At 40.5% G+C, this 72,089-nt stretch overlaps 1 protein-coding gene across 1 annotated transcript; it reads right to left on the reverse strand.

The window, feature by feature from the left end:
- Window positions 1–7,911: 7,911 nt before the first annotated feature.
- On the reverse strand, window positions 7,912–29,693 carry cbln1 (cerebellin 1 precursor). Its single transcript, XM_029434840.1, has 3 exons — window positions 28,923–29,693; window positions 27,262–27,381; window positions 7,912–10,506 (listed from the first exon to the last, which is right to left on the reverse strand). The coding sequence occupies exons 1-3, from the start codon at window positions 29,178–29,180 to the stop codon at window positions 10,309–10,311; spliced, it is 576 nt and encodes a 191-aa protein (XP_029290700.1). The 5' UTR covers window positions 29,181–29,693; the 3' UTR covers window positions 7,912–10,308.
- Window positions 29,694–72,089: the final 42,396 nt, after the last annotated feature.

Below are 72,089 nucleotides of genomic sequence, written 5' to 3' on the forward strand. Positions count from 1 at the left end.
TTCTGCTCTTACTTGAGAAGTTTTCTTTTTTGAGAAAAATCATTACTTTTACATTTGGGTGCATTCTTCACCCTACACATTTATTTATTAATTCATGCATTTGTGATCCGTTAAGAGGCAGTCAGCTGGTCTGATGGCGCTTTGCTATCCACACGTCCACATGAATGTTCAAAGCAGTATGGCTGAAGCTACAGCAGAAATAACGTTAACGTTGTGACTTTCAAATAGCAGCTAATATATGTAGCGGTCTCTGATTGTGAACGCTGGTCTGGTGAGTACACCAGAGCAGTGATTTTGTTAATGCTAATACGTTTAATAACACATTAACACAGTATATGTATATCAAACTTCCAAACTACTACTACTACTCCTTTCTGTCGTAAAGTAAATATTCAAGCTCACGGTGTGCAAGCGCTGTACATTTAACTAGTCCTGCACATTGGTGTAGCCTGATGAAGAGAGAAAAAGTGCTTTTATTTCCTGTGGATATGACAGATACAACGTTTCCACCACAGAGGGTCTTCCTCAGGTAAAAGTGAAATGAACACACCTGTATTTAATATGCAATTAATGATGAAACATTGCAGCATTATGTCCTAATTAGGACACAGGAATGTGCCAGTGTTTTTTTTATTAAGCTACTCGCTAACTTTTTTACTCTTACTCCAGTAGTTATTTTAATGAGTACCACATGAGTACTTGAGCTCCTCAAACTACCACTGTTAGAATGAGTCCTTTATATCTACATAGGGAGCGGGTCTTCAGAGCGGACAAGCGTTGGCTCTAGGGAGGGTCTTTCACGTTTTCATGTTACCTAAATGCCACCGTAGGTTCTACGACACACTTGTTCATTTTCTATACTTTCATCAGAAAAAGTGATGTTTTTTCAGTGAGCAACACACACACATGGTTTCATTCAACAATTGATTTGTGCAATTGTTCCGCCAGTTTCTGCCGTAATTGTCGTCCTCTCTCTCATCGCGCCTAATATATTCATATCTTCTGGATGAAATGGCACATTCCTGATGGGGTATTTCAGGTTCTGTGTTGTGCCTTTTCTTTTTATTTATAGTGCATATGTTGTTTGCCACCCACTCTTATGCAGCACGTCTTACACAGAAGTGAACAATACGGAACAATTCCAAGTATAAAACATTTATTTGCGTGATTTGAAAATGAATACTTTGTGATGTATGTATTTTGAATATAGCACAGCTGACAGACAGTTAAACATTCAAAATTACTTAGCATCATCTTCAGCACCACAGACAGTCGATATTAAGAAGCTCTTAACGGCATCCTCGTGCACTCACTCTCAAGTGTTGCTTTGGGAATCGCAAATTTAATAAAACACTGATAGAAAATGCGATGGCTTTTGTGTGGTAGGTAAATCACTGGTTTCAATTAAAAAAATAAATAAAAATAAAGCCTGTGCTTAGTGTCATTTCTTCCTAAAATATCTCTTTATATTAAATAACTAATTACAACTGAAGCCAGTAACATATTGGTGAATCAGAAAGACAGTGTGTGTTTCACAAATTTGGCATGATTACACTGTTCCGACACAACCCTAACACATTGGTCTCACACATTCACATGGTTCTGTACAGTTCAACATGTGCTTCCCAGTTGCAGTTTCATGTTATTATTGTTTTTATGGTTCATATTAGACTGCATGGTGTGTTGGAAATACACATAATTATAACGTGTGAAAATAGGTCCAATGTATTTCTTAAAGCAATATCTGGCTGGATAGTGTGTGATGGACGGTGTAGGGAGTGTGTGGCTTGGTCAGAATCAAGTATTAGAACTTATGTGTCATTAAAAACAAACATGAAGCCCTTAGAGTTTTACTTAAAGTTGTTGTTACATACAGCAGGTGTTCCTCTTCTGATCACCGCTGCTGAAGAGCTGTCAGTGCTCAATATAGTCCTTTCTTTGCTCCGTGATACATCTATCTGTAAGTCTGTGTTCTGCTCTCTCACCTGAACTCCCCCATCGCCTCAGCTTATAACACAGAGTCAACACGATCAGGCTCTGCTTGTGACACTACAGCCACACAGCACTGACTGAAGTGTCCAACATGTCCGTTCTCTCTGCTAAATTATATAGTACCTCCCAATGTAGTCAATTTTTCTTGAACGTGAATATAAAATGTCATGAATTATCCATGGGATGAAGCTACTCATGGCAACATCTTTGAGGGGGGATGCAGTGTCCTTCAGCATCAGTTGAGTGTTTGTTAAAACTGTCATGCAGCCGCACTGTCTAATGTTCAAATGTAATATGTTGTCTGATGAACAATATACAGAAAAAAACATAAACCCATTGTTGCTGTTGTTTTTATTTAAATGTGTACAGTCAGCTGTGGTTCTTCTCTCACTACACACTTTGCATGTATAACAAATGTTTGAAAAGGACATTTTTAAGGACATCAATGGGAATAATGTATAGTACATTTATTTTGTGTCTAGAAAACATTTATTCATTAACATTTGTACATGTTTGAAATAAATGTTTGTTACCTAAATAACTATTTATGTATTTCAGACATATACAAATACTCTGCCTAGAATAATATGTGCCTGATTAATTAACTAATTAATAAAAAACATTTTTATAATTTCTCTCCATCCTCAGTATGTGCACAGGAGACTTCATGTTTCTTTGATTGTGATGTCGCAGATCATGCTTGTACTAAAGGTTAAACTTAGATTTAAAGTGAGCACAGAGAGACTTTCACCTTTTAAGCAGATAAATGTGAAAACACCCTCCATCCAAGTGAAGAAACAAAAATCTTGTAACTAAAACTGCTTGATTAAAATGGGTTCAGGATGACTTTTTCTATTATATTTACAATATTTGATCATATTAGTACTGTCAGACTCAACAAACTCAAGGTTGATGGTGTCACACGGTAATCCTTCACCTCGACTCCAAACTGTTAGGGCCCAGTGTCCAAAGTGAAATATGTTGACTTTTTACATGAAGTCAACATATGGTAACTAAACCAAAGTCAGGTGATGTAAGGGTGTCATTGTCCACTGCAGCAGGAGCTGTGCTAGATATTTCCCATAATAGCCTGAAATATAAATGTTTGAGCAAAAATTCTAAGGTAATCCAACATTTAAACACAATAGTGATGGAGACACATTAAATTAGCTGTACATGATATACACTTGTTTTTCTTTTGATTTGTTAAATCTAATACTGTATTCAGTCTATATCGGAAGATTTCCAGTTCTTTCAACAGTCACTATCCGTATACTGTACATATACGCCAAAGCCATTTTTCCGATGGCCCATTGCTCCGTAACCCCAAATAATGTCCAATTGGACCGATTGCCCATTGGCTGACATCCTGTTATCCCAAAAACAAACAGCCATTGTCCTGAAGCCCATTGATCTAAAAATACACAATCTCCATACAAGGAACATAATTATTCAGTCATCTGACCTTACATTATATTATAAAATATATTTTTTCCTACCATGGTGAAGGCCTAACTTACCCTGATCTTCTTACCCTAAACCTAGTCAGTCTCTCTCCTCATGCCTAAACTTAATCAACCCAACCAAAGAAGCCAACAAATACTAGCGGCAGGTGAGTCATGTCTTCACCAGTAGGAAAAAACGTCAAGGTCCGAAGATATCATTGTGCAAAATAATTATCCATGTGCTTCTGTTTGTTACAGGGAGAGTAGGAACTATGTTTCATTTTTGGGTTGTTCGACTATTGGTGCTTTCAGAATAATGGACCATCAGAATTCGCGTTTTGAAAAACTTACCCAGAAGAATGTACGTTTTTTTTTCTCCGTCTAAAAAAATGGCAGTTTGAGTGACAAGGGTGAGACCAAGGGGAGGGCCTTAGGGACTCTATGTCAGATGATCCAAAAATGGTAGAGATCAAGCTACCATGGATGTGTGACCTGAAGAATGGGTAAGTTGGGTAGAGGTCAAAGGTTATCTGTCAATGGGGCAAAATAATCGCTGGTTCGTTCTTTTTTTCCCGTCTGGATGTCAATCTGACTCGCTCTCTATTGGACTGTCTTGTTGACTGTCTATCTGCCCTCACGTCCATCTGGCTGGAGTAAGAGGGCATGGGGGCCAGAGTGTGTATGGCAGCAGGATGTGTTAGTGTGTGTGTGTGTGTGTGTGTGTTTGTGCTCTTGGCAACTGTAAATAAGTGTGAGCACATTTCCATAGAGCTGAAAATATAATGCTGCATCAGACCCAACTGTCAGCTTTCTCTTGACATTGAGAGGAGAATAGAGAAAGAGAGGAGAGCCATATAGCACACACACACACACGCACGCACACACACACACACACACACACACACACACACACACACACACACACACACACACATAAACAGAGTAACACACACTTTGTTTGCTATGCGGTGACCTGCTGCAGACAATTATGTCTCCCTCGCTCTGCCACAATCAGATTACTGCTGGAGGACAAGGCTTCTGGACCTGCTGCTGTGAGGAAAATTAACACACTCACACACATACAGACTCTTTCACAGACACATACCATACACACACACTGTCATAAATTCTTAGCAGGTAATGCTGCGAATGAGTGAACAGATTTCTAATTTCTGAATGTAGCATTTTCAGATTAGGACATGTGGGATATGCGGATATTATTGTTATGTTATTGTCAACTGGCGTTTTTGTCAATTTGCGTCACACAGCGTTTTGCCTTTTTATGGCCAGCTTTGTGCGTTGTACACAAACCAAATAGCATTTGCAAGGGTGGGGGACAGATGTGTTATTGTTGGCTGGAACCTGAAAATGTATTTCATAAAGTTTAATTTGGTTGCTGATATAAAATAATATTATTCAATAATAATCTGTTCATTCTTTTTTTCATTCACAAGTTATTTCTGAATGGTGCAATTTGAGATGTTACAATTGTCCCCGATCTCCCCTACTGCAACTGTAACACCTGTCGAAATGACACAGACAGGGTCCAACATATGTCAGCCAGTAAATACAATCAGCCAGTTGCCTGACCGAAAGTAAAAAAACAAAACAAAAACGTTTAATTTAACTAGTTTTCCAGACATTCATGAGCAGTTACTGACTTCGCTCTGCTCTGTCGCAGAGTCCCAGGGATGTGAGTACAGAGCACTGCTTGAAGACAGGCAGGCTTGTTTACTTCCTAGATGAAATATAAAAAACATACAGGTTGAAACGCAAAAGAACGTTCATTACGAGTTAAATAAAAACATACGACTGGGTTGAGAATGATGACTGTTCAGGTTAGTGGACAGAGCCGCTGTAGTGTGTGGTTGAGAGAGAGAGACAGAGAGACAGAGAGAGAGAGAGAGAGAGAGAGAGAGAGAGAGAGAGAGAGAGAGAGAGAGAGATGGGCATTGCTCCGACAGCAAACAGCTGTTACAGAGCGTACAAAAAAAACTGCGGCCCATGTTGCCAAGAAAAAAAACAAAAATGAATATCTTTGCGCAGAGAGAACACTGCGTACTTGTTTAGAAACATATATAACATAACTTTTTTTCTTTTATGTGTACCTGGTTTCTTGGCATTCTGGGTTTGGTTTTAATTTGGAACCCAGTTTCGGCTCCCTAACCTACCCTCATCTGTTGGGCCGGGCCATGATTGTTCTGATATTGTGTAGTCGGATCACTTTACACAGCGGGTGCGTTTTTTTCGTGCGATTAATTTGTGCAGGAAAATTATTTATTAAAACTGCTGTTTTGTCATGTACTCTTTCACACCGCAAGCAAAATAATCAGAATATTTTTTGTTACGAGCTTTCGAAACACAAATAAAGGCATCAACCAATCACGTTGTGTGGAATGGGTCGAATTAGGCCTATATTTATGAAGATTATAAAACAACAACATGGATGCTCCGTAGTCTGGACCAAGACGGCAAACTTTATTACTCCTTTCAAACTTGACATACCAGATCCACTCTTTCCGTTCTTACCTTTCACAATAAAAGCCCTACACATATAATATTCGCAGGCGAGTATTTCGCATTTTCGTGTTATTTATTCGTCACACCCCCGGTTTGTAAAGGTCTTTAGTGACGTAAACAGGCCTACAATGAATGGCATTACAATAACCAACTTGACAATCAATTTTCAATGAAAGTAGCTTCACAAAGTGGACAAACAATATTAACAAGGACATTCTAATATAGAAATCTTTGTTTAGTCCAGAGTGGGTAAATGCCCATGGAACAATATTGTTCTGAGCCAGATGTATTTATTAAATTGTTAATTGACGTAACTGATGTAAATGTTTTGGATGGATCATGTGTATATGCTAACTTAATTGATGGCAGAGCTCACTCTGGGAGTACGTGTGATCAGTTGAGCAGCATCAATTGAGTTTGTGGACGCCTTAATCTAAAATAATTTAACTTTACTACATCAGAAATTACATAATTTACATAAACTACAAACTACAGCATTAGCCAGGGGATTCATGTCTTGACCAAACTTCAGTTGTCTTGGTAACAGACAATTGAGTTTCACCAAAGTGTCTTCCAATTTTATTTTTGAGCATTATTATCCCCTTAAAGTTTAAACAATTACTTAATCATTAAATAAGTATATCAACATAAAATCTGTCAACAATTTGATCATCATTGAAGTCATTTATCTGGCAGAAATGTCAAAATATATTTTATGTCCTAGAGAGAATTTCATGACATCATTGTTCTTTTGTTAACACTTTTTAAGGAAATTTAAGGAAACACACTTATTCGCTTTTTTACCAAAAATTTAAACGAGATTAATGCCACCCTCTTGTTTGTCGAGTAAATATAAGATGACAGCCTGCAGCCTGTTAGCTTAGCATAAAGACTAGAAACAGGGGGTCTTACTTAAACTTCTCATCATCTTCCTCCAGGAAGTTAGAACTCTTTCTCTTCTTAACTTCTCCATATATGCATACAACCTATGTTTAGTTTGGAGAACCTTTGACCAAAAATAGAGGGACGATCAGAGAGACACAGCCACACAAAGAGAGAGAGAGAGAGTGTTCTGGGAAGTAAGACGACTCCAGTCGTTCCAACGTAATTTAGGGTAAAAATATTGATTGTTGTCTTATATTTATGCCAATACAGTATTTGTCAGTTAAGAGGGAAATGGAAGTAAATAATAACTAAAAAGAACACAGTGTGACAAAAGAACGAGGAAAGCAAAGAGAAGTAGAAGGGAAAGGCCATTGACACTGGTCTGAGCAGATATAGGCAACAGAGAGATGTTGGAGAGAAGATGTGTAAAAGAGGACGGACAGGAAGGAGAATCAAGAGGCGGGAGAGAGAAGCAATGAAGACAGATGAGGGGGAAAAGAAGAAGAGGAGAAGGAGGGAGGTTGAGGAGAAAGAGGGGAGATGATGTTGATGTTTGCTTGTTATTCCAGCTCAAATTTTCCCCCTGGAGCTCATTATAGAGTCTGGAGAGAAACAAACCACAAAACCTTTAAAAACAAACAGAGTGGAGAGAGAGAGAGAGAGAGAGAGAGAGAGAGAGAGAGAGAGAGAGAGAGAGAGAGAGAGAGAGAGAGAGAGAGAGAGAGGGATGAGCATCCAAAAAAATGAAAACATACACAAATGGAAAAGGAGGAACGTGAGAGTTTAGAGGGACCAGGAGAAGAGAAAACAGGGACAGAGGAAGACAAGAAACAAGGAACACTTATCGATTGGATTTAGAGAGAGAAAGACAAGGAGATACTGTGTAGAAGTGACTGAGTAAAGATCCACAGGGAGATGTGGAGAAAGGAGGAGAATAACAAGAAAGACACATATAGTGAACACCACCCACCGTGACACACATCAACACACATGGGGCTGTGTATGTTTCTGCCTGCTTTCAGAAGTTCTGCCAGCTTCAACAAAATAATCTGCCAGGCCATGCTTGAAGTAGGTTTAAGAAAAATAAAAGTACCATTAAAATTTTATTGATTTCAGAGCAAAAAAAGAAAAGAAAACATTAGATAAATTGATTTGATTGATAATAATAATAATATTAATAATAATGATAAAAAATAATATAAATAAATAAATCATTTTTAGCTGTAAGTTTTTTACATAAGTAGTAGTCTCTGCTTTTTAGCCACAACTTGGTTTGACCCAAAACAATAACAAGAAGCATGTTTTTAATCAGAAGAGCAGAACGGCAGCCTCAGATTTCCACACACAATCACTAGTAAGTTTCTCTTAGAATATTTTTTCTTTTATATAACACTGAAGTACGGAAATACAGATATTATAGTCATCAACCAGATTCAGTTTTCAGTATTAGTATTATCATTATTATCATCATAATACCAGTAGAATAGAAATGGTGGCTTAAATTTCACTATATTTATATATAACCATTTGTATATATACTGTGTAAATATATATATATATATGTATATATATATACATATACTGTATATGTATATATATATATATAAACTGTATATATTATAGAGTCCGTGGTTGTAAGTTGGTTTCAGTGTCCAAAGTCCAACATTGAAGAAAAGCAAGGAAGGATCCGTGCTGGGAGGCAAACGAGTACAGCAGCAGATAAGGTACAGACAGGAGGAAGGTGAGAGACATGGAGTTGAGGAAAAGAAGAGAGAGAGGGGAGTGAGGGGATAACAGAGGTATACAAAAAAGGAAGGGAGAGAAATCTGCACTTGTGGGGAAACAGCATGGTTGAAGAGAGAAGAGGATCCTGGAGAGGGAGGGGTATAAATCTGAAAAAACAGTAGCGGTGATGGAGGGAGGCCGAGGGCAGGGGATGAAGGTGTGGACGAAGGATGGGAGGACAATATGGAGGTTGTTTTTGAATGTTTGTGTGTCTACCAGAGAGATGATAAAAACGCTGAAGGAGCAAGGTACAGTAGGCATACAGCCATGCTTTCTGTGGGAATTGTATCAGTACCGATCTTAGGGTCATAAAATACACGGCAGAAGTTTTTGTTCATCTAAATTGAACAGTTTACCTTAAAATGTTGGATCGTGATGTCGGAATAATCAGAAAAACTACTAAATTCAGGTGAGCGCCCCCTGAAGTCGGAACAACAACTCGGAAACAGATATCAACGTGTTGTTTGAACGCTCTGAGCAATAAACTACAACATATCTTCTTTGTAGCGTCCATGTTGCGTCCACATTACGACTTAAAGCTCATGAACACACTGAAGTCGGAAGAATGACTTCCCAACTTGGCAAATGGGACAAATCCGAGGAGCACAAGAATGCACCGTTGGCGTTGGCGGAGGTCAGCGCTCTCCGAGTGCCATTCTAGTTTCTAATGCTTTGATTGTGCTAGCTGGTACCATATTCATTTTGAATCTTCTAGTTTCCTGATAGAAGTCAGATAGCAACACTGTGTCCTCCCTGCTCCTTACATTTATATACAACTCATTTGATTTCATGATTACATTCTGTACAGAAACGTAATTGATGGCTGGATTATGTGTAAGAAGCGCTACATTTATGTGCCGCACATGAGTTGTGGGGTGGACACCGGACATGAACCACTTGGTATCTGAGTACATCAAAAGCCAATGATTATTATGATAAGTGCAAAACAATTATTTACAGGGAATGTAAATGTAGCACCTGATTTTGTGATCAGAGTTTAATGTTTCCCCCTATAAAAATTCTAGTTTGGCTTTGGGGTAGAGGCCGATCCAAAATCAGTGCAATCTATGTTGGGCATGAAAACCGATGACTACAAATATGGCCACAGTAAATTGGAGACGTGGGGAGCAGTTCTTCAAGAAACATTCTTCAAAGCTTATGTTGATAGAGATTGATGAATGCATGATTGAATGAATGTGGAGGAAGGGAGGGGTTACACTCGGGCTTTAGAACACGCTGGAACATACAAATGATCAATTGCGTCTTTCAGCAGAGAATAAAAAAGGTTTTGGCTGTCCAAAGCTGCAGTCAAGCCACAGAGAAAACAGAGGGAGGAAAGGATGGATGAAAAGTATGGATGAAAAGGAGGAAGGGAAGTGAAGCTGGCCATACACCTTCATGTACTGGCTTCATAATTCTTCTCTCGTTTTACCATCGTATAAACGCTCCTACATCTCTAACATCTCTCATCCTTCCTCCCTCTGCAGCGTCCCAAACAGAGTCTGTTGTCACGTTCCCTCTTCTCTTTTCTTCTTTACACCATCTTTTTTCACGTCCTTTTCTCTTTCCCACGCCCCTCTTCTTCCTCCATCTGCCTTTTCCCCCCTTCATCATCATTCTTTCACCAGCTCCTCCTCGTTCGTTTCCACCCCCTGCTCCTCCTCTTCCTCTCCCTCTTCCTCTACACGGGGAACACCAGGAAGCCGGAGAAGGTGGAGTATTTCCATCCTCCCATTAGGTTTCCTCTCTCCAGTTTGAGGTAGGCCCGGTCTCCCTTCTCCATCTGGATCAGGACACCATTACTGGCCGCCTCGCGCGTCACATCCTGGTCGCCGGCAAACGCTGAAATCACCGGCCAGCCGTTGTGCATCAGGCTCACCTGGGTAAGGCAGAAGAGGACAGACAGTTTATAGAATGAAAAGGGAGGAAATAAGAGACAGACAATGTCCCATACAAGCATATTTTTAGACTTCCTAGTTGAGCTGCAAGATTTTCATTTATAGTTTCTAAGTGCAGCAATGGATATGGTTATGTTAGTACAACAGAATATTATACCTGCGTGGAGCAGCTTTGTGCTCTTCAGTCAGCTCATTATCAATATATATATATCGTGGGCTCTTTTTCTATTACCACTTGGAGAAGATTTAACAATGACTTAGAGAGACATTCACCCACAGAGACACAACAGACCCACAAGGTGTCTCAACAGATGTTTCAAAGGGGAATAGCATCTTCTTCTTACAAAGAGAAGTAGCTGTCAGTGATGCGTCCCCTCCCCTCCCAGGCCAGACCACATACACACCAGACAACAGCTTTCATCACTTCTCTTTTGAGCAACAGCAGACATACGAGTGCTCCCTGGATATGTTTTACCGGTTATGTTTCACTAAGGAATGGTTTTACGCTACCCCTGACACAGATACAGTACTGAAACAAACTGAAATGAATTTTGGAGAAATGTCTGTTTATGCATGATCACACTTTATATCAAACATGTGAGATTACTCGCCTTCCTTTGAGCAAACTCGCTGTACTATAATAAGAAAAGATAAAAAACTACTGCATTTCTAGAGATGGTTGTACACTTCTAGACTTTGACGATGTGATGACTAATTTAGCAAAAGGAAGAGGAACATATGAAAATCATTTGTGAGTCAGTTATATCACCCTGCTTTGTAAATTGAGGCTCCTTTTCTTTTTTATATGTGATCAAGTGTATAAGATGGTTAAAGACAAACACAAACTATTCATTAGGAATCACGACTCTGAAAATGTGTCTGAAAAAGAATACACCAAAGCAGCTAAAAGTTCAAAAGTGTCCAAAATCCCATCAAACATTCAATGAAATTGTAAACAAATATTTATTTAGGGTTGTTTGTACACAATCTCTAGAACGACACAAAGAAGTGTTTTCTGATCTGATGCCCGTATCGGCTCAGGAGTACAAGACACTGGGCCAGCACCTGGCCTGCTGGCCTGTCGCTATCGGTGTGAGTGTGAATGGGAGAATGAGAGGCAGAAATTGTAAAATGTTGTATAAATGCTTTTACCAAAACACCATCATTTCTATTTGCATCCAAAATCAGTAAAAATCACTGTTGAAAATGATCATGACGTGACGCAATGGTTAAGATTTGGTTAGGTTAGGGGAAATGGTTTGGGTTAAATAAGTGCTTACCAACCAACACAACCGCTACATGTTATTCACATGAATGTGTGATGACGTCGCCAAATGCAAATGAGCGTATCCTCAACAAAGATGCACAAACCCTGACGTAGCACACGGACGTCCACCTCACAACAAAGTGTTATTAACATTTTATAAAAAACAACAGCAAGCAAACTGTGATTTAAAACAGTGGGCAATGCTTTCACAGACATCACCGAGTGTATGTCAGCTATGTTTTGTTTCTTTACATCATCTAAATATCACACAGGGTTTTCATCTTTCATCTTTCCACTAGTGCAGTTCAGTCCAGACAGAAAATCACATCTGAGCTCTAAATATGTCAAAATATTTCTGTAGAACCTGGAAGTAAGTAATTGTAAAACTGTTGCTAAGTGATGGGACACATCATGTCATAAACATCCCATAATTATACACTTATCCACCTCATGCTACCTGATGGCCGGGTGTGTGTGTGTGTGTGTGTGTGTGTGTGTGTGTGTGTGTGTGTGTGTGTGTGTGTGTGTGTGTGTGTGTGTGCAAAAGATGGAGAGCCTGTCAAAGTCAAGAGCTCTCTTAGCGAAGCACTCCTCTTTATAGCAAACTGAACATAGCAACTCAGACTGTATGTGTGGGAATGTGTGTGTGTGTGTGTGTGTGTGTGTGTGTGTGTGTGTGTGTGCGTGTGCGTGTGTGTGTGTGTGTTTGTGTGTTGCTCTGCCAGAAAATGTTGTTAGTTAAGGCCTTAATGAATTAAAAGAAAATCGGTTGTGCTGTATTGTATATGTCATTATGTACCTATTATGCGTGTACAGTATGTAAAGTAGCCATTTGAGACTAATGTGAGGCCGAGGAGGCATCACTCAGAGAACATTGTTTTGGCGGCCCTGACCTGAACCACATCTTGTACTGTAGGGAAAAAAACTCTCCTCCTTGTACATGTTTATTACAACTTCCACTTTTCAGTTTGACAGTTTCTTACTCCCTCTTCTGATCAATATTCGTTCTCTCTCTGCAGTCCGGAGGCAGCGAATAGTCACAGCCTTTAGGATAGATACATAAAAAAAACTACTCATTGAGGAGGAAAGGTCACTAAAGTCAGTGAGTTTTAAACAGTACTTGTCGCAGCTTGATAGTGAATTTAAGGAACTAGACTGAAAGAATATTTGTATAGAACAAGCTAATGTGTGGACAATCTAACTGATGAAGCAGCTGCTGTGTAAATAACTGGTTTAAATTAAATTGGTTTATCACCGCTTTATATTGAAGGGATGCACAATATTGACATCTTTGCAGAATTTCCCCAGACAGTTCAGCTGATAATGATCCCACTAAAAGCAGTAGTAGCGTCACGTGTGTAGTTTACAGCAGCAGAGCCAATTTTACAGTCTTTACATCTTACAGTAGAAACACTACTTTAATGAGATCTATCTTGACTGATTACATGCATGACACAGTTTACGAGAATCTTAAGTCGGTGAAGGAGATGAGAAAAAAATCACTTGAACAAATTTGAAACACGAGATTTGGATCTCCTCCTGCTATGCAGCCGTCATTAATAACTGACATCGCTCCAAATAACACTAGAGGTGAATGAAGGAAATGAGACATAATTAAAATGAATGACACACACCTTTAGTGGAGGCTTTTCAAGGATATTATAGCAAGTGTGATAGAGGTTGAGTTTGTGATGTCTTTTAAACGATTCCCGGTCTGTCTAATTTCTTTGAAATCTTTAGTGCTTAATGACCGTTAAATTACAATAGTTACAGTAACTCTTTAGTAAAACGCTGATAGATACATAAATGTACAGACAAACTTCCTATTTAAAGTGGCAATAGACAACTTTTTTGCTTTAACTTATCATTATGAAGTAAATGTTGATCGATCAATGTAACGGCTATAGAATAATGTCACCGTTCAGCGTTCAAGCCTCGCTGTCATGGTACTATTTCTGTCCGCCTATGGGTCACAATCTCCCTTTCACAATAAGAGCCCTAGACATATAAACAGCATCACCGTTTACCAGAGAGCGTTTCACTAAGATGCATCTCAACAACATTTCCGGAGCAATGTTAACTATGGAAACTCTAGCCAGCAGAAGAGCCACGTTGATGGAGTTGGCAAAGAAGGCGAAGAGGGAGAGTGATAAAAAACTTTCTTTCTACTAAGCTAGATTAGTAAGTAACAAAATGTGTCTACTTATTAATACTACCAGGTGTTTATTGCCTTTATTATAGCACTGAGATCTGGGTTTCTAGTTTCTAGTTCTTATGGTTGTTTCCGCTAGCGGTAGCCATGGAAACAAATGCAGTGTGTCGTAGTTCTGAGGAAAACGAAAAGCGATCACCAACAATAATACCACTTGAAAACGCTAACGGGGGAGGGAGTTATCTGTTTCCCACTTTAACATTCATCTCTTTCTCACAAGAAATCAAGCAGAAAGACTTAAAGGACGCCAGTCTAAAAATATCATGTACTTCCTCCCCCACCCAAAATGTCAAACTGAGCACAATATTCTTACAATACAGATGACGGACACTAAAAAGAACATTGTATGTGGAGAGGTGCAACCAAAGTCTTCATATTAGCCTCATTAACCTCTACATCTTAATAGACATAAAAGCAAGGGAGAAGAGACGGGGAAACAGAAAGAGCACTAGCATAGATAGAGAGAGATACATATATATATATATATATATATATATATATATATATCTATATAGATATATATATATATATATCTATATAGATATATATATATATATATATATATGTATCTATATAGATATATATATATATATATATATATGTATCTATATAGATATATATATATATATATATCTATATATATCTATATAGATATATATATATATATATATATATATATATATATATATCTATATAGATATATATATAGACAGATAGATAGATACATAGATACATATATATATATATATATATATATATATACGCAGACAGACAGACAGACAGACAGACAGACAGACAGACAGATAGATAGATAGATAGATAGATAGATAGATAGATAGATAGATAGATAGATAGATAGATAGATAGATAGATAGATAGATAGATAGATAGATAGATAGATAGATAGTTAGGGTTCCTGTCCAGTGTGAATGTAATGCTTCCAAACAGAGACAAAATTGAGCCTCCCACCTGCCCGACAATCATTTAAACATGCTCCTTTGTAGTCTTGCTAACATAAGTGCCAGTCAGACCTGGAATCTGTAACATAGCTGGGCCCATCTATCAGGTAATAATGGCCTTTTTGGCACCATGACTATTTAAGAACATGATGGGACAGTGAATAGACACAACCACAGTGCTTGTGTGATTTATGTCATGTAAGAAGCAAGTCAGGACTTTATGTATCATATAAAAGACATGGAATGTTTCCTGCGACCCCCCACAACACTGTCCTGTTATATTTGTAACAAGGAGCAAGTAGAGCAGTTCTTTAATTTAGGCATCGCACCAAAGTCATTTTTCCAACAAAAGTAGCTCAAAACAAAACAAAACAAAACAAAACAAAACAAAACAAAACAAAACAAAACAAAACAAAACAAAACAAAAGTTGCTCACGAGGCAAAATTCAAAGGTCTGAAAGGGATACATGGATTGTCTACTCTGGGTTGGGAATGAGCCCTTACCCCAAGTGAAGGAGTTCAAGTACCTCGGGGTCTTGTTCGCGAGTGAGGGGACGATGGAGCAGGTCGGTACTGCAGTCGCTTTACCGCACCGTTGTGACGAAAAGACAGCTGAGCCAGAAGGCAAAGCTCTCGATCTACCGGTTGATCTTCGTTCCTACCCTCACCTATGGTCATGAAGGGTCATGACCGAAAGAACGAGATCACGGGTACAAGCGGCCGAAATGGGTTTTCTCAGTGTGCTGAAAGCAGCCAGTTGAGGCGGTTCGGGCATCTAGTAAGGATGCCACCTGGGCGCCTCCTTAGGGAGGTGTTCCAGGCACGTCCAGCTGGGAGGAGACCCCGGGGAAGACCCAGGACTCGGTGGAGAGATTATATCTCCTCACTGGACTGGGAACTGGGGTTCCTTACTTCAGCTGCTGCCCCCGCGACCCGACCCCGGATAAGCGGTAGACGATGGATGGATGGATGGATGTATTCACACGCACACACACACACACACACACACACACACACACACACACACACACACACACACAGTCAACTACACCCTTACAATTACCAACCATAAATATAAAGGCATGATAATAGGAATGCGCATGGTGTCAGGCCGCGATCGAACTGATTCATTAATGCATAAGCACCAATTAACTGGCTGAGAGAGAGAGAGAGAGAGAGAGAGAGAGAGAGAGAGAGAGAGAGAGAGAGAGAGAGAGAGAGAGAGGGAGGGAGAGAGAGAGAGGGAGGAGAGAGAGAGAGAGAGAGAGGGAGAGAGAGGGAGGGAGAGAGAGGAGGCAGAAAGAAGATAACAAAAGGAAAGTGAGAGTGAGACAGAAAAAGGGGTGAAATGGCAGGAGAAGGTTGGAGGGAGAGGAGAGAGAAAGAAAATCTTGCTAATGATATGTAAATAGAAGTTGTCTGACGTCTCAGTGCAGCACTTAATGCCAACGCCATGATGACATCCTGTTATTGCATCAATTCCTGTCCAGTCAACTGTCTTGACATGACAATGACACTATTTTGCCCCAGTTTTATTTTTTGTCTCTCTTTCTCCACATCTTAGTTTCTTTCTCTTTCATCTCTCAATCTTTTCCTTTGCTTTTACTACTCTAGATCTCTTTCTTGTCACCTCTCCTTCCTTTCCTGTCTCCCATCTCTCTCTTTACAGACTGATGCAGATGGATGTGGTGATGGATACATACATAATGACGTGTCTGTCTGGGGCATGTGACAGCCTCTTTGGATAAAATGGCCAAGTTTCCAACAGTGGAAGTTTTTGCTAAAGTTTGGAGCAAAGTTACTCCAGGGTCATGCAGGAGAAAGTACAAAAGCAAACCTCTAACAGGAAAAGAAGTGTTTCCGGGGATGGATGTGAGATTGTATTAATTTAGTTTTACTCCATACAGAGACAGATGCCATTAGTATACCGGCTTGCTATGTCTTGCGTTGTTGCAATTGCTTGATGTTTGGCTTTATTAGCAAAGTTGTCTAATCGCTAGTTTTTTTTATCATTCACAGGTAATGTGATCAAAACAAATGCTCAGGTACCTTTATAGCTGTCCATATTAACGACAGTGAATTGCACTCTGACACTGCAGGGGAGCTAAATCAAAAAAATATTGATTACTACATAATGTTGCTTTAATGTTAAAAAATGTACTTATTGTGGAAAACCTTTTAAAAAAGTGTTGCGATAGTATCAACAGCATCTTTACTGTTGTTAAATGTATGTTAAAATGAACAGAACAAGAGCTATAGACAATGAGAGAATGATGCTTGAGTGACAGGACTCCTGGCAAATAGTGATCAATAAAACATTATTATGCACAAGGGATTGTAGTGTTGCTACTTTTAAGCTGTGCAGGCTCTCTGATAATAAGAATCTGAAACATCTGTGCTAGTCAGGGGACTTTATTTAGGTCAACTTGATCTTTCTATTTATTGGTTTCTAAAAGCTCTTTGATTTTCAGATTTCTGTTCTTTATTGATGCACCTTTTGAGCAGATATTGTGGAAACACAGAAAGTGCTTTCTAGAAATACAATCCAGAAACGCAACTACCACCCTGCAACTCTCACTGGGCCATTGCTGTGTTTTGTAACCATGTTTAATAATTTAATATTCATTCATTCATTTCGTTTGGGGTGAAATTAGTCCCAATTGAAGATGGAGGTAACATGTTAAAACGTCTGAATCTCCTGACTATATAAATAGGATGTTTGTGTACAGTATGTCTGTTGAAAGAAAAGGGGACTTTCACACTATTACATAACAGCATTAGTAAGTGCATACTGTAAGTGATGATAAGTTATTGTGTGACTTATTTACGTTCTGTTCAGGGAAAGTCAATGTTCCCCCAGCCAACATCATTGTAGATAATTGTTATATATGGCAGTAGCATCACAACAGATTCCCTGCCAGCACTATATCTCCCAGTCACATTGTAGAGAGTGCTACTGCAAACAAAAGATAGTCCGTGTTTCTTCTAGTATCCTTATCCTCCAGCAGTGATCACTGCAGCACTGATGAACACTAAACATCACTCATACAAGAAAAGACTCCGTTTTCATTCTAACTGGTCAAAGCAGGCAAAGTGGTGAGAAGAAATGTTTAAAAGATGCACATAACACTATGTTCATGCAGCCTAATTGTTCACCCAAAACATAACAAATACAGTTGTTACTGGTATGCTTTTCATTGTGTACCATCTACTGTGGTAGTATACATTGGTAGGTGTATAGTCCTTTGTCATGGAAAACATGTGGACATGTCGCAGAAGGAAAAGCACAGGTGTAAATAATAAAATAATAAAATCAAACTGGTCCATGTGCTGTGGATGTGCTCTAAAATTCATTATACAAAAATAATAGCAGGAATCATCCAAAGGGATGGGTGAAACCATAACAAAGGTCAGAAGTTTACTGTGCCATTTACATTACAGACAAGGGCACAAAAACAGATCTTACAAATGACAGAAAATCTTTACCAGTCTTCATCAATATTGCCTCAGGGAACAACATCATTAATTTGAGGAAATGACTGGGCAAAGCCTCCACCCATACTATTTCTTCTTTAGTGAAAGGCAAAGCATGCAATGCTGAATCAGCTGCCATATGTCAAAACACACCACACAGGGGGAAATGAATTAATAATAGCCAGTTGAGAACTTCCCTGAGAGCAGATGGCCTCCGTAATAGCATTTACATCGAATAAACCAAAAAAACAAGAAGAACTAATTACTTGATGCTAAAGCAGGACCTGAGCACTTATCACGAGGGAGGGTACACCACGTAGACAAATACCGTATTACTGTCTTTTAACTAAGAATGACATGATTAAAATCATGAGATAATTTTGATATAAAAAATGTTGCCTTTATTTTATCACTACTTTATAACTTGTGAAAAAGATGTCACCTCAGACCAACAGTCATACCATACGTTGGGCAAAACTTTGGGCTCTGGCTCAGTTGCAGCTGGAAATCACAAACTGCTCTCTGCCCTCTGCAGCGTTGGCACAGCCCGCCATACAAGTTTCACTTTGTAGACAGTTTGTACACACACACTGCAATTCAGGTGTTCTTACCGACAGACTATAGTTTCAAATAGCATAGGTGGTCCGAAACAACCAGACACTACACCTTTAAAAGTATTGGGTTACTTTAACGGTGGCAGCTGTACTGTCTGCCAATAAGTCTTTAGTAAAACATAACATGCAGTTAGTCAATCCAACTGCTTTATGAGAACCAGCCACTCGGACTACATAGACAAAAGGTAAATAGTTACAGTATATCACCGCCATTCTGTTTGAATTAACAAGCGCTGACGATGACGTATGCATGCACTGTTCTGTGTGTCTTTACGTACATCTGCCATTGTTGAAATGCCCAATAGTTTGACATTTATTCTATTACTATACTTTGGCAGGTGAAACAACTAATGCCCATGTGTCCTAGTCCCTGAAGTCCACACTATTGTTTTGTTAAGTGCACTACTACCAAACCAAGGATGTGGCAAACAAAAAACTCTTCCCACCAGCTGTTCACAAGGTTCGAACACCTTTCACATGCTTTGTAATCACAGACAATCACAATTGTTCCTTTCAGACATTATTTGCCCACTTGGCACCAGAAGCCACCTAAATACCGCATTAAGGCACCACAACATGTATATTTCTGATTTGAGCATAACTGTTGTCCAAGCAAGAGGTCCAGGTACCACAAAGACTGAACTGAGAAACACTGACGTGTTGAACACAGCTTACAACAAAGCGTCAAACTCCGCTGCTGAAAAATGAAGCCAACGAGGAAGTGCCAAAAAACTGCAGTTCGACTTGAGGCTGGCTCCAAACGCCAGTCAATCACCACAGACCTCCATGTTAAAATGCCAACCTTTACAGCAGAAACACAGCCTGGTACAAAAAACATTATCAATTTCTATAATTTCATTGTTCATGACAACTGTACAGGGAGTGAATTTTTATAACTCACCTGTTTAAATTATATTGAGACTTAATGTTCTGCATAATTAAGGGGGCGGCCGCTTTGATCCACCTCTTTGCCCATTATTTTAATTAGCCGGGCGTTAGTCGGTGTTGTCACTGCCAAGATGGCGATGGCCGGAGGCACCCATTTTGAGCTTCACAACGGCTCTTTAGAAACCTATGGGTGACGTAGACTACATCCATGTTTTATACAGTCTATGCTTACAACCACTTTAAGCTCGGTGTTGGACTTCTGCTTGCTTAAAAAACGAGGGCCAATCAGAACTGAAATGACAATATGATGAAAAGCTACTAAAACATAGGATTCAAAATAGTTTCCTCTGGATATTGCTGGTTAAGAAGATATCTCCAGGAAAACTGCAGACGTTCAGTCCAGCTCTCTCTAAGCAACGCAGCTATAGACTAGAAGCATGCAGCAGCCAGGCTCACACAGTCGTTGAAGGTTTGAGCTACACACAGATATGGACTGGGATGGATTTTGTGACTAACCAACTGAAATGCTTCTCAATGCTTTATACACTAAATGCACATGCTTTTAGGTACAGGACTGTTAAATACATGGTAAGGCTTTCTTAAAGCTGTTGTCAGCACCATGGTTTTACAGTTTTAGTACAAAAGCTGACTCAAAGGAGGTTTCCACTAACTGTTACAAGCAATAAAAAAAAAATATATATATATATATATATATATATATATATATATTAATAAGTATTAAGTATTTTTGTAATTATTGATAAGAAGTTATTCAGCCAAAAGAGGAGTTGGAGAGAAATGTATATGTATTTTTCTTTTGGTATTTGTCATAATCTTGTTTCAATTAAAAGACAATTAAATCAAAATATAATTTCTCTCACAAACCATCGCAACTTTCTATAATGTTCTGCCAAACTGAAGGAGAATGAGGACATATTGGATTCATTGGATGAAAAACAAAACCAAGCATCTGGTTTACGGACTCTATGTATTAGTGTGCGTGTGTGTGTGTGTGTGTGTGTGTGTGTGTGTGTGTGTGTGTGTGTGTGTGTGTGTGTGCGCGTGTGTGCACGTGTGTGTGTGTGTGTGTGTGTGTGTGTGTGTGTGTGTGTGTGTGTGTGTGTGTGTGTGTGTGTGTGTGTGCAGACATTGACAGAAAATGAGAGGCTTAATCTCTGTTAGAAGTGAACCACACAAAACAAAATAATGTACAAACACAGAAATGTTTCTCACATTATTGTATCTATAAATTACATTCATACACCAACACCATTGGGAGAAACATGTTTAGACAATTATATTCAGTATATTTCTTTGTCCTAAAACCCTGACTTTATATACTTTAATTAGGAAGAACGCACATTTGTCTAATCAGATCCTCCGACAATGGGTGATTTTAATGGACGAGTCATCACTATGGTCACCACCGTATCTGCCCCCAAATAAATCCTTTAAAGTGACTTATTAGACAAAGAAAACTGCATAAACTGAAACTATTTTCAAAAGGTAACCCAAAGGAATCACTTTTCATTGCTGGTTTCTTAATGATGACCATCAATGAATATCAATTCATTTAGAAATGCACATTATGATGAGCATAAAGTAAGCTACTTTGCATACATTGAAATTGGTGAATCCAGATTAAACCGTGTGATGTCACACTGGTGTACATCTGGAACTACGTTTGAGTCTACTTTAAAGTGTCTTTAGGGTTAGACCAATCGGCCTCAATTTTCTGCATTTAAAAAAATATTGTATCGTTATCATTTTTAACCAATATCCGATAAAATTAATTGATGAAAAAATGTGATACTTTTTGGCTGTGATGCAGCCGCTTGTCTCTCTGTCTGTAGTCACCACTCTATGTCCTGCCCACAGCTTAATCAGATTGGTTACACGTCACAAGTAATAGCCAATCAACACTTAAGGCAAGAACAGCTGCTCCGGTGAGCGAGCGGAGCAGTGTGTCGAATCTAGTATCAGCAGCAGATATTGCTGAAGTTGAACATTATTGAAACAGAGCAGCTGATATTGGACATTAGAGCAACAAGTTAGCTCTGCACACACACTCTGAACCCGTCATATGAGTCAGCCGTCAAACTGACAGTGTTAGTAGTGAATCCAGTCTGCATTGTAGTTCATAAACCATAGAGGAGAAGTCAGGCGGTCACCAGAGTTAGTAGGCTCCATCCTCTGGGGACCATGAATGTCTGCACAAGATTCAATCCATCCAGTAGTTGTTGAGGCATTTCAGTGATGGACCGATTGAACTGCCATCCCTAGAGCAAAGTCGCCAACATGGCTAAAAATGACTCTACCTCAGTAGAGCAGAACTGTCCATACCCAGCTCTGAAATAAGATCGCAAACAAGCAGCTAAAATACAATATGTGTGTGAGGTCTGACAACTTCATTATCCAGTCATTTCCTCCCACTTTCACATGTCATGTCCCTGCATCCCCACCATATGATGAACACCGTCTGAGCCGGAAGCAGAGGACTAGTGTGTTTCTTTGTTTTGTGTTTTGTCATAGCAAAAATCATGCTGCTCACACTTCCTTATGTGCAACACAGAAACACACTGCTTGCCACTCACGTCCCTCAAACGTGCAGCTGTAGTACGATGGGAGTGTTGTGAGTGACACATCCGAGTATTTATTACATTCTCACTTGGTGCTTTGAGAAGCGCAGTTGGTCTTAAACACCATATGAGTATTTTTGAGGTGGCCACAGATAATGCTTAAAGACTTAAAGGCGGCCACTTTTCTACATGAGCGATGGGGATCCTGTGGTTTATCACTAGTGGACCACTGTGTGTCATGAAGAAAGAAGATAGATACAATTCTCACTTGGTAAAACAAGATTAATCTACAAGATTGCACAGTTATGCCATAGACTGAATTTCTGTTCAACAGAGTAACTTAACACTAAATACACTTTTTAGAATTAGTCAATGTATTACACTTTATCAATTGATACTAGTCCAAGTATATAGCTTTAATTGCAACATAAGTTGTTTTCCAAAGTAAAAACTGAAATTTGTCTCGACCAAAAGATGTGATCTTTCCCGGTACACCACATGAACTACAATGCAGGGGCATGTGGCTTGATCTATTTGGCCCGTCATATATGCTACTTTTATCACGGTAATAACAATTGAACAAATCGTATTGATACAAATTGACTTAAAGGGTAACACAAAGAGTTATTAATGTGTAATTAATGTTAATATGTGTGTTCCCTGTGAGCATACAAAATGCTGCATATGTGTGTGTTTAGCAGTCTGTTGGCTGTAGTGGAAAACTGTATAGGGAATCCGACAATATTAAATAAACGGTTTGATGATTTTTAAGGATGTCTAGAAGGCTTTTGCAAAGTTTCATCTCAGCGGTTCTATACACGTATCAATCTTTAAAAAGTGTAAGTGTTTTTAAAACGGAATTTGCCAACACTTTAATGAAGTGGTGCTTATGCGGCGTAAGCAGTTTGTGACAGCACTACAACCATTTTAATCACAGAGCGGCCATAACACCGTCACACACAACATCCATTATAGATTATATGAAATACATAATTACATAGGTAACCACTTATTCCTTTCGTTTATCTGTGATCCATTTAGTAATATTCTAGTATGTGTAATTCTGCTCTCAGAATGATTACTGTTGACGAGTAAAACTCTTTAAGCAGCTGATAACAGTCTAGGATGGATATCTTGCATCAGCCTCATGTTGATAAGTGTTAGTGTATGTGTATGCTGCAATGCCATGATGTTTTATTTCCCCTTTTTAAACACTGAATATTCCTTATAACTTGAACTGCATAATAATGAGTCAAACCATTAGGTAATGACATAGTTAACAAGAACACACACTTTAGATGTCAGTATGGCATAACTGCAGTAAATTGAAATTATATTATACTATGTTGGTATGACATACACTTATCTTTCCTTATAATTAAGGGGCAGCATTAGCTGTTCTGAAGTAACCACATGACATTTAAATATGGAGCATGTTTGTTATTTCTCAGTTGTGAAATATCTCATTACAACATGGGACGACCCCGGTGACCCAAGTTATGAATAAAAATGTGTGTGTTGGAAACCAAAGCACAAACATGGTCTGATTATGAAAGAGATGAAAGGATTCTGCTTTGTTGCAGACAGATGCAGGTGCTCTGGGTCATGATGTAAAATAAGTTCTTATAATCCAAAGAGCAGTACGTAAAAGGTCAAATGATAGCAACATAAAGGCTTAATACGCACACAGCACAAGGCATTAGATGAGTTCCTTGTGCAGCATTCACCACCTACAGAGCTGCTATGACCCGAGGCTTCATCAATGCCATTTCTGAATGCTAAAGTGTTCAAAATACTGTTGTAAAAAACAACTTATTCACACTACGAAACCACAATAAACAGCAATAAGCTATAACACTTCCCAAATTCAGTGTAAACTGCCAAAAATTCTAAATGTTATTGTTTTCCTTGTCATTGTCATCTATAATGATTATTTGCATGAAAACACTCATTTCAAATTATTAGGAAATAAATGATTGTTTTTATTTTTTTATATTTGGTTAAAAAGGTTTAAATGATTTTTCTCAGCAAAAACTAAATTTTACAAGATTATACTTGAATACAACATGAGAGCGTTCTGATTTACCATCGCCCAATACTCATCTTACTGAATAGAGCTTGAAAGCATCATGATGTAATACAATGCAAAGCTGTTAGCTCCAATATTTAGCCAAGCAGGACTGCGCACAATTTTTGTTCACAATGTAGCATTATCAGAGAAAATATGGTGCGTCCCATCGACGCGTCAAAAGTGAGTTTTCTCATCCATACCTTTGTATGAGCCTAGGGCTTCCCCCCCCCCCCCCCCCCGACGGCGGACCTGAACATAACATTAGTGTTGGCTAATGTTTAAATTATGTTAAAGTTGCCACACAGTACTTTAACAGAAGACACAATAACCCCTCTCTGATACCTCAATTTAATTCCAATAGAAAAAAACTGTGAAAAAGAAAAATATTGATATCCTACCAGCGTCTCATCTGTTTGTCTTTCTGATCTGCAAGCTCTCTATTCCAGACTGCAGGTATATGATGTTCACTAAGGGATATATAATTAATTTGATTCACTTTGATTTCAAATCAAGAGCAGTGTTGCATATAGGAAATGTAAAAATCCGCTAACCCAAACAAAACCCCGAAACAAAAGGAAGTGTTTGATATGTATATTGTAATTGATTTTCAAAAAATAATGTAAGTAAGCCGTCCATTAGTGGGAGTATAGACATAGCTGATGCATGGCATTATGGCTAGTGTCATGGAGTTCACTTTGGATCAGAGAATATATTGTATTTAATTTGCAATATTGGTGTTTAATTGCTCGGCAAAAAACAAAGTGAGAAAGCTGCTTTTTGACACCCACATCACCCCTCACAGATAGATAGATCTGTGCACAGGAAAGGACTGATGAGCGATGGAACAAACTGTTTCTCCTTCCCTTTGTACATCAACCCAGCATCCACTGATCAATATTTACCCATGATGTCTGACTTTTTTGCTATCTCTCTCTCTTCGCCCTGCCTGAACCTTCTCTTTCCTTCCTGTCCATCCTTTGTTCTTCTCTCGTCTCCCTCATTTTCCCTCATGGCTCCCTTCAATCCTCCCACATTTTCAGTTCTCCTTTTCTATTCACTTTCTTTTTTCTCCATCTCACCTCCCGTCCTGTCCCTTATTCCATCTTTTCTTCTCCTTGGTCACTGTTTTACATTTACTCTAACCCTTTCATGTCTATCCCATCCCCTTCATCCCTGCTCTCTCCTTTCCCTGCTGTCTCTCATATCTTGCATGCACCACAGTAGCTGCCTCTAAGGAAATCAAACAGTGGGAGTTTTCAACACAGCAGATGCGGTGGATGGATGGGACGATGAGTGGAAGCGGTTGAGGGTGAGCGGCACACAGGCCAGATACAGATACTTGGAGGAGAGAGGATAACCTACACCTGTTTTCATGTCAGAACACAGCTTTTTTCCTACTGAAAACTGAAAGTTTATAAATATGTTTTGAAATCTTATTACTATATTTAAAATTGCTTCGGGCTTTAGAGGATTTAAACTTGAATGCTGCACTCCAGTCTAAAGTTTCTGGTTGTAAAAGTCAGTCGGTTAGGAAATTATCAAAATGACAGTTTCTTTGTTTTCCTTGCAAGTCCTAAGTCTTTCTTTCACTGTCTCATCCAGTAGTTTCATTCTGAGAACACAGAACATTGGCACAAATAACAGTACTAATGATAATGTGACAGGCATTGTGTTCTGCATGGTATGACAGACTTAATTACCTCAGTGCCATGAGTCAAGTGTTTGCCATCCACGGTCTACTTGTGCTCAGTCACACAAAGATGACTGGGAGTATGCGCCGAGCTTCACATAGCTTTTCCCCCTCACATATCTCCCTCCCTCCTTGTTGTTGTTATTGTTGTTACTGCTGCCATGCTAATTAATTCAAGACTCCAATAATAAAGTATAAGTAGCAAAACATAATGCCAAAGCCCCAGGGAGCCAACAGCATAATTACACAACAGTTTAATTTGCAAGCGGTACATTGTAATTAACGCTGTGTGGCTTGTAAAGCGCCATCACGTGCATGTTAAATGCTGGAAATGGGTTTAAGACTGCTCTAGTGCTTCATCGCTTGACACATCAAAATAATCTGGAGAGTGCAGCTAAGGCATGGTTAACACGAGTTGTTAATAGGATGAAATGAGAGATGTGATGGGGCATACTACAGGCAGCATGTGTGAGAAACAAATAAGTGGAAAACATTATTATCATTCCTACATAAAACCCACGTGAGTGTGCTTTGTGTAAGAGGGATAACATTCAAATGCCTGTCCCTGTTTGTTTTGTTAAAAATGTGCTTAATATTTGAATCTTCTAAATAATCAAAAATCAGTCTGCTGCCAACACAGAGAGAAGGAAACATCGCTGTCCATGGTGCTGAAAGTAACGCTGCCGGAGCTGCGACCCCTCCTCGCGCTCACCACAGCACCCCATGCTCCTGACGGCTGCACGCGCTTGATTTGGATCGGTCCTCTCTGCATGCATTGATTAATTATGATCAGGCCAGCGGGTGACTAGCTTTCATCTGTTAACGGCCGCCTCCGCCGTTGTCTCCCCGGAAAGACATCTCAAACATCTACAAAATGACTTCCAGTGCGGCTGAAATTCAACTTTTGCAAGAAAAAACAGCATGGGGGCACAAACGGGCACACACACACACATATACAGGACAAACACACAAAATGCGCTACCTGTATAGTTTGGCGGTTGTAGACTTTCACTACGTGGAAGTTAAAACTGTAAATCCCTTTGCGCGGCGCGATGAAATTACTTCTCTCTTCGTCAAAATTCTTCCCAAAGTTTACTAGAACCTGAAAGAAAGAAAGAAAGAAAGAAAGAAAGAAAGAAAGAAAGAAAGAAAGAAAGAAAGAAAGACAATTCATTGATAAAGATGTTTTATCCGGTTTATGTCTTTCACGGTATTTGTACTCAGTCACTGCGGAATCACATGGATGCATAAATAATTTATTACAAGGACGTCCTAACAAACACACATTAACAACCGCTGAAGGTATAGCATGCATCTAAAAGCATTCAATCTTCAATTCATGTTTCAAACACAAAACAGACGCACAGTAAACCCTTCTGACGAAATCTATTCTCAGGGTTTTGTAGTTTATTCTGCTTTGAATTGTTTAATTTATCATGAGAGAATTAAACATTTTAAGCCCACATGTTATTGCATTTCCTTTTAGGAATACTTTCTAGGATAGCCTATTGAAATTGATATCTCACTTATTTTTTGATAGTGGACTCGTAAAGGGCCCCTCTGGCCCTGGACCACACAGGATTCACTGATGTGGTGGAATAACTATCTGGTGTTATCTAGGCTTCCATTCCCCCCCCCCCCCCCCCCCCTGTGAGAACTTCCAAACTTTATGGGAAATGAAAGGGAACTTAATCAATCTTTCAAATGTAATTTTCAATTATGCATTTCTGCAGCCAAATGTCTGGTTTTATGGAAGGAGGCGAACTATGGCGTGCAATTGAACGGCAGTTTGAGAGAGAATTAACCTTTAACGGCAGGCGGCTAGGACCTCGCCCTCGCGACCTGCCGTTATTAAATTATTTGGCGAGATGTCAGTTCCATATCCCATATTGTCAGCTGAGAAAAGTTGAAATATTTAAAAGGCTTGTCTACCAGCCTATACTTTCCTACCACTTTGGGAATGTATTAGCCTACCTATAAAAATAATCGTTACCGACACAGATTCATTTCTGCTCCACTTTTAGTTATCTCGAATAGAGTTGCCCGCTGCTGTCCACGAGACCATTACGAGAGGTGCACGAGATGCAGCTGCGCATACATCTAGCACCTGTGTCCACCCTGAGTTCCTGGTTTAATGAACCTTTTCATATTTTTACACAACATGCCCCTAGAATAAGTACAGCCCTCATTGCATATACCATTTGACCCTAAATATTTGGTTTAGTTAGTTTTTTTCTGTTGTAAAAAATGCAGTAGAATGCATAAAAAGAGCAAATGAAACAGTCCTCCGGAGGTCATTTAATGGTCAATGGCGTAGAAAAAGGGGCCTATATTTTGTTACTGGTGTTTTTTTTTTTAATATATGTGACATTTTAGGCTACTTTCCATCCATAATCATCTCAAGTTGTCCTTTCAGGCTATTTGACAACTGCCACACCAGGCTCTCCGCGCGACACACACTCTCACACACACACACATACCCAATTAAACGTCATATGTTTGCTGATCTACATCCTTCCTTCATCAGGTAGGCTAGAATTCCTTTGCAATAAAACTGACGTAAACTGACTGAAAACAATCATAAACTTTTTTGTTTTTTTGCTATTGTTATTTTACAATAGAATATATATGTATTTCTCCTACCCGGTCGAAGTAGATGACCATGGTCCGATTACTCATCTCGGAGGGTTCATGGTTGGTGTTCCGGACTGCGGAGAACGCCACCTTGGCGCTGCCCGAGCGCACCGAGATCCCGAGCGCCGTGCCTGTGGGGTCCGCGGCCGGGTTGGAGTCACACACCACTAGGCACTTCCCCTCCAGGATGATTGGTTCCGTCTCGTTCTGAGCGCGGGCCGGGCTCGCCGTGAGCCACACGGCACTCAGCAGGCAAAACGCCAACATACCGGACCAGAACGATGAACTTCTCCCGTTGTCTTCACACCTGAAGCCGCGGGTCTAATCCCTTTTGGAAAAAGTAAAGTCGGAAGAGTTTCCCAGTGTTCCCCAGATGAACCTTAAGGAGTTGTGTTTAAGAACTAGATGCCAGTCCGTTTTCTAGGATTTAATTTTCCCACTGCAAACAGTTTCTCCCTCGCGGAGTCTCTTGGAGGGGAAACCAGACGGTTTATTTTTAGGCGTCTCTCCTTTTTTCGAAAATCAGTTTATTGCTCCTGCATCTCCGGTCGAGCCGCCAGTTTAACCTGTTCTTTTCTTCTTTTCTCACTTCTGTGCAGCTTGGTGTCACTTGGAAACACAATAAGCGGGAGTCGCGCGCGATGCGGAGGGGCCCTGGACGAGTGACGAGGCAGCAGAACTCATAGCGCGCGGGGGGAGCTCCGTCTGCTCTCTCTCTCGCGCGCTTGAATTATTGATATGTGAGATATGAGAGTTTCAAACACAAAAGGCTCGGGAGGAAGGGACGCGGCGCGCGAGCGCAAGATACTCCCGCCCTGGTCCTACTTTTTTTTAACAGACCCCTCCCTCTCCCCGGTAACTGAGACCCATCATCGGATTAGCGCGTGCACGTCTTCGATATTTTCCAATCACTGTGTGCCGACCATCCCCTCCCCGCCCCACCACTTTATCTATTATCTCTCTCTCTCTCTCTCTCTCTCTCTCTCTCTCTCTCTCTCTCTCTCTCTCTCTCTCTCTCTCTCTCTCTCTCTCTCTCTCTCTCTCTCCTTCCCTGCTTCCCCCTCCCTTTGGATTGCTTTGATCTACCTACCTATCTATCTATCTATCTATCTATCGATCTATCGATCTATCGATCGATCGATAAATCTGTCTATTTATCTATAAATAATTACCCTCCCTCCCATTCACATACTGCATTCTTTCTATCAAAAGTCAATCTTTGTATATCTTACACATAACCCCCCCCCCCTCTCTCTCTTTCTCCATTTCTCTCTTGCTCACATACCTGAACACAAACTGTCTTCTCAGCATTTTACAGGTGATCCACAGAAAGCAGCAGCAGTCCTAATGAAGGAGGAGCCATGTAAACTGAGCACAGTCAACACTCATGATGTGTTCCGCTAGTCAACATCATCATCACCATTATCATCATTATCGTCATCATTGAAGCAGAAGACTGCCTGAAAACTGAGTGGCTAAACTCCTTTGCAACTAGCAAGAAGAGATGAATACTCTCCAGGGTGTGTAAATACCTCCAGAAGCATATGTAAAATGTAAAAGTTTGCAGAGGGATTTAATTAAACCTGCAAGAGAGCGAAAAAAACAGACATGGTTTAGGCATAATGGTTTGAAAAAATACCCAAAAATATCAGGAAACATTAGACACCTTTGGTATCGTGGCAGCCGTAAAAGACACCACAGGGAGATGCAGCAATGCAGAAAGCGTGCCAAATGAGCACCACTGGGAACAAAACCAACAGGGAAGCACAAACATAACAGGTATTTTTATAAAAAAGGATAATCCAGTGAATCAATATTACACTTAAAGAATGGTCAAATGGATTGGAGCAGTGGGCGAGATATCCCGACTTCTTGTCCCTTGGGTCAAAAATGCTCTATCCTACACTTCCCATAATGACAGCATCTTATATTAGCTTTGACACCTGTGTATTTCAAATTACACACTTGTATTTTTTAACAGGCTTTCAGTTGAACATTTGTAGTATCAAAGCCGAAACAGAGTTTATTTATTATTATTATTATGTATTATTAAGTGTGTAACTGGAGTTTTTATCTCAGACCTAAGAATTCTCCTGCAGATCCACAATCAATAGTATGCAACTGTTTTCAAAGGCTGCGTAGTACTCTCCATTAACAGTAGTAAATTGACTTTGACATCAAAAGTCAGCATTTGCACACCAAAGATGTCTTCATGTGTGTCAAGAGTGGTTGCTTTTTCTGAAATGTAAGATCAGTCAAAAAGTGAAAGAAATTATATCACACTTATTTGCACTGTTTCTATTTGTAGGGTCAGTTTCAGTTTGAATGGTTTAGAGCTCTAAACCTCAGTGTCAAACTAATTTTAATTCAGGGGCCACATACAGCACAATTTGATCTCAAGTGGGCCGGACCAGTAACATCACAGCATAATAATCTATAAATAACAACAACTCCAAATGTTTCCCTTCGTTTAGTGCACAAAAGTACAAGTACATTCTGAAAATGTTCAAACTTAATCTTTTTACAAAACATTATGAACAACCTGAAATGTATTAAGGTAAAAAGGTGCAATTTCAACAATAGTATCAGTTTATCATTTACACATGTGTGTTACAACTTACTGATCACAGTGTATCTACAAAGGCTTTTACTTTATGATCAAAACAACTCAGTTTTACACTTTGCAAAGTCATCCCGCATGTTTGACACTCCTGGTTTAGAGTTTAGTTACTCTGAAGGTGAACATATAGAAAAGCCTTCCAATTATCTCATTAACAGAACAAAATTAGAAGCTGGATAAAGTCAATCAAAGTCAATGAATCAACAGAAAGTTAAAGATTAAATTCTTACCGTTCAATACACAGTTACAACACCACACCGTAACTTAGGCAACACTGTTTAAAGCCTCTTGCTTTAACTTGATGTTTGTCTGTTCTATTGATGCACAGTATGGATTATTTTAAAATAATTTAAAATTTTTGTATTTTAAAAATAAATTGGTAACCTGTAGTGTATTATGCACACTTGAGATTAAATATTGATTCCATATCTCTAACCTAACATCACTTGTGTTAACAAAAACAAAAAAAAGTTCTGATTCTTCAAATGATGTTTATCTTTCCGAGTAAAGTTCATCAAAAACTTCAAACATAATTTGGTTTTTATATTCAAAAGAATTATGCTTTGACATAATCCGTCACACGTCCATCTTGGTGCTGACATGTTTGGCTCTTTAGTCAGCGTGCTGCACTTCTTCTACTCTGTGTTTTTTGGTGGATCACAAACCAACTTTAAAGGTGCATACCGCCACCTACTGTAGTGGAGTGTGTACATAGATGCTACGCTTGTTAATTCAATGAAAGCAAGTTGGCTTTGTATTGAGTGATTCATTGATTCCATTTATTTGATGATTAAAAAAACACATGTAACACTGCAGTGCAGTCATTACATACATTAAACATCACAGAGGATAAAAACACTTAACACACCAACAACAACAACAACAACGACAGCAAGTGCAGACAAATACGATCAACATACAGAATGTAGCAGGCAGCCGGCTATCTCAACATGCTCTTCATCAGACAAACTTAAAATGGAAAATTTAATATGCAGAAAGAATATGCTTCTTTTTTACCATTTATTCAAGGAAACTTTAAACATGCTCTGTGATATGCTCAGTTTCAGATTATTACATTGTACTACTGCACTGTAAAGCAATCAATCAACCAAATGTATTTATGTTGCCCAATACCACAAATTACAAGTTTACTTCAGGGGGCTTTACAACCTGTACAGCACACGACACCCTCTGTCCTCAGACCTTTGCAGTGCACACTGTGTGTTTTTACCCATCAGGCTTTTGAACTGAAAAGGAAGGACTCCTGTCACTTTGTAGTGAGAAATAATTACTTAAGTACTTTGGTACCATATGTTTTACAATTTCGTAAGCAAGCAGCATCTGAATATAATATTTTTTTTCCACCGGCAAACAGTCAACCTTTTAAAATGTGCAGGATCGAACGTGGGTGAGTATTTCTTATAACCATCATTAATTTATTTTAAACATTTTGTAGTTTTAATATAAATTTCCAATAACAGCCGATAATTTTGCCTCCTCTTTCTTTTCTCTCCTTGATACTTTGTCTCATTCTTTCTTTTTGTCTCTATTCCTTTTTCTGTATTGTTTTTTTATTTCTCCGTCCATTTTCTCATCATCCCATTGCTTTTTTCTTCCTGTCTTTTTCCCAGCCTCTCCGTTTCCGTCCCCTCCCTCTCTCTTTACGTGATCTTTCTCTCATGGTTTCTTTCTCCCCCTTATATCCTCCTGTCTCTCCCTGTCTATATCTTCATCCCTCCCCTCGGTCGTTCCTGCAGTTTTCCTGCCTGTCTCTCCGTTGCTGTTTCTCTCTCCCAGGGGTTTCCCCTCAGCGTCTAATACAAGCTGACGGTGAATGACAGGCTGAAAGGACTTCTCTCAGATGCAGGATGCAGGGGACAAGCCAACTGTTATCTCTCTCTCTCTCTCTCCCTCCCTCCCTCCCTTTCTCTCTCTCTCTCGCTCTCTCTCTCTGTCATACACTCAAATACAGATGTTGTCACACATTTAAATCCCCACTTCCTCTCTCCTTCTCGTGACCACATTGCTCTTTTGCCGATCACAACTTGTGTGTGTGTGAGTGTGTGTCAGCTGTCTGAGGTTGTCAAAGGCACACAGGGGGGACAGAGCTCATCGTTTCTCAGGGTGACACTAGCCTGACTGCAGTTTAACTGGACTGACAGACAGGAGCAAGCTGCCACTACAAACCTACTTTGTCCATGTGTCTCGGTGGGTGCATGTCCGTCAGTGTACGTGCGTCTGACTGAATGTCGTTTTGTGCTCAACAGAGATTTAAGAACAATCATGGATATCATATCCATCGCCTCTGGACTACGAGGCCTGTCTTCTTTCTTGACTGCCTGTTTGTCCACCTGCCAGCCTAATTACCTGTCTGTCTCTCATGCTTAGCTATCTGTCTGTCTGTCTGCCTGCCTGCTGGCCGATGATGCGCTCTAGCCTCAGACTCTGAGGCTGCGCAGTGCTGCTGTGACATTTAGGAAGCGAGATCACCAAGGTTCATATTTTGCGTAAGTAAAGAAGGACATAAAGGAAATTATCAAATCAAAGCTAATGTGAGGAAAAGACACATTCCTCTAATCATAATTCTGAAGATAGCATTAGGATATACAGAATAATATAAAATCCAGTGTAATTTGAAGTAAAATATGGCTTTTGTTAGTTGGCATATTGTCTGGAAAGTCCTATTGTCGTCACTGCACTAAAATGTGCTGTTTGGAAGCTAATTAGGTGTGGATGCTGAAAGGAACAAGTAAGGGAAGTGAAAAAAACGGAAAGGGATACATGATAGGTTGTTATAAAATCTTAAATAGACTGTGTTGTTTGGGGCTATTCTTTCAATAGAAAAGTAAAATATATGTAGGTGCCTGTAAAATCATTACATCAGCGTAATTGTCAAATTACTTTTGATATTATAGCACAATGAGCCCATCGGCAGGAAGACTGGTACATTTAGTATATATTCTATATGTCCCTATGTGTCATTTCCCATTAGCCATGCAGACACAGGTCTAACTAACTCACCCTTTAAAAATGTATGTAAAGATGTGAAATTGTTAAGGAAAGATATCTCCACTCAGCTATTCTCTCTTCCGTTTAAAAAAGACGGGGGTTAACAGAGGAGGAGGCAGGCTGAAAAAGAGTTTAACCTCTTCTGTTCAAGACAGCTGAAGTGGTTCATCACCAACGCTAGAAATAACAATTTCTCTGTCATAATCTGTTCACAAAGCTTTTTGAAAAACAATTGTTTGGTTACTCTTTACTAATCCTGCAACAATTTTGAACACAAAATTTCCTAAATATACAGTTTGTTATCATACATACAGATTCAATATATCACACCTCCCACTGGGATTTTCCCATTTAACAAGTCTGACTTCCTCACCTACAAGAACTGAGCGAGTGGACCTTTCTGAACCGTGTCCACTGAGACAAACGTCCTCTGCAGGCTGCTGTGATCAGGACATCGTGTTTGTTTTGGGGACAACTGGAAAATGCCTGCAGTCTCCCTGCCTGATGGCGGAAGTTAACGTTTTGCTGTGGGGACAACACCTTCAATAAATGAATAATACTTTCCCATTATCTATCAGTTTTATATATGTTTAAATGATCTATTATTACATAAACAAGTAGAAGGGAACTCGTAGAGCACAGACCTCTCCAAGGTCGTTTCCATAATTGAAAATTAAGGTGTGTCTCTCACGGATGGCTGAACTTCTCACCCTATCTCCAAGGGAGACGCCAGCCACCCGTCTGAGAAAACCCATTTTGGCCGCTTGTACCCGTGATCTCGTTCTTTCGGTCATGACCCAGCCTTCATGACCATAGGTGAGGGTAGGAACGAAGATGCAGATAATAAAGCCCATCTTCACTGCCTTGTAAAGCTTTTTTTGTGTATCACCTTAATTTTAGAAGTGCTACATATTTTGCGGGGAGAAAGATCTCAATCAAAAACATTACATGTGTTAAGATTAAAAATGGAGTGAAATTTGCTACTTAAAAAGGTATCAAGTAAATTATTATTAAATTATTAAATTATTAAATTAACAAGGTATGGAGAGAATGTGTGAATAAAACTTTATGCAACACAAAAACACATTGCACATGCATACACATACTGAAACTGGTGCACTCATGTATACATACACACACACACACTGATTTATTATAAGCTAATAAAAACATCTCAGAAGAGAAATCTCAGGTCTCACAGTTTTCAGCAAAACAACACGCCCACACATGCTTGTACACACACACACACACACACACACACACACACACACACACACACACACACACACACACGCTAAGCTCACAAGGCTACAGAGGCAATCTTACAGAACAAAACCTGCACACACACACACGCACAAAGCACACCAGGTAAGCACAGAGGGATCAGGGTTAACCAGGCATTGTCTGGTGATCGTTCACTTCCCTCCTGAGGCCGTCCGGTATGTGAGGGTCTCAGGGTGTGTGTGTGTGTGTGTGTGTGTGTGTGTGTGTGTGTGTGTATATATATAGGTGGGTTCATGTGAGCATGCATTCTCATTGTGTCATACCATTGCCTTAGGTACAGTACATTTTCCTCTACTGTCTAAATGAGACGGAGCAGGAGGATAAAAGCTAATGCCCTCTGCTTTCTGTCTGCCCTCTTTGTGATTCATTGGGGAGCTTGATCACTGCTTTCCGCTTGCTGGTACATGTCATACATCTCTGAGAAATGGGGGTGACTGAACATAAAGAGAAAAGCAAGGAGGCAGGGGATGCAGTGGGCCATTGGGACATTACCAAGCAAGCTTTTTAGAAGCCATTGACTGAGCAGATATGGGAACAGTCAGTAAAATGGTGTCTGGTCCCAATTATACCACAAGACGATGCCCGCTCTCCTGTTCGCATGCACCGGACTGGCTCTCAATCTCAGCGTGCACTGCCTAGTCATGGCTGAGATAGTTGTGTGAGGCAGCAAGGGCAAAATCACAAATGTTTCATTCTTAAATCATTCAATCATTGATGGAGCAAGAGGCTGGTTTATTCATGCCTTGAACTCAGGTAGGCTTAACTTCTATCTGGATCAAGCCAGGCAGGGAATAAGCATGTCAGTCTGGAAAGTATATATCTGAGTATAGCCCTGAACAGCCCACAGATGAAAAATATCTAAGTATTTATAAAATATTCATTTGTGCAAGGTCATTTTGGACCGTGTGAGTTCACAACATCCAAGTAATCTCATCTTCTGGAGCTTTCAACGGTCATGTTCTGCATATTTGAAATTGATGTTTCCAACTTTCAATGATCGTGAGCACCTCTAGGTCTTTCATCCATAAATTAACTGATTACACACTTCATTCACAAATGACAAACTCCACCTACAGAGGTCACGTTTACACATTTTATTCATACCCTACCAACTCTGTGTGCTAAGGTCCTGAGAAAAGTGTACTACACCAAGTGAACCATACAAAGGCCAAAAAAGAATAATAATTGAACGAGCCCCGATATGTCCCAGTCCAGCTCTTAGAGTGGCAAATAACAGGAGGCACACAGATACACTAAAATCTTGGGTAGGTAAAATTGGAGAAGCAAGCGAAGGTAAACTAAATTTTTACAATTATCCAACCAAAAAACCCAGCCCAATGTTGGCAACTCATTTGCAGGTCCAGGTACAAACGTTGCTAAATCTAGCGAGAAAGTCACCAAGTTGGCAACACTGACAGCCATTCCCTTCAGGACTCCCTCCAAAATCACTCCCCTAAAATTACCATAACGTAAACAATGAACATGGCTATTGTTAGTACTCTTAGCTGTCAAGCTAGCAGCTTGTGGAATACTCCAGTGACACGCAATGAGTGCAAAGGGCAGAGTGCACGCTGGTAGGCAGGCTGGTAGACAGGCTGGTAGACAGGCTGGTAGGCAGGCTGGTTGTCAGGCTGGTAGGCAGGCTGGTAGACAGGCTGGTAGACCGTCCAATCATTTAATTCTGGCCGAATGACAAAATAAGGACGGCCTTATTACAGTCCTGCAACAGCCACATATAACATCAATTTTCAACAAATTTAACAAAAGAATGTCTAAAATACATTACCCACCCTAGCTTTAGTTATAGGGCAGGGGTCTGCAACCTGCGGCTCAGGAGCCACATGCAGCTCTTTAACCCCTCTGCAGTGGCTCCCTTTAGCTTTGACAAAAAAAACAAAAAAATAGAACTAAATATTTATTTTTCTGTATTCAGTGTTGCACAGTGGACAATCTTTCAAATGGAACACCTCTTATCTTGGAGTTTGAGGTGATATATGCTATTTTTATTTTATATTTCGTCCACTAAAATATCCGTCACATTCTCCTGGGTCGACGGGCGTCTTTCCCTGCAGGTGGCACATTTTGATTTTCAGACCCTGGTTTAACTCGGTATGCTAACCATGGATAAAACCAAAAAAAGAAAAGTCTTGGAGGGAAATAGAGAGTTTAATTCTGCGTAGACAGATACATTTGCTTTCACTGCCAACAATGCTGGCTTACCTGTGTGCTTGATATGTGGCGAGAAATGAACAATGTTGAAAGACATTTCAAGAACAAACATTCGTGTGAATTGTTTAAAAGCCAAAGAAATTAACACAACCTCCATGTGGATGAAAACGCACTGAAACGGACATAATTAAATACAAACTGGCCTATTTTTTATGTTTACTCTTTTTAAGCTATTAGGCTGCAGCTATACATTTTTTTTCTTTCAAAGTGGGCTACTTTTTTTATTAATTTCATTTGTATTTTTTATTGTTTTGTGCATTTTTATATTATATTCATCTTATTTGTATTTGATTCAACAAATATGGGGATGACTCAAATATACCTGCATAGTTCTGTGTTTAATTTATTTAAAAGTAGGCCTAAACATGTCACTGTATTTTGTCCTTCTCTTTTAAAGAATTTGGTGTTATCCTTTGTTTAAACAGGTGAAAATAGCAACACGATCTCAACAGTTTCCTTTATTGTCATTCTGCAATTTCATAAATGCAGCAACTACAGTATAACTATATATCAAACTTATAAGCTGCGTTATCAAATGTGTTTTGCGGCTCCAGACAAATCTTATTTGGTGGAAGAGGGGGCAAAATGGCTTTTTTGATAGTAAAGGTTGCCGACCTCTGGTATAGGGTGAGAGGAGCTCTGACAGTAATGGGCTGCTACTGCAGGGGATTTTGTTCATGGGGCACACTCGGCCCAGGTGTGTCCCATGCCACTGATTACTTTCTAATCAGGTGTGCAGCAGAAAACACAAAGCAACAGCAAAGCCATCAAGTAGAAGGGGCGTCACATGACTTAAAAGTTGAATGTAACAGTCCATTATTGACACAGGGAACAGCAGTTTTTTTCAAAAACAATCTCAACTCAAGGTCCATCTACTTGTTCTGGAGCTTTTGGCTGTAACACATATAAGTCTTTGTGTGCTCATAATTATAGAAAATGTGTAAATTAAATCTGCTGATGGAGGCTGTGTGTTAGTTAAGATTGGTTTGCCAGCTATAGCATGTTTTTCTACAGACACGTTATCTCTTTGTCATAATACATTTTTGTCAAGGCGGCCATTTTACCCATTAGTCTGTTTGTTGATAAAAAGATGAAGAGATGGGAATGCAGATAAATATAAACTGGTATTACATCTATTACTGTAAATGGATCCAACGTTTGTCGAGCATATTCATGTGCAGCATAAGAGACGTAGCTGTTGGTTTACACTGAATTGAAGTCAAAACCTGTTGATTAATCCGTTCATCATGTGTTTTAAATTGGCATGTAGGATTTTTGTGTGAATGTTGCATCTTTTTATTATTAGTTTTTCATGTGTGCATTAGTTTATTTGTAGGTACAGTATATCTCAAAAGTGAGTACACCCTTTAGATTTTTGCAAATATTCTGTTATATCCTTTCAGGGGATAACATTATCCTACTGAAACTTTGATATAACTTAAAGTAGTCAGTGTGCTGCTTGAATAACAGTATAGATTTATTGTCCTTTGAAAATTACTCAGTACACAGCTGTTAATGTCTAAACAGCTGGCAACAAAAGTGAGTACACCCCATAGTGAACATGTCCTAATTGTGCCCAATGATGTTGTTTTCCCGCCCTGGTGTCATGTGACTCGTTAGTGTTACAAGGATTCAGGTGTAAATGATAAGCAGGGCTGTTAAATTTGGTGTTTTGGGCACAATTCTCTCTGAATGCTGGACAACATGGCACCTCATGGCAAGGAACTCTCTGAGCGGCTGAAAAAAAGGATTATTGCGCTTCACAAAGATGGCCTTGGCTATAAGAAGATTGCCAACACCATGAAAATGAGTTGCAGCACAGTGGCTAAGATCATACAGCGGTTTTCCAGGACAGGTTCCACTCGGAACAGGCCTCGCCAGGGTCGACAAAAGAAGTTGAGTCCACGTGCTCAGCGTCATATCCAGAGGTTGGTTTCCAAAAATAGACGTGCGAGTGCTTCCAGCATTGCTGCAGAGGTTGCAGAAGTGGGATGTCAGCCTGTCAGTGCCCAGACCATACGCCGCACACTGCATCAAATCGGTTTGTATGGCCGTCGCCCCAGACAGAAGCCCCTTCTGAAACCGATGCATAAGAAAGCCCGCAAACAGTTTGCTGAAGACAATGAATCCAAGAACATGAGTTACTGGAACCATGTCCTGTGGTCTGATGAGACCAAAATAAACCTGTTTGGGTCAGATGGTGTCCGGCGTGTGTGGCGGCACCCTAGTGAGGAGTACCAAGACAAATGTGTTTTGCCTACAGTCAAGCATGGTGGTGGCAGCATCATGGTCTGGGGCTGCATGAGTGCTGCCGGCACTGGGGAGCTGCATTTCATTGAGGGACACATGAATTCCAATATATACTGTGACATCCTGCAGCAGAGCATGATCCCCTCTCTTCGGAAACTGGGCCGTAGGGCAGTTTTCCAACATGATAACGACCCTAAACACACCTCCAAGATGACAACGGCCTTGCTGAAGAAGCTGAAGGTTAAGGTGATGGACTGGCCAAGTATGTCTCCAGACCTAAACCCAATTGAGCACATGTGGGGCATCCTCAAGAGGAAGGTGGAGGAGTGCAAGGTGTCCAACATCCGTGCGCTCCGTGATGTCGTCGTGGAGGAGTGGAAGAAGATTCCAGAAGCAACCTGTGCAGCTCTGGTGAATTCCATGCCCAGGAGGGTTAAAGCAGTGCTAGATAACAATGGTGGTCACACAAAATATTGACACTTTGGGCACAATTTAGACATGTTCACTATGGGGTGTACTCACTTTTGTTGCCAGCTGTTTAGACATTAACAGCTGTGTACTGAGTAATTTTCAAAGGACAATAAATCTATACTGTTATTCAAGCAGCACACTGACTACTTTAAGTTATATCAAAGTTTCAGTAGGATAATGTTATCCCCTGAAAGGATATAACAGAATATTTGCAAAAATCTAAAGGGTGTACTCACTTTTGAGATATACTGTATATGCGCAGTTAACTTGAATCGGCATTGTCAACATAGCAACACAGGTTTGCACAACAAAATTATGTTATAGCTTAGTCCATAATGCTCCACACGCAGAACAGAACAGAACAAAAAAGTAAAAGTAGTGCAAGTGTATTTTTTAAATTTGCAACAGGAGGTATGTCAACATACAAAAACAATGGTGAATTATCTAGGCAGACAAAATTGCTGGAATCTCTAACATTAAAAACATTTACATTAGTGAAACATTGTCAATCAACTCTGACGTTTGAGTACCAAGCATCATTGATGTAAACACAGTGTCTGCCACCTATCGTCTCACCTGTGCTGTAGCCTAGGTTTTATTTTCCTGACATTGGATATTAAGCAGGAGCAGACGGGATGGTTGGAAGATGCTGTAGGCGATTATCGTCTCAAAGTACGATGCACTTCCAATAACCACGCTTCCTTCTCTGGTGTAGATGAGTGTATCACTATCAAATGCCAAGGGTGCTCCAGTAAAATAGAAAATAGAAGACGAAAAAAGTTGAAAAGACAAAAATAAAAAATGTTTTTAGCAAAGTTCATGGGAGCTTCTACATTCTGTGGTAACAGGAGAACATATGTTGAACGACTATATAACATCAAGCTGTATATACAATACAGATAAAGTAAAGTAAAAGTACTGGAGATAATACATTTTATTTAGAGGCGCCTTTCAGGACACCCAAGGTCGCCTTACAGTGCATTTAAAAGAAACACAATCAAACAGTTAAAAAACCGTAAAACAAATTAGTCAAACCGACATAGATAAAACAGGCAGGACAGAGTGTGGAGTGACGGAGTGAAAGGAGGATCTGTGATAGCAAGTTGATTTTGTTTTAGAGTGAGTAATAATAATAATAATAATAATAATAATAATAATAATAATAATAATAATAATAATAAGCAGTATAGCACCTTTCATACAAGAATTGCAGCCCAAAGTGCTTCACAGCAGAAACATAACAATTAGTACAAGAACAGAATAAGAGCATTTACACTACAATAATCACAGTGACGATGTAAAGGAAATAGCAGAAATTAAATAGCAGAATTAAAATAGTATGAAATAGTAGATAAAATAGCAGAAATGAAATAGCCAGAATTAAAATTTGTTGGTTTGGTTGAGACTTGCGATTCGTCAGCATAGCAGTAAAAGTGGATGCCATGGTGACGGAGGATTGTGCCCAGGGGGAGGATGAATAGGAGTGGACCCAATACTGACCCCTGGGGGACACCCAGTGAAACCGGAGAACACCCTGACCTGTGGTTCCCCAGCTGGACAAACTGTTGTCTGTTGGTGAGGTAGGAAGAGAACCAGGAGAGTGAAACACCAGTGTTCCAGGAGTTGTGGGTGGGAGATTCTGTTGAAGGCAGTGGTGAGGTCAAGGAGGATGAGGATGGTGAGCAGTCCAGAGTCAGCTGCACGGAGGAGGTCATTGGTGATTTTAACCAAAGCTGTTTCGGTACTGTGCATCAGGCGGAAACCAGATTGGAAGGGTTCATGGAGGTTGTTTGAGTCGAGGTGGGACTGGAGTTGAGCGGCAACCACCCTCTCAAGGGTTTTTGAAGTGAAGGGAAGGTTGGAGATGGGCCTGTAGTGGTTAAGGTCAGCTGGGTCAGCATTAGGGTTTTTGAGGGTGGGTGTGATTACAGCCATTTTGAGGGTGGGGGGTACAGTTCCAGAAATGAGGGAGGAGTTAATAATGTTTGTGATCATGGGGAAAATGGACGGCAGACAGGCTTTAACGAGGGTAGTGGGGATGGGATCAAGATGGCAGGTGGTGCATTTGGCTTTACAGATGAGCTTCAAGATGGTTAGCCTCTGATGCTGGACTGAAGTTGGAGAGTGGTGGCCATCCAGAGTGGGTCCGTTGAGGGGGCGCCTGATGTGGCCAGCTGTAGGTGGATGCTGCTTACTTTGGAATTGAAAAATTGCAGAAAGTCAGTACCGCGTTTCGGGGAGATATTAGGAGGGAGGGTTCTTGAGGGCTGAAGTAAGTGGCTGACTGTTGAGAAGAGGGCTCTCGTGTTACTGGTGCCAGTGCTGATGAGGTTGGAGTAGTAGGTAGATTTGGCAATGGAGAGGGTGCTCTTTTGGTGATGTATGTGATCAGCATAGATTTAGGTGTGTACTGATAGTCCGGTCTTTTTACACAGCCATTCAAGTCGATGACCAGTTATTTTGAGCCGTCGAAGGTCGGAGGTGAACCAAGGAGTGGTGTAAGGAGACTGTGTGGGTTTTGACGGGGGCCAGGGCGTCAAGCGAGGAGGACATACAGTCATTGTAGTGACTCACCAAGTCAGCAGGGTAAGAGGATGGGAGAGGGATGGGGTAGGAGTTGAACAGGGTGGTGAGATCTGTGGGGTCGATGTGCTTGATATATCTGAAGGAGATGATCCGTTGTTCTTTAGCTTTTGATCATAGATGTATACGGGCTTCCTCAGAATGAGCCAAGACACAAAGTTTCCTGTGGCGTCTTTCTTTCCCCATCTTTTCTTACAAGGAGTAATGCCAGTGGAGCAGATCAAGTCCAGTATGTGGCCTTTATTATGGGTAGGAAAGTTAACATGTTGTGTGATACTAAGACAGTCGAGGAGTGAGATGAAGTCATTGGCAAAAACACTGGATGGGTCGTCAATGTGGATGTTAAAGTCTCCAGTGAGAATAACAGTGGGGGACATTGTTCATAGAGATGTTAATAATGAGGAAAATTCAGTAAGAAAAACAGCAGGGGGTTTGGGTGGTCTGTAGATGGTGACAATAATGTTGGGTTTGGGGCCTGAGAGTTTAACAGCTAGAAATTCAAAGGAAGAGTGATGGGGGACAGTGACAGTAGTGACTTTGATGTCCTTACGGTGGACCAGAAGCAGCGAATGTTTGTTTTATTGTTGTGTTGTGTGTCCACCGAGTTTCGACCAGATCCACGATGGACATATCTTGGTCGTTTGAGGAGAATGTCACGGTGGGCAAGCAGAGCTGTGGGGGTCTTGAAGTTTGATCTGAGACGCAGTAGTTCCGTTGCGGAGTATTTCAGCGGCAGGGAGGCACTCATGACAGTGAAGAGTAGAACGATCCATATGAAGAGTTTGACAGTCTGCATGATGCAAAAAGGTGTGGAAATAGTATACTCAGCAGTTTCATGATCCGGTTTATGATCCGGAGGCTACAGCTCCCGCTTGGTAGAGAAGGAGGAGCAGAGAATCGGCTGCAGCCAGTGGTCACAACTGACGCCATCTAGCTTGACGGCTAGCTGTAGTGGTGGCGGTCCAATTTGGCTGACAGGCGGCTGGAATCCAATGGATCCAGTAGAATCCACACGGAAATGCAGTCAACAGATAAATTGCCCCTCTGAGTGTAACTAATACTGTGTATAGTGCAATATTTACTTCTGAATTTGTATGGAGTTAAAGTATGAAGTAGTATAACATAAAACAATTCAGGTAAGTATAAGAAGAAAGAAAGACAAATGAATTCCACTCTATCTGATGAAAAAATACAAACTGCACCTCTCAAATTATTCATTGTCTAATTTAAATGTGAGGCCGCTGGTATTTCACACCTGGTGCTGACCTCTTTGCAAAACACTGTGCAATATCCTTATTTTGTCCTGTTTTTATTAATGTATCAGCATTGTGATGTTCTGATGCAGCAGACTGGTACAAACGTAATAGGTTATTTAATAATGGTTGTCCTGGCATAAGATTAATTAACATACGCTCTATAGGCTGTATTTCTAGGCATATTTTTGAAGTGGGGCTGCCATTAAGTGAATTATCGGCTGTCACCGCATCCAGCACTTCAGTAGAAATAATCAAATCAGATATGTAAAGTGCAGCCCATAATCTAATTTTCTAAACCTGATTACATTTTGTTGACAGTCGAGTGCACCGCAAGGTTGTCACGTCCTATATAAAATAGTTCTCGATGTGCTGAATAATTTCCAGGACCATTGGACCAACAGGAAAACATGAAACAGTCGCGTACTTTTATTACCAAGTTCCTAGGGCTATTTTCAAATTAGAAGTATTTCTTGCACGTGTTGGTTTATATGACAGCTGGAAGGGATATGAAGCCAGACGAGATGACTAGAGAAATGGACGTTTACAGGTTTAATTACAACTTTTTATTTTCCTACTTTTATTGTTCTGTTCTATTGGTAATGATAATATTGTACCCACCAAAGTGTTTATCTTGAAAATATCTCAGAACAAGTAATATCACAGAAAATAGGTCAAACAGGGCAACAAACAACATTGGCATATCAACTTCAGTGATGTATGTTTACATATTGTTTCTGCTACCTCCAGGTGGCCAAAACATCTATTAATGCAGTTTTAAGGGAAACAGAAGGTCAGCCTTTAGGATTAAACTTTTTTGTTATACAGTGTGTCAGTTTGAGTTTTATGTAGTCACATAAAAAGCATGTACACAGTATAGTAAGTGTAGAATCTTCCCATTTTTGTAAGCATCAGTCTGCAGCTCAATGTCATGCCATTTATCAGATTGTATACATATTAAGGGGGACTATTTGAATATCATAGTGCTATCTATTTCATAGTAAATGTAGCAGTCAGTATTAATAAACATATGTACAGCTCCAAAATGCTAAACTACAAAGGCACAAGATGGAAGCTATAATTCAAAGGACTTTTTCTTTAAGAGCAATACAGTAGCTACTGAATTAAATAGTTAGGAAATCCTTTGACACGTTAAAGCGGCAGTATTGTTCATGTTTTAAATTCATAATACAAAACATAGTGGGTCAGTGGTTTCTTCTTGTAGTTGTCATTTTGGTCATACAGGTCTCAGTTAATGTATGATGTTAGATTTTTTCTTTTTATGTTTTTTTCTTTGTTATGCTGTAGCTGTGCTCCTTTTTACCTTGGGAAGAGCACTCAGCAGGAACAAGCAACAAAGTCACCGGGAAATCTGCCATTAATATTATATGATATCCATCTACGATCAACGACAAAGTACAACCACTCAGAGCAGGCATACTTAATATCTGAAACTTTGTCTTGAGTGCATATGTTTTCTCTCTATGTTTAGAAAGTATGATTTGATGGAAAATCTGATAATAGAAACATATTTTTGACTTGTGGATTTAGAAATGTGGGAGCCATTGAATAAATATCAACAACCTCAGTCCATTCTACTCAATTGTTTACATGTTGCAGCACATTCTGTTGTTGGGACAACACCATGTTGAGGTGCCCGTTTTTGCACTCCAAGTAAGACATGGATTAACGTCTTTCCCACTGTGTTCATCAGTGGCAGACAGAGAGAAAGTAAGCAATGTCAAAGGAATTAGTCAGTGTCTTACAGTTTCACTGCTATAGTATTTAAATAAACCTCTCATTCTTCATGTGTTCTTCTTTCATTGAATATAAAAGGACATTTATTATCTGTTTTTATTTTCGTTTCTCATAAGAATTATTCACTGAGATGCATTTAATAAAAAAAGTAATAGCTAATTCTGTATAAAAACATCTTAAAATCCACTAAGGAAACGTCTTAGGACGCGCTAACACCAACCTTGTTTAGTCCGGTAGAACCAATAGCTGGAGCGTTTACCCCCTATGTGTGGATTGTTTTGATTGGTCGAACTCTGGTGTGGATCTCTGGTCCGCCTCGAAAGGGTGCTTCCGGACCGCTTCCAGTGAACTCTGGACTGGTTCATTTCTGATTTGACCGCAATTCAAAGACAGGAAGCATACCATTTCATTTCATAGGCTAAAAAACGTTTTCCATTCCTGTTTTGGTGACTGGTGAACTAATAGCCTATTTGTGTGTTTGTTACCACTGAATTTGATGAATTTACTGTTTATCAGACCACAAATAAGACAATAATTAGATAGCTAGCGCATCCCACAGTCCCTAAGCTTCACTGTCCGTTGCGAGGAGATTAGTTTGCCGGTAAGACAGCAAAAAGCGCGCAGCTCTGTAGAGTTTCCTAGATTGAGGGGAAGGACCATTGTTTAGACCCAGCTGGCTGTTTGGCTCATTTTCTGTAACCAGTGTAGCATTAAACCACTGTAGAATTAGCAAGCTAACTGGCAAGCTGCTAAATTATTAAAATTGAAGAACTTTGCTTCATTCACACACTCTGTGGCACAGAGTAGGAAAGCATATGACAAGCTGCGAGGAGCCAATTGTATGACTAATAACGGAACGACATTTCTACCACATGACTTTTGTTTACAACTTCTGGATAGTTTGAGTGTTGCCTTTGGTAACGCAAACCGGACCAGTTGTAAAATTTCAGGAAGCGGACTTTTAGGTGTGAGCCCGCCCTTGGTTGAACAAGAACCTAAGGACCAATTAATCTTCTAACTGACACTAAGGTTAAGCCCAAGAAAATGACATAGTTACCACAAGATAAATCCAGCACATGGGGCAAATATTTTCTGAACTGCAATATGCCTCAAAAGAGTTGATGGCAAAACACAATCTCATACTCTTGATATTATCTTACCTTACATATAACATTATTATTATTATTATTATTATTATATATATTTTTTTTTAATGTTTTTCTGTCTCTTTCTTTCCTCTTTTTTTACCTGCATATAAGTGATTCAAGGCAAATGTGTCAATTTCTTGATGCAGTTTTACCTTGCAATGCATTAAAGCAGCCATGTATTCAGCAACTTGACCACAAGTCATGTGTCAGGTCGGGTTTGGGTGATGTTTTTCTGAGTAAATATAAAAATCCCCAATGATTCTGGTTTGTCTCAGATATACATGTATATTGACTGTCTATCCAGTCTGCCACTATATGGGCTTCCTGCCTCAAGTGACCACATACTGTAACAATCTGCTTGTTCTTTGGTGTCCTGTTTTATGTTGAAGTGTTCACTCCCCCTTGTTATATGTCTAGTGGTACTTCCTGTTTGTGTCTTTACCCTCCCCTTCTGATTGTTAATGTGTTCTTCCTGTGTCCATTTACTCTACCCTTGTGTTTCTGCCTTTCTCCCCAGCTATGTCTTGTTCCCTCGTTTGGTGTCTGTGTATTTAGCCCTGTCTGTGTGTTTTGTGGGATTGTCATTCATGTTACGTCGTGTCCTGCTCGTGTCCTGCTCGTGTCCTCCTCGTGTCCAGCTCGGTTTGTGTTTGTTTGTTACTTTTTTAGCGCCTTGAGATTGCTTTTAGCTTTGAAAGGTGCTTTATAAATACAATTTATTATTATTATTATTATTATATTAGTGATTATTATATTTTTGTACTTTGTCAGCTTCGGCTTTGTTTTCAATAATGCTCGTTTTTTTGTTAACATCGTCGTCCAGTGAACTGCATTAGAGTCCTCACCTTCACCACACCGTGACAGTACAATCCCACCAAACATGGACCCAGCAGTGCTTGATGACGAGGATTATCTTTGTCTTTATGTCAAGTTAATGTGTATTTCACAGGAATGGAAAGAGGCCGCCTGTGGAAGGGACCAGCAGGCCCTTCTTCGAGAGTAACCAGGTAGCTAAGGAGGCTTGGTTGAGGAGTCTTCTGCCTGAGGTACTCAGGGATTTCCTCAACCTTGCTGATCGGTCTGCCTTTCCGTCAGCCCAGTGTGTTTTTGTGGGATTGTCATTCATGTTACGTCGTGTCCTGCTTGTGTCCTGCTCGTGTTCAGCTTGTCCCCTGATTGGTTTGTGTTTTGTTACTTTATATTTTTGTACTTTGCCAGGTTCGGTTTTTCAATAAAGCTCGTTTTTTTTGTTAACATCGTCGTCCAGTGAACTGCATTTGGGTCCTCACCTTCACCACACTGTGACACATACTGTATGTAGTCCTCCTCCATTATACACCAGAAGATGTCTTTCTTGGTAATAGACTTTCCTCAACTCCCAAAACAAAGATGAAGATGAGCTTTAGTACCTCAAGGGCTTCTGCCCTCAGGTGGTTTTCCTCATATTTTGTTATAAAACAGAAATTGACCTCATCGATGTGTTTGTGAATCTTCTGGTCTTTCTTGGTCTCAAATGTATTTTTACTACACCAGTCTTTGTAAATTGTCTTCTTGTAGGCTCCATGTTGGCTTCTGCCCTCAGGCGAGGCACCCGTTTTGAATGATATCAGCCCATTAAATGGCCCCAAAGGCCCCCAAAAAAGTGGTTATCAGAGTCCTAGATATGGGTTGCGGTGAACTCAAGCAGCCCCAGTAAATATAACTGGGGTTGTCTTTACCAATGTTATCTGGAACCTTCTTTTTGATTGATGTCCCTTGACTTCCCCAGTATCTGGAAATGAGTTCAGCCTTAAAGGCATCCACAATCAGGTGAGACTGGAAGGTCTGATTTTCCATTAGACACCAGAAGCTGTCCTCATTCATGTTTTTAGGAATCTCATGGTCCTTCAGGGTTTTGGACATCCTCTGTCTGGAGCCCGATGGAAGGTCAAGGGGCGTCTGGTCATCACGGCTGCTGTTGTGTTTTGCTGAGCCACTTTATGAGCTTCCTCCCTAAAAATCATCGTAATTTCTCCCAGGTTTGTCATCTCTCATACAACTCATTCTCTCAAGTCTGTCCTTCACAGAGACATTCAAAGTATGAGGAGCAGTTTGGCAGATTGTCTTGCTGATTGTTGTTGTTGATCATTTATTGATTTATTGCTGTTTACAATTAAAATAGTATTTTTTATTTATTGTTACATATGTGCAAATTATGTGGAGAGATAAGTAACACATTAGAGAGCAATGAGATCATTGGACCTGATTTCAAGTGTTGAGGAAGTGTCAGAGGAGAAAGTCTGATTTTGACCTTTACCTTTTTCTCTCATTCACACTCAGATCCCCAGTGCATACAAGAACTAAATTTCGCACAATTCGCCCCCTCTGTGTCTCAGGTTAATAGACTGAAGTAACCTGATAGTAGTAGTGGCATATAAAGAGAAACGCTCACCTTGACTTTTGTCTCTCACATCTATCTAATTAGCTGTCATCACCCTTTTCACTATGTCTTTATCTCTTTTATAGTGTCTTTCTCTTTGAGCCTCTCCGAGTTGCTCCGTTTCTGTCTTTCTGCCCATCTTTCTTTACGACCAGCCCCTTTATGCTCTAAATCTTGCTTACCCTGTCATAATTTTACAAAATCTCAATCTCTGGATACTTCTTCTCCTTCTCCTAATTACAATATATACAGTGTTACCTCAGTCTGGAGCTCATACGTACATGAGATGTGAGGGAGGTTATAGAGTGGAGGAGGAAGAAGAAAATGAATACTAAAATGAGTGGGGAGGGAGGTAGGATGAGGCAGAATAATAATTTACCAGTACTCACAGTAGAGACCTTAGTGGAGCTTTTTATTTTTATGGCTTGAAGCATATGGCTCTTCAGTGTTGTGCTTGCATGTATGTGTGTATGTGAGTGTGTGTTTGTGTGCATCTACTGTATAGGTCTCTTGTGTACACACTCAGCCTTGTGAACAATAAGAAACCTCTGTAAACTAACAGCCAAAAAATTAAACCTTCACCCAATGGCCTTTACTATTAAAACACACACATACACACACACACACACACACACACACACACACACACGCACACACGCACACACACACACACACACACACACACACGCACACACACACACACAGACACACAGACACACACACATTCAGGCAGGGGTGCATTAAGCATGCCACCCACACAAAGAGGGTGCAACTGAAAAATAGGAGCATGCATGCACTAGCGTATAAATCCAAACTATGACTTCTGCAGCCCCAGTCTATAAGTCTTATCATTTGTATATTGCATAAACAATTATGTGTATAGTACGTCTTGTTACACCAAATTTTGGGGTATAACTTATCCTCATACAATGGTTTGTATGATATATAAATAAAAGTGATTCCTCTATTTTCGTGCGCTCTCCTAGGAATGTACAGCAACACGTGTTAATTTACGCTTGTTACGTGCAAGCAGTCTTTTACAAAATATACTTCCGTCTTCATCTTCAGAAACAAAGGAAAGGATCTGGTTTTGGGTTAAAATAACTACGAAAGTGGTGAAGTTACATGACAAATAAGTCAAGGTTTGGGTTCAAATCAATATTTTATGGGATATACAGGAAATACAGTGCATTACTCTTCGTAGGTAAAGCTAGGAAGAGTGTATAAGACGAGCCTGCGGGATACATGTGCGTCTAACAGCATGACTGTGATATTTGTTTATTTTGAGCGTAGGCAGGGTATACATTTTGTGTAAAATTTCTGTTTTCCTGTGTGTGTGTGTGTGTGTGTGTGTGTGTGTGTGTGTGTGTGTGTGTGTGTGTGTGTGTGTGTGTGTGTGTGTATGGTGTATGTAATAAAGGTTTTCATTTGGTTATGGGGCTTCAGAAGAGCCGTCCAGAGAAGCCTTAGATTGGATCTGATGTGTGTCCGAGGAGAATGGGAAATAACATCAGCCGTCAGGAGAGGAAAGGTGAAAAATAACCTGTCATCACTTCTTTCTTTGTCTCTCTCTCTCTCCCTCTCATCCCCGGGTCTCCTTCCTAGCTGTCCTCGCTCTCACCTTTGTATGGTTCCCTCTCTCGCCCTCATTCTCACATCTCAAACTCACTGGCTCAGAGCTTTTCTCGCTTGTTTTTAGTCTCTAATGTTACCGTCATTGCTTGTTGCATAGTGATCTGCTCTCATGTATAAGGGAGCTTATTAATGGAAAAATTAAGAAGAAAACACAAATCAAATTCTAAGCGACACACGCGATGACAGATTTGTGATTCAGACTGAAATATGATTTGGTTGGCAAATGATTGGGATCACTGTTAAAAACTACAACACTACAAGATTATAGTTACCAGAAAATTCAGTCAGTCGGAAACGATATGCGAACAGCCGTCTCTCAAGATCAAGTTGTATGTCTGCCGGTGCAACACTTCTTCCGCCTTTTTTCCTGAAGACAATAGTCATAAAAGTGTTAGTCAAGTGGATATAAAGATAGGGATTTCAGCAAATGACAAAACTGACCTTTAAACAAGTAATGATATACTACCCTTCATGTCCCCAAAACACTTTAAAACATATGTTTTTTATTAACAACCGGGCAAAGCAGGCACCAGCCACAGCGCCACAGAACTCCAGGCTTACTGTGCGTGAAGTGGTTTGGTTTGATTTAATTGAAATCTAGTTTGGGAAAGCTGGGAAATGGTGAAACGAGCTGCCCATTGATATCAGGTCAGCAGAAAGTCTTCACACCTTTTGGCGCTGACTTAAAACGCATCTGTTTCAACAGCACTTTGGCCAAGAATAACGAAAAAAAAGCTAATGGTTGAATTTGTATTCTATTGTTTCTGTATGTCCTCTCTGGGAACCATCACCTTATCGTGGTGGAGAGGTTTGTGTGTCCCTATGAACCTGAGAGCTGTGTTGTCTGGAGCCTAGTGCTCCTGGTAGGGTCTCCCAAGGCAAATTGGTCTCAGGCGAGGGGCCAGACTAAGAATGGTTCAAAAACGACTTCATGAAAGAAAGGGAAAGGAAAAGAGAGACCCTGCCCGGAGGAAGCCCGGGGCCCCCGTCTGGAGCCAGGCCCAGAGGGAGGGCCCGACAGCGAACACCTGGTGGCCGGGTTTGCCATGGAGCCCGGTCGGGCACAGCCCGAAGAAGCTACGTGGTGCCTCCCATCCATCCATCCTGTGGGCCCACCACTCATGGGAAAAACCGCTGGGGTCGGGTGCGCTGTCACACGGGTGGCAGTGATGGTCAGGGACCTCGACGGACCAGACCCGGGCAGCAGAGGCTGGCTCTAGGGACGTGGAACGTCACCTCTCTGTGGGGGAAGGAGCCGTAACTAGTGCGGGAGGTGGATCGCTACAGTTGGATCTGGTGGGGCTTACCTCCACGCACAGTCTTGGCTCTGGAACCGTACTCCTGGATAGGGGTTGGACTCTATTCTTCTCCGGAGTTTCCCAAGGTGTGAGGCGTCGGGCCGGGGTGGGGATACTCACTAGCCCCCGGCTGAGCGCCGCTACGTTGGAGTTTACCCCAGTGGACGAGAGGGTCGACTCCCTACGCCTTCGGGTTATGGGGGGGGAAACTCTGACTGTTGTTTGTGCCTATGCCCCAGAGTATTCGGCCTTCTTGGAGACCCTGAATGGAACCCTGAAGGGGGCTCCAGTAGGGGACTCCGTAGTCTTGCTGGGAGACTTCAACGCACACGTGGGAAACGATGGAGACAACTGGAGAGGCGTGATTGGGAGGAAGGGCCTCCCTGATCTAAACCCGAACGGTCGTTTGTTGTTGGACTTCTGTGCTAGTCATGGAATGGCCATAACAAACACCATGTTCGAACATAAGGATGCTCATAAGTGCACGTGGTACCAGAGCACCATAGGCCAAAGGTCAATGATCGATTTGGTAATCGTATCATCTGATCTGAGGCCGCATGTTTTGGGCACTCGGGTGAAGAGAGGGGCGGAGCTGTCGACTGATCACCATCTGGTGGTGAGTTGGATCAAGGGGTGGGGGAAGACTCTGGACAGACCTGGTAAACCCAAACGGGTAGTGCGGGTGAACTGGGAACGTCTGGAGGAAGCACCTGTTCTGGGGATCTTTAACTCACACCTCCGGTGGAGCATTTCAGCCATCCCTGTGGAGGTTGGGGGCATTGAACCTGAGTGGGCGATGTTCAAAACCTCTATTGCTGAAGCTGCGGTGATGAGCTGTGGTCTCAAGGTCTTGCCTCAAGGGGCGGTAACCCTCGAACACCGTGGTGGACCCCGGTGGTCAGGGAAGCCATCCGACTGAAGAAGGAGTCTTTCCGGGTTATGTTATTCGGGAGGACTCCGGAAACAGTTGCAGGGTATCGAAGGACTAGAAGGGCGGCAGAGGCAAAGCAGCGGGTGTGGGAGAAGTTCGGAGAAGCTATGGAGAAGGACTTTCGGTCGGCACCAAGGTGCTTCTGGAAAACCATCCGGCACCTCAGGAGGGGGAAGCGAGGAACCATCCAAGCTGTGTACAGCAAGGGTGGGACCCTGCTGACTTCAACTGAGAAGGTTATCGGCCGCTGGAAGGAGCACTTTGAGGAACTCCTGAATCCGACTAACACGCCCTCTATGGTTGAGGCAGAGCTAGAAGCTGATGGGGGATCATCGTCAATTTCCCTGATGGAAGTCACTGAGGTAGTCAAACAACTCCACAGTGGCAAAGCCGCAGGGGTTGATGAGATCCGTCCAGAAATGCTGAAGGCTTTGGGTGTTGAGGGGCTGTCTTGGTTGACACGCCTCGTCAACATTGCGTGGAAGTCTGGGACAGTGCCTAGGGGTTGGCAGACCGGGGTGGTGGTTCCCCTATTTAAAAAGGGGGACCAGAGAGTGTGTGCCAACTACAGGGGTATCACACTTCTCAGCCTCCCTGGTAAAGTCTACTCCAAGGTACTGGAAATGAGGGTTCGGCCGGTAGTCGAACCTCTGATTGAAGAGGAACAATGCGGATTCCGTCCTGGTCGTGGAACAACAGACCAACTCTTTACTCTTGCAAGGATCCTGGAGGGGGCCTAGGAGTACGCCCATCAGGTCTACATGCGTTTTGTGGATCTGGAGAAGGCGTATGACCGGGTCCCCCGGGTGATACTGTGTGAGGTGCTGCGGGAGTACGGGGTGAGGGGGTCACTTTTGAGGGCCATCCAATCCCTGTACGCCCAAAGCGAGAGTTGTGTCCGGATACTTGGCAGTAAGTCGGACTCGTTTCCAGTGAATGTTGGCCTCCGCCAGGGCTGCGCTTTATCACCAATCCTGTTCGTGATTTTCATGGACAGGATATCAAGGCGTAGTCGTGGAGGAGAGGGGTTGCAGTTCGGTGACCTGAGGATCTCATCGCTGCTCTTTGCAGATGATGTGGTCGTTATGGCATCATCGGTCTGTGACCTTCAACAGTCACTGGATCGGTTCGCAGCCGAGTGTGCAGCGGTTGGGATGAGGATCAGCACCTCAAAATCTGAGGCCATGGCTCTCAGCAGGAAACCGGTGGATTGCCTACTCCGGGTAGGGAATGAGCCATTACCCCAAGTGAAGGAGTTCAAGTACCTCGGGGTCTTGTTCGCGAGTGATGGGACGATGGAGCGAGAGATTGGCCCGGAGAATCGGAGCAGCGAGGGCGGTATTACAGTCACTTTACCGCACCGTCGTGACGAAAAGAGAGCTGAGCCAGAAGGCAAAGCTCTCAATATAAAGGTCGATCTTCGTTCCTACCCTCACCTATGGTCATGAAGGCTGGGTCATGACCGAAAGAACGAGATCACGGGTACAAGCGGCCGAAATGGGTTTTCTCAGATGGGTGGCTGGCGTCTCCCTTAGAGATAGGGTGAGAAGCTCAGCCATCCGTGAGAGACTCAGAGTAGAGCCGCTGCTCCTTTACGTTGAAAGGAGCCAGTTGACGTGGTTCGGGTATCTAGTAAGGATGCCACCTGGGCGCCTCCCTAGGGAGGTGTTCCAGGCACGTCCAGCTGGGAGGAGATCCCGGGGAAGACCCAGGACTCGGTGGAGAGATTATATCTCCTCACTGGCCTGGGAATGCCTCAGAATCCCCCAGTTGGAGCTGGAGGATGTGGCCCGGAGAAGGGAAGATTGGGGTTCCTTACTGGAGCTGCTGCCCCCGCGACCCGATCCCGGATAAGCAGTAGACGATGGATGGATGGATGTTTCTGTATGTTGCACTTACATTGGTTTGGCTTATTTGAAGCTAATGTACTTACAAGATTCTTGCTGTTCGAAGTTGTATCCTCATGATTGTTTGCACATGTTATAAGTCGCTTTGGACAAAAGCGTCAGCTAAATGAAATGTAATGTAATGAAAGCTCATTTTTTTTAAATTAACTTTCTTAGCTTTTCCTTTCTTTTGCACTCAACCTGAATCTGTTTTCCTCCCACTTGAATTTATTCTCTCTCACTTCATTTCACACTCGATAAAGCCAGTTTTTAGAGAACAGAGTGTGTAGCAAATCTGTGCATGTGTATAAGAAAAGGACCCCATCACAAAGGATGAAGGATGATGATTAAAGGTGAGAGGGTTAAAGCGAAGACGACCGTGCGTCTGTTAGCATGACAGTTGGAAAGATGGGACTAGCGAGACGAGTGTGAGAGCAGGGGCGAGGGTGGTAAATTAAAAGAAAAAATGTGGGAGAGGTGAGAAACATCAAGATATATATAGCTGCAAGGCAGGTGCAGCTTTGATAAAGAACGATCATGGTGGAGGAATTGTTTTCTGAGTTCAAATGTGAAAAGAAAGCCAATGTGTATGTGAAGGGAATCCAGCTGCATATGAAATGTGTAAAATGAATGTGACACAAAGACCTTTGACTCATGAATTGATCAACTGATTGATTGACGGTCCAGTGAACAAACACACGACTCAGGCAGACGAGGAGAGCTACAAAACCTCAGCTTAACCCTCATACAATTCGGTCATTTTTTGTCAGAATAAGCTCTTGTTCGATTTTTAGACTGCTTTGTTCATGATGCAAATTTTCTACAAGTCCTAGAAGACGTGTTAAGTGGGCAGGCACCGAGAAAACGGCTACAACAAAAATAGACCCAACTTGTTCGCCATAAGCTGCCGAGAAGAGCGACTCAAATAGATTTGAATGGGAGGTGTAACGTGGGCCGTCAGTGAAAACACTGTTGTGTTCAGCAGAGGAAGCCAGACATGTTGGAGAACATTTGGTATGCAGCACACCTAGAAGAAAAAACATGTCACCGTGGCCAACAAGTAGTGGCTGCTCATTTTTCTTAGATGAGTGGGAATCTGCCCCAAAGACAGCAAGGGATGTCTTCAATTCTAACAAGGTGAGGAGGACACAAGACTGTTTTGCATCTCTGTTATATAGATGGAAATCTTGTCAGGTCACAGTGTCATTTCTATGCGTGTGTGTACAGGATGGTGGTGGGGTTTCTTACATTCATTTTTTGATTACATGTGTGTGCCTGTTTTAATGTTTGTTTGAAGCTGTGTGCAAATATCAGAGAGGCGTGAGGTGTTGTGTTGACTCTGCAGATCGATGGTTGATCTCTCAGGAAGAAGAAAAGGCCAATCTTATACTGTAATAACACTGGCACGCTACGCTTGTGTGTGTGTGTGTGCGTGTGCGTGTGTGTGTGTGTGTTTAAGAAAAAAAAAAGTGATATCAAATATAGTCTACACCTACATAGGTATTAATATTAAGTTTTGTTTTTCACGCAGTGTGGCCCTGCTATATTATGCAATAGTCAAGGACAAGAAAAGAAATCACATTCTAAAAGCAAATTAAGGCAAGGTGTGGAGGATTTCTTTCTCAGTGATACGTAGGAAATTTATTATTAAATTATTCATGTCTGTTCAACAGATTTTATGGACCCAGGGATTACAAATTTCACTCAACACATTATGTAGAGATGCAACTGAAATACGAAAGTCAGACAATCAGCACTACAGTTTGCAGCAGCAATGATACAAACTCTCTTGATAACTGTAGCTTTCCAAGAGCCTTGTATTTAGCTTGACACATATATGTACACTTTGCATGGTACCGTATCGTGAAGTTCCAGTGTTACGTTGTCGTGGTATATACTGGGACCACACCTCTTAAGGCAGGGGTGGGGAACCTTCGGCCGTATACGAAACCATTTCATCCGGCCATCGAGGTAATTCGTAAAACGCACGCAAACAAAATCCACTAGCAAAAAAACTAGATGCCAATATTTTAAACGGGCGACTGACTGTTTTTCCTGGCCACGGTCAGGGTCCCTGAACACAACACAAGCGGAACGTGTCATCACGTGGTCACGTCATGTCAAAAAACTTCAATATTTAACAAGACTATCATTGACATCAGCGAACGCAGCATGGCGAGTGTAAAACAGAGAAAGCTGGACACGGAATGTCGCACTTTCCAGGATAAATGGACGAACGATTGTTTCTTTGTGGAATTAAAGGGTAGGAAAAAGCTGAAGAACTCGGAGCTTAAATGTCGAATCAAAACAGCAATCCTCTAGTTCAATCGATATATTTATTTAACGTGATAAGTCAAACATAGAAAATATTCTCAGCTGAGGACACATTTCGCGTCGCCGTTTCCATAGACCGCATGGCTCAAAGAGCCCCATCGTTGCGGTCTCACGGCTCCGCTCCAGGTGTGTCCCGAAACATTTGAAATCATCGCATCTAATACAAGGAGTAGGCGTTGACCTTCTCCTCATTGGTCCCAGTTTGGCGCCAACACGATCCTCCGTCAGCAGTCAGGAAGTAATGGTTTGTTGACCCGTTTTCTTAAAGGGGAAGTGCCCCTATTATGTTTGTAATACACTCAGTGCAGAAAATACATAATTGCAGAGAAACATATTCGTAGTGTAGATATATATATATATATTGATTGAGGTAAACAAATACATACGATAGTCTTTCCAATATGGATTAATTTACCTGACAAAGTAAAAGGCCAGTGTGCCTAGTTTGTGCGGATATACTTGCAGTGATTAAAAATAATCTTGAGCGTCATCACTGCACGAAACATGCCGAACTGCTGAAAGGACGAGTGCGTTTGGATAAAGTTAATGCTCTTCGGCGGAGTTTGGCCCAACAAGCAGCTCTCTCCAGAGCGGAACATAAAAAGATAGAGAGGTAGACCACCACACCAAGAACAGACTATTCCACCACTGCTGTGCAATTATCACTGCCATGTGCAATACTCACTTTATTTTCTATCAACGTCTTGGTACTTATATTAGTTTTGATTCTATTTAATTATTGTTTACTGCCTTTTTACTTCACATGTTTCCCCGTTGTGGGACTAATAAAGAATTTCTGATTAAACGAAAAGATGCATGGATAAGAAAGTTGCTTTTTTGCATTTAGCATAAAAGAAAAGTGAAATGGATGAGCTGTGTCTTAAAACATTTTTTGCAGAGGTTATGAGTATTATGGCCCTCGAAGGATGTTGTAAAAAAAAAGATGGCCCTTGATAGAAAAAAGGTTCCCCATCCCTGTCTTAAGGTGTTTAACTTTTTTGGGGTTCCTTAGTAATTAGCAGTATTAGCATTAGCCTTAGTCGTTACGTACGCACATTCTCCGCTCATTCACGTTTCTGTCCGGCTGATGTGTCGACTGAACGTGCTGCTGCTCTCCTCCACTCACAAAAACACAGTCATTGCAGACAGCCATGGCAACATCAGAGCACGATCACTGAGAAATATGGCTCCCTTTAAGAGTCAAAGTCTGGCCACAGAGTTGGTAGATGTGACGCTAGGTGTTTGTTTGCTCTTTTAATCACTAAAGGAGACCTAAAAGTTGCCAGAACAAGCAAACAGGGCTGCCAGATAAAGATAAAAAAAATGATCAGGATCCCTTCAGCATTGGGTTTAAATTTCATTATACATCGCCTTGTCAGTCAACTTTTCTTACCATCGTCCTGGTATGACGGTTAGGCTTTCTACAGTATTAATAACATGCTTTAAAAATGTTGATTTATTTTATTTGAGGCACGTGGGTACTTAGAGCCTACATGAAAATTAACTAAATCTGGTGTGCCCTGAAGGCCTCAAGCAGGTTCCGTATTCAGCAGGTATGTACCGCAGAATATAAAGGTGCATTAGAACACACAGCTATGGTAAGTCAGTCACCATTTGCACTAATTGAAGCAAAATAAACTTCACACAGTACCTGAGTGAGTTTGAAGATGAGTCTAACACTGTGGCTACATCCTGAAGTAGTATTAACCATTCCAGAGCCGGTGAGGATTAAATCTGAAAAAGTCTTAGCGGAAAGGTTTTGTTCGTAATTTTTTGTGGTAGTTCCTGAACAGCTTTCTTAACCCAATCATGCAGCTGAAATTAAACCAAAAAGCCCCAAATAAACTGGTGAAGTTACATGGTAATTACTTTTAAACCAATATAAGAAAAAACTATTATTCAAAAATTCATATATATATATATACGTGTTGATGGGGAAGATAAAAAAACGTTTTTTTGTATTAAAGCAAGTTTGCCCACTCGATAATGATATTGCTGAGGGTGAAAACATTTTCAAACAGTCTACACCCATAAATTAAGTAAAGAGATATTCCATCTTAAACTCTTCCACAGCGGCTACCTTTACCTAGAAGGGGAAAGCAGTGCACAGAGTGGCTCAGTAGACTAATTAACACTCCCAGCTTGTATGTGTGTGTGTCTGTCTGCCTGTATTTCAGTCTGTTAGTGTGTTAAATGCACCTGATTAGATTGTGAAGATGAAAACTTGAGTTTGCTTCTCATGCCCCCAATTAAATTAAATATATGCAGAGAGGAGAGCCTGGCTGGTCCATTCACTTCATCCGCATATTAAGGGGGAGATGGAAGTTGAGGGAGAAAGGTGGGGTAAACAGTGGGGGCGGGAGAGAGAGTGGGACAAACTGATGCAGGTGAGATGTGGGAGGAAGTTTGAAGGAGAGAAAGAAGGGTGAAGAGGTAGATGCAAAGGTAAAGTCACATGACATAACTGGCATCAATACTGAAGGTTAGAAAGAAGATTTGCAAGTCATTAAAATAACAGTTTACCACGCAAATTGGGATTTCAAAATCAAGACACTTACTTTTAATAACAAAACTTGGTGATGTGTGCAGGGACGGTTAGGGCGTGTGGTGATCAATTATGTTCACATTGCTGATACCATAGCATTTAAACTCACAGCCCCTGTTGCATCAACACAGCATCATTCAATATTTTTCAATACTTAAAATTCAAACAATTTATTTTAGAGCTATTGGTAAAAGAGTGAAGTCCAATGGCAATATTTCATTCTGATTGGCAGGTACATGTTTAGTACCAGTTGGTACACGACATCTATTGCACGTATGTCCGTCCTGGGAGAGGGATCCCTCCTCAGTTGCTCTCCCTGAGGTTTCTTCCATTTTCCCCCTTTAATTGTGGAGTTTCTTTTAGGAAGTTTTTTTATTTTCTTTATCTTGTTCCCACATTAACTGGAAAATTAAGACATGTTTCACAGGAGACATCTTGACTGGAACTAATAACATTAACGATGGCTCAGTTCCAGCAATTAGTCGAATGCAGCAATCAGTGATGTAATTAGTTACAACTGTGTTTGACAAGTTCCCAAACAGGGATCTACTGCTTTACATCACTGTGTGTAATTCTCAAATCAGTGGTGCAGCTAATATTTAACAGCTAAAAACACCATTGTTACTATATGTAGCATTACGAGAATCCAATAGCAATTACGCAAATGCAAGGAATGGAAGCATTTTTCCTTGCAGGTAATATCCCCCCTCCACCGCTGACAAGAAGAAGTAAGAAAGCACCTAAAAATGGAACACAGAGATAGATGGAGAAATATTGTTTTCAGTGTTGTATGGAGGCTGGAACTATCCCAGTATAAAGTGGGTGGAAAGCAGAGTGATGAGCCAGACAGGTTACTCAGCCATCACAGTGATAACACACAATAAACCCAAACAAACACATTGACATCTGCATGCATTTTAATGTTTCCAGTCCAACTCACTCATATGTCTGTAAAATCTGGAAGTGAGCTCACACAAACACATTGAAGACAAGCAAAAACCACACAGACCTAAGGCTGAAGATAAATCAGAACCACCAGTAGTAACCACTAAGCTGCTGTAACAAACACTGAAGAGAGAGATGGGAGGAGCAGGGATGGAGAAGGGGAAGGGGTGGGGGGCTAGCTAAGAGCTCAGAAGAAGACAGGCCAGTGAAAAGCGGAGCTATTTAAAACACAGTGAAGTGAGGACCAATTCTACTAGCACTTATATACAGGTCACATGCTGTTAATGGAAAAGAGTGATGGATAGAGGGAAGGAGAGATTGTGAGTGGAGGAGGAAATGGGTCAGGGGTCAAGAGAAGGTAGAGATGGCCCCCAAAAAACAGAGCTGGTTAAAAAGAAGGAAATATCAGTTTGATGGCAGACAGAGCATAATAATATGATTATATTCAATTACGGCATAACAATGTTGTGTAAACTCTGGAACAGTTATCTTACTCACATTATGGTCGTACTCGGAGTAATTACAGCACGATTGTTGGATAACTCACATCAATTTTTACACAAAGGAATTATTTCTCAGCCTGTAAAATACAGTTGGGTAATTTCTTCTGTGGCTCTGAAGGAGCAGGTCAAAGTTTTCACCTATATAGCATACTTTGTGGATCGGCATTTTCATCTAGCGCCACGTTTCTGGTTTGGAGTAAAATGTCTCATCAACTATTAATTAAATCGGCAATAAATTTGGTTCAGACGTTCGTGTATCCCTTTACCGAATCGGGTCGCTCGTCGTCGACCTGTCAAATATCACAGAAAAGTCTGGATGCCGTCTGTTTCATTTTGTCAAAAAAAGAATGCCATGCTAGTGATAGTAGGTTTTTTTTTGTTTGTTTTTTTACACAGTTCTAATGCATCAAGTAAATTGCATCTGAGAAAAAAAACACCAAAGAAGTCTCTGCATTTTCTAATTGTGTTACAGCCCACACATACTGATATATGTATCCGTCCAACTCCGGTAATTTGGGAAACTGGGTTAATATGAACCATGTACACACCTTAACTGCACTATTACCTTAATGACCTCCAGTCTTCACAGTAATCTCTTTCTGAGCACGTAAACACAGTAACATGACATCACAGCCATAACCACATTTGATTTAAATGCAAAGTGCAATGATTCTATATTTTCAGTGTGTCTCATTTTAACAGTGTTGTGACCCAAACATGTCCCTTTCTACAGAGACCCCAAGACCATGACTGTCTGGAGAAAATAAGATGCAACTTCATGGCCTGAAAAACGCTCACTGTTAGTAAAATGTATATTATTACTATGTATATATAAGTGGAGTCAACACAATGATCTGTTTTTGCAGAAAAGAGCATCACATAAACCTCAACTATTTGTGATGTACTTCCTCTGGGAGCATTTTTTGTTCGATGCCATGATTTAATATTTATATTTTCAGCAAAGCTAAAATAGGCTTTAATTCCTATATGTAAGTTATCTACAATTTAGAAGGTAAAAGTCTGTTTTCAAAGATAAAGGGCTTCTTTGTAGACTGACCATGTTGAACCATAAAGTTCAGGAAAAAATCTATCTTAGAAAAGGCCGACATGTATGTTCCTCCACCAACCGGAGTGCCACCGACTCCTTTAAGAAGGGCTTAAAAACCTTTCTCTTCAAAAAAGCATTTCCGTAAAACCTTATGTCTGTTGTTGTTGTTGTTGTTGTTGTTGTTGTTGTTGTTGTTGTTTCTGTTGTTGTCCTGCACTTTTGCACTTTAGTGCCTTGAGATTGCTTTTAGCTTTGAAAGACGCTTTACATATACAATTTATTATTATTATTATTATTATTATTATTATTATTATTATTATTATTATTATTATTATTATTATTATTATTGCAGTAATCTTTGTTCACTTTTACTGCTCTCTCTCTCTCTCTCCACCTACATGCAACACATGGCTGAACAAAACAAGTTCACAGCCACTTTGTGGTGTTTGTTTAACCTCGTTCTGGGAGATGCAGGAAATTACTGACATAAAAGTAAATGGGTCAGATATGGGAATGTTAAAAGCATCAAAGAGGTAATAATTCCAGATATGAAAAAAAACTGATATAGTGATACATAAAGAGAAACAAACAGCTTTTTGTCGATCAAACCATTTAGAGGTTTTATCTGCTCCTTATTTGAATTGTGTCATGACTGGAGAAAGCAGGGTCACAGGAAAAGGACCCAAATGCAGGCTAGTATGTAGACTGAAACAGTTCAGGGGTCTCATTTCTGGGGGTGGGGCATGTGATTTTAGAGAATGAATTTGGGTTTGAAATGTGTTTGTCTCTTTCAGTCCCCGTTCTGTGCTTACTCAATGGTTATAAATAAGACCATGTTCGCTTTGCTTGTCATGTAATACTCTTGTACCCTTTTATTTGATTAATAATAATAATGGGCTTTATTAATCAAATAAAAGGGTACAACAGCCTTTGGAATTATGAAATCAAGGGTCGAAACCGGGACACAGACAAACAAATCCAACTGGGGTTAGGCAGAGAACCAAGAATCAGCCAGAAGGTCAGGCAGATACAGGTTAGGGTTAAAGTTAAGATTAGGGTAACAGAAAGCTTGGCAGCGAAGGCAAGAAAACAACAAAGAAACATTAACGAAATGGCAAGCAGTGTTTGGAAAATGAACGGTTATAAACTACAGGGCTGATGAGGTAAGTAGGAACAGGTGTGTAGGTGGATGTAAGGTGAGCTAAACTGGCAAGAGAGTCTGAGGGCATCTAATGGAAGGTACAGGCAGAACAACCAAGCGACTAAAAAATCCTTGTGACAAATTGTTGCCCATGTCTCAGATTGTCCAGCAATTCACATGGTGTTGTACCCACTGATGATCGTTTCAGTTGGATAAACAACTGACAAATCGTAGCTTTGTTGAATGATGACATAATCTTCCAACATAATTAGCTAGCTTGCTACCTAGCTGCATTCATTAGAAATAGCGTGTTCCCTTGAGTGTTTACTTCGTGTCTGTTTTCTTCCGTTCTTCCATTCAATTCTGTCGTTTTCTCTTTTTCTGCGCTGTTTTCTTGTTCTCTTTTTCTTTTCTTTACTTGGGACAGTTCAGCCATCATGAATTCAAAGCTGAGCAAATAACCCAAATACTCTCCACATATTCAAATATAGATATTTAAAAAATATTCCATGGTGTTTTCTGATGAGGGAACAGAAAACTAATTGTTGCTTTGGCCAGAGCTTTGTCCTATGATCAGAGCATCCTTAGCAACGGTCTGGTATACAGAGAGAACAGAGCGTAGAAGATTGTAATTGAGCAAGTATTCAACTAAGCGGTGTAAATAAGATAAATTAGCTGCTGCTAGCAACCGCTACCACATCCTCTGTGTTGACTGAAAATGTTGTTGGTGGGACAGATACATCACATGCCACTGGTTGGTTAGGCCAAGACAAATTAACAGGAAACAAGAAGTCGACAAATGATAACTTAAGTGAGACAAAATGGCTCTCGTAAACAATCTCTCAACATTAGCCCACATGTTATACATAATTCTTTTTGCATGTATGCTGATTCAAAGCCAAACAGGATCTAGCTAACATAACTATCTTTGTGTTTGGCAACTCAACATTTGAATCTGGAAATGGGTTTAAACACACAAAGAAAATTATTTTCTCTGCTGCAGCTTTCCCTTACACACTAATAACATCCAATTAGTAGAAAAAGAGAGACACGCACTGATGTCACAAGATTTAATCAAAATGTTGCAGCTGGATTGCCATTAGTGTTTTGCCAAGAAATGTTGAGAGGCAATCCATTAGCAGCGTGAGTCACTGCAGCGTCCCGGTCACAGCCTCCTTTTTCTCTTCCCTGTGAAAAATCACCAACGTGATGCGCCGGGAAGGCTGACAGCTGTGTAAAGCAGCACACACTTACACCCGTCCAACCACATTACTAGTCAGATTATTCCCAGGAAATCAACAGCAGTGTTCACTGTAAAAGTCATACACTCTGCATCCACACTGTGTTTGTAATACAGCCATAGATTTCCCCTGAATGCATTTCTACTTTTCACTCTCTTGTCACACCTGTCTATTTTTAACAAACTGTAACACAGAGTATAGGTGAATACTTGGCTCCATTCAACAGCTGTAGCACTCTGAAAACAATGGAACCATAATGACATATTGAAGTATAGTTATTAATAATTTCAAAATTAAAATGTTCAGTTATGGTGAAAGTCTCAAGTGCAGCTGTTCAGCGTTTCAACTAAATTTCCATTGTATAATACTTCAAAAGATCATGTATTGGTGTCTTCAGCAGACAAAAATCCATACCTGTTGTCTGCCCGGTTCAACCCACCACTTGTGTCTTCCCAGTTAATTTTTTTGTGGTCTGTTTTTTTTTGCACGTCTTTCTACACACTTTCCGTTCTTCTGTTTCCTTCTTTCTCTCCATTTTTCTAAGTTTTTCCTGATGGGCTCTTTCCCTTCTTCTTTGTTAGTTGTTGTGTACTTCACTGTATACAGTCAGGAGGTGTGAGAGCATCTCTTTCTTCAGACTGTGTGTACATCTGTGTGGTGAAAGGTTTTGGGGGGATAGGGCTGTAGGTAAAGGTCAGAGCTGACAGCCTTTTAGCAATGCTGCCAACAGCGCACAGAAGAAAACACATGGACAGACAGGCGGATGTAGGGAGAAATGTGTGCAGAAACAGACATAAAGAATGAGTGAGATGGATGACTAATGGGCGGAGGGAGGGGGGGTTAGCTAAATAGCTGGCCAGAAGGATGATGAATGGATGGAAGATGAGAAAAAGAGCAGACAATCAAAGGGATGGATGGATGAATGGACAGAATGTAAGACAGACTGACATTTTAATCTATAACTATGCAGGTTAGTCTCACTGTGACATCTGGAAACTGCTAACAGATAAGACAAAAGTCATAATAAGAAAAATTAGATATAATGCAATAGTTATACATTCAATACAATCAGTGTTGAATGATCACATGTTACTTAAAGCTGTATTAATTAGGGTTTTCTTGACACTGACATATTATCACCATAAAAAGTCGCCATGGTGAATGTGATAGCAAATAGTTGTCTATTTACTCATGCAACAGATATGGAGCAACATTTTAATGTATTTGGCGTTGTGTTTCTGTCCACTGAGATGAATACATGTAAAATAATCGCTCTCTTTCATGCTCCCATTTGATCTCCACCAATTCCTGGGGGAAATGTGTGGCTCTTCAGCTACTAAGTGCTCCACTATGTTTACCAGCTAGTTGCTAACTTTGTTTATCTGCCATTTTGTCCTGGGTGGTATTGTAGCACGTAGTGGGAACGTTTTTTTACTGAAAACCGCTGCCTGCTGCAGCTATAAATGGTGTTGAAGATAACCAAAACAGCAGGGTTGTTGGCAATAAAACCAAAACAATGAAATTAAAGACACTATAACACGTCTAAGAGCAAGGGCCCCATGTAATGTTACCATAACCTACTCAAATTAAAATGTAATTACATTTTTTATAAAATGCTCTAAAAATGTAAAAAGGTTTGAGTAAAAAAATCAATAAATATCACCTCAATTTCTTGCTAGCCCTAAGATGTCCTCCAGTGTCCCTCCTTCTCGGCCAGCCATTCTCTGCTTTCCGCTGGTTCAGCTGTACTCTATCCACAAGAAAAGAGATAGTTCTACACAACTCAACCATTTTTGTTCCTTTTTCCTTCTTCTTCAAACGTCTGCCTGTTTTGAAATACTCACATGAATGACTTCTGTGCTGCACCATGGTGCTTGTGCTCTAATCAGTTTTGTTCCGGCTGGCTGGCTTGAGGGGGGAACGATGTTGACATGTAGCCTAGGGAGTCATCGTGTCATTCATGGTGTACGTAGGCCTACCTCCCATAGTACACTAACAGATGTAGGCCTACCTACCCCATTACAGGTCATTACAGGTCATTTAGCAGACGCTCTAATCCAGAGCGATTTACAGTGAACTAACTACAGGGACAGTCTCCCTGGAGCAACTTGGGGTTAAGTACCTTGGTCAGAGTTACAATGGTGCCACCCTGGTATTGAATTCACAACCATTTGGTGTTGTATTTGGAAGCCGTACCACTAGACCAGTAGGCCATCACCATCAAAGACACATGTGCACCTAGTCCTCACATTCAACCGCAGACACCGCCATCCTAACTCTCGATTGTCCGTCCGTGCCTTACTTCTCTCATGTCTGCCCCTGTCTTTATTTCCGTGTTTTGCTAGTTGCTCCCGCCAACCGCACCATTGGTCCCTGTGCAGAAATGTCTTTCAGAGGGTGAGAGCTCAACACTTTCAGGTAATTCAAGAATAATCACATGTCCAGTGGCAGGAAGTAACTTACATAATGTTAAGCAACAAATACAAAAAAACATTTAAAACACAATATATATAAAAAAGCATGCAATATAAAACAGGCACAGGACACAACAATATAAAGAAAATAAAAATAATTAACACCAGCACTATTACACCGTTGTGTGACAGAGGCATCTTGTAACCAACTAATTTAGCAAATAATGCAAATATGCAAACTCCACACAGAAGGGCTCCAGGTCATGTCTCTTTCTGCAAGTAGACTCACTGCCTTCTTTCTAATCAATCTCATCCCATAAAGCAGCACACCAGCAGCTGCAGGTGGAGGTGGTGTGCAGCAATGCAGAAAAGTGTGTTGTCAAAAGTCTATAGGGTTGTTCAGTAGTTAACACTGTGGCCTCACAGCAACTAGGTCAGCGTCACCCCCAGCTCGACTCTTGTTGCTGTGTGGACTGTCGGCATGGGGTAGTCCAGTTTCCTCCCACATTCTCAATTTGGATATTAAAACGTTGAATTGTATTTTTGATGTCTGATAACTTTCAAGTTATAAAACACATTAGCTGACACACACAAACTGTATGACTTTGAAATCACCAAAATGAACTGACTACAATCAGCAGTGATCTCTCACATAAAAATCATACTCCAATAAATGGTTTCTGGATTAATTATTTGTTTTAGTTTTTTTTAACATAATCCATCTAAATTATACTACTGTAATCCTGATGTTCGCAACCTGACAGCAGCAGTCACACTTCTGAGTTTGTCAGAAATATAATGTGTAACAGACAGTATGTTATTTTGATGGGATTTTGGATGGGATATTTATATTTTCTCCAAATGGCTCAAATTTTTTTTGTAATTTGAAAATAATAAACACAATATAATGATTTTATAAAATGTACTAAACTAATTGTTAGTCAGTTTAGGACTAGTACTCAGCGGTGGAAAGCAACAGATTAACTCAAATACTTTAAAGTACTTATAATAATTAGTATTTCCATTTAATGCAACTTCTATTCCACTGCATTTATAATTGATGATTTTTGTCACTCGTTACTTTGCATGTTACAGATTAATAATGTAAAAATGTAGTCAACAAATTAACAAATGATGTTTAACATCAGACTTTAAAACCACAAGCTACCAACCAGTATATCTTTACCAGCTGCAACATTAAAGTGATGTACACGATAAGTATGATCCAATAATATATAAGTATATAAGTTGAATTCTGTACAGGAATGTTACATGTTAAAACAAACTTCTCTGACACTGTCTAGTTCTCAATTGATCTTGTATAATTTAACAGTGTTGCTGTTCTCCCTATTAAAGAAATGGCATGTAACAATCAGTTCAGTACTACTCCCAGGTTTACAAACCTGACTAGGACTGCAGGTTTACAGGCTGCCCACAGACCTTGTATTTCAGTTAATTTGTTTTGCTATCAGAGATGTTGTAGCAGAGACACAGGCGAGCCGCATCCCACAAATGGTTCCCCAGGGAGGGAGCAGGAGAGCCGAGCAGAGAACAAGGTGACATGTCTAAAACCAGGAAATACCAATACAGGCTTAATCGGGATGTATGAACGGAAGGGAGGAGGGGGGGGGTTGTAAAGGTTGTATGTGGAGACCATGAGAAAGATGAACGAGAGACAGTGAAAGAGAAAGACAGAAAGAGAGGAAAAAAGAGTAAAGATTACAAGTAAAAAAAATAGTTTCAAGATCTCAGAGGTCTTGCTTGCGTGTGAGGTGTGTGTCTCTGTGTCTTCACATGTGTGTTTAGGATGAATGCACTTGCAAGAGGGGGGAGACAGATGAGAGGCACTGACTGAAGAGACACTGCATCACTCCTCTCATCATCCGTAAGACTCAGGAGGCATTAGCTACAAACCTAGTGTAGAAAGAGAATGAGAAAGCAAAAGGAAAGACGTGACAAAGACCAGAACAGGGGGAGCAATGTGTCAGTCCACAGGGAATAATGAAGACAGAAAAAGTGACATGAACATCATCAGGCTGAGACACCCAGCTCCAGCGCGTCAAACCCTGCTTCTATTTCTGTTTCATTCCGCTTTGCTGCTATATAAGAGGTTTTCAGTCGTGGGCAGTTCAATGTAAAAGGTGTGCACAGTGAGGAGAAGCCAAAATGGATGGAGCAACGCATTAAACAACCACTTCCCAAGTTTATTAGCATCTTCTCTCAGAATCTACAAAAATACATTTCCTGTGGTAGTCAAGACCAAGAAAGTCTTGCAGGAAGGTAAAACAGCAGCATCATAATAGCTTACAGCGTCGCTTTATCTCTCCTGCAGGTCCCGTAGCTGCAGAGAACAAGAATTAAAGCAACATAGAACTGATAACTCAGCATATATTAAAACCATTCTGAAGTCCACAGATAAGATTGGGAAGACCACTTACCACTTGTATACACACATTCTTTTTTATTTTAGTGAGATTTTATCATGTTAACATCAAAAGCGACTTCTCTACCAGTTTATTCTTTTATCCATGCAGTTTAACTCCCACAGGCACACTGTTACAACTGTTACAAGGATGACTTAGATTAAATCAGGGCCTGTGCTATCTTAGGGAGTGTATTTAAAGTTAAACTAACAATTTTCCTTCAACAGAACTGGAGGTGTTCATGAATCTTCCACCTCTCAGCAAGAAGTTCTCCTTTGAAAGTGGATGTCCTCTCCGTTTTGTGACACACACATAAAAGCGAAATAAAAAAACTAATTACAGAACCTTGTGTTATTGTGAATGTGCCTCGGCAATACTAATAACATTTGGTCACAACATAATGGATAATGCATTAGGGCTGCAATAACGATTATTTTCAGTAACGATTTATCTGCAGATTATTTTCTAGGTTAATGGATTAATTGTTTGTTTAATAAAATGTTAGAAAATAATGAAAAATATTCATCCCAGATTTTAAAGTCCAAGGTGATGTCTTTAAATGTCTTGTTTTGTCAGTTCAAAACCTAAATATATTCACTTAAATATCATATAAAACACAAAAGCAGCAGTTTCTGGCATTTTGCATGAAAAATGACTTGATTGATTGACATAATAGTTGGCAGATCTATAATGCATACATGTCCAGTGTAACTATAAACACCAGTGGTTCTAAATCGTTACAAAGCGCGACCTCCCAGAATAATCAGGTTGCTGTTGAGGTGATTATTCTAAACACGATCCGTCACAAGAAGTTTGAATCTAATCAGTGTTCTTACATGTATTTTAAATCAAGTTTCTATACATTTGCACATTGAATCTGCCACACGTTTGTCATATCACTCAGCAGCTGGCATGAACTAACAGGTAACAACAGCTCTGAAGCTGAAACCTGAAGGACACACGTATAATATCCTGGGTTGATAATATGTTGTTAATCCCAGACTGATTTCCGACACTATCGTGCTTGATAAATACGGCATGGACTCAGATTATAGAGTAACACTGTGTTTAATTGTACAGAGAGAGGTCACAATGCAGAAGCAGCAGAGATGGGCCAACATACATGAAACTGTCATTTTAAATCTTAAAAATGTTGATTATTGGATCGTCTTGTTCCTCTCTGTCCGCCTGCATGTGACTGTGAACAATCTGTGAGTGACTTTGTTGCCGTGCAGTTCAGATCAGGTAGCTGTGCCTCTAGCATCGTGGTTCATCAGATGATACACAGGAATACACACGCAGTGATACACACATGTACCCACAACATTTAATAAATACCCCTCATCCATCTGAATACACTAATTCTAGTCTTACTTATTTGTCATTTCCTTTGATTTCCTTGTACAGTTTTTGTTTTTCATGTCTATGTGAAGACTTGTTATCTGTCTCATAATTTCTTCAGTTTCACAGGACATTATTATCAGCCTGCCTGTCCTCTGGGGTCTCCAACAAGGCTTTACACTCTTTCTGCAGTAGTTCTCCTAAATAACCAGACCTTGCAGTATGTTCCTCAACACCACAATCTGATGGGATTTTATTCCAGTAAGGATATTTTGTTGTTGACTTAGTTTTGAATTACATAACTGAAGAGGTGAATAGGGTAATATGAGAAGTTATGTAGAAGCAGCCATTTCACTCTGCTGTGGAATTGAGCACATGTATCTTTTATGTTCAAATATAAGTCAGATGAAGGCCGCTGATGTCAAAAAAACCACAGAGTACGATTTTTAGCCAGCTATTTCACACAA

Source organism: Cottoperca gobio, chromosome 6 (assembly GCF_900634415.1).
Source record: "Cottoperca gobio chromosome 6, fCotGob3.1, whole genome shotgun sequence".
Taxonomy (NCBI): domain Eukaryota; kingdom Metazoa; phylum Chordata; class Actinopteri; order Perciformes; family Bovichtidae; genus Cottoperca; species Cottoperca gobio.

Bases quoted from the DNA above. Each gene is read 5' to 3' on its own strand.
- cbln1 (XM_029434840.1), bottom strand. From the start codon at position 29,180: ATGTTGGCGTTTTGCCTGCTGAGTGCCGTGTGGCTCACGGCGAGCCCG. The intron at 27,382-28,922 runs GTAGGAGAAATA...TCTTTCTTTCAG, and splicing joins TGGTCATCTACTTCGACCGG to GTTCTAGTAAACTTTGGGAA. The intron at 10,507-27,261 runs GTAGCGCATTTT...TGCCTTACCCAG, and splicing joins ACAACCGCCAAACTATACAG to GTGAGCCTGATGCACAACGG.